The following is a 71,650-nucleotide window of genomic DNA, read 5'->3' as shown; positions in this document are numbered from 1 at the left end:
CCTTCAGGGCCCCAGCTCCGCGAGTCCACATCCCTAGGCGGGAGGCGCTTACCAAGGCTTAAGTGCGGAGGTGCCCTTCAAGCCCACGTCGGCAGCAGGCGTCGGAGGCCCAGCTCTAGAGGAGCGGCTCCAAAGCGGCGAAGCGCGCAGAACCTGAGCCGGGAACGCGAAACAACCGCCACAGCTCCGGGTCAACGGCGAGACTCTCGCAACACCACTCTCGGATACTCGGCCCCCTTTCCTCCGCGCGCAGGGTCCCTCTCCGGGCCCCGTCACCCTCCGAGTCTTCCGATTGGTGGAGAGGACCAAGGGACCTGGAAGTTGTTTTGTCCGGCGAGGGCTGCCCTTCCGGTTCCGTTGGGTCCCCCTTTGGCTCGGGTTCCCTGCCCCTCCCCCTTCCCGGAGCCCCGAGGGGCCGGAGCTCCTGGCGGTGCCGGATCCAGACGGTGGCCTTCCCCCGGGTCTGTAAGTGCGGAGGCGGCCGGAGCGCCGGGCAGGGGTACGGGGTCTCTCAAGAGGGAGCCCCCTTGGGGCCCTGGATTGGCCGGGACCCGCTCTGGGATGGGGGCGAGGAGCTGGCCTAGGCCCGGTGGGACTTAAGGAAGCCTTGGCCCGGCCCACGCTGTGCCCCGCCCCTTTTTCTTCCCGGCTTCTGGAATGAGGCGCCTAACTATGCCCCAGGGACCTCCTCCTGGGACCCCAGCCGAGGGCCCAGCAGTTGGCTTGGACGCCTGATTCTGGCATCTTGTAGGAAGTGCAAGAGTTGAGGCCCTGATAAGGCCTCGGTGCCAACCCGCTGGATTCACTATGCGTGCTGACCTAGGTTACCCTTTTGCCGGGGTTTCCCCCAAATTGGCCGCTGGCCACAGCATCTTTTCTATTACTGGCGCTATGCTGGGTACTGGGGCTTCCTAAGATACCCTTTCAGTATTCCAGGGTCAAGTTTGGGAGCCAGATATAAACAAATAATTGCTCCTGCGATTTATGTGTCAGGCATATATGTGTGAACTACCAACGGGCAGTTGCAGGGAAGGCTGAGGAAAGAAGGTGACGTCTGAATTACACTTCTTGCAGAGGATAAAGTGGAGAAGAGCTCTTCAGGCAGAAAGAACAGTTCCCAAAGCTTTGAAGGAATGACTGAGGAGTGAAGAGGAGGAAGTAGGGGGCTCTTGTGTGTAGGAGGAGATACGTGTCTGGGAAAGTAGGCTGAGGTCCAGATAGTGAAAGGTTTAATCCTAAAGGAGTTGGGTAGTTTTAAAAGAGTTTTAAGTGGGAGACTTACATAGGTAGATTTGCACTGTAGAAAGCTATGTTGTTCTAGAAGTCAGCTTATAAAAAAGAAATGTCTCTAAGCTGATACGGACTCTTCAATTAATGTCTAGGTGCTCTTACTGGAAATTCTTTTGAAGAAGTAATGAAATTAGCCTAGTTAAGGAAGCCTGAAATGGAGTTATGACAGTGTTACTGGAAAGAAGGGAAGTATGCTTAAGTGAGTGGTATGATAACTCCATAATAAATTGAATGCTGGGGGAGAAAGATGTAACAAAGCTGCTTCCATAGGTTTTCGGCCTTTGGCATTTGGAGAATGTTGATGCTAATATCAGCAATAAAACCATAAACTTGTAGATTACAAATTTATTTTTTTGGACATGTTGAATTAAAGGTATAATGGAATAGCCACATAAAACTGTCCAGTATAGAGTTGGAAATGCAAATCTGCCGCTTAACCTCAGTGTTGTGGCTAGAGGTACAAGTTCAAGTCATTGGCATAGAAGTGGAAGCTGTGGTAATATTTGGCATCAGGAAGGAAGTATTGAGAAAGATTTGAAAATATTTGGGGGGGAATGCTTGCATTTATGAAGCAAAAAGAGGAATTAATTGGTGGGATAGCAAAAACAGAGGCAAGGGATAATGTATAAAAGTATAGTGTTCCAGCAACCAAGAAGACCCAGAATCAAGAGAAGGGAATTTTGGGAAGGGTCCAATGGGACAATTTGTGTAGAGCATTTGGGGAATGAGGGATGGGGGAAAGATTGTGTTTCTGTAGTAAGACATCATTAGTGGGGCACCTGGCTGGCTCAGTCAGTAGAGCTTACAACTTTTGATCTTGGGATCATGAGTTCAAGCCGCATGTTGAGCATAGAGATTACTTTAAAAAAAGAGACAGAGAGAGAGAGAGAGAGAGAGATCTTTAGAGACCTTTCAAAAAGCAAATTTAGTAGAGTGATGAGGTGTAACTTATGAAATAATGGAGACCTCAACTAGTTTGGTGTTAAATGAGAATGAGACAAGGCTACGTGTGAAGTGTTTCACAAAGAAAATTGGCAGGCTTTATTTGTTTATTCACCTAACAAATGCTTATCAAGCACATTCCAGATACTGTTCTAAGCTCTTTTAAACATTAACTTAATTTTTAATTTCCCATAACAACACTATGAAGTATTACTATTTGACAGAAGGGAAAAATGAAGCACAGAAGGGGTTAAGTAACTTGCCCTGGGGTCACACAGCTAGTAAGTGGTTGAGCAGTATTTTCCTTCTAGGAAGTATAGCTCCAGAATCCATAGTTTTATCCACTGCATTAAGCAGTGACTGAATACGGTACTGAAAGGAGTGGGAAAATTTTAAGAAAAGATAGGTTCATTGATTAAAAAATGGAAGGCTTGGAAGGAGATCCTAATTGAGAAGGTAAGTAATGGGTGTATGTTTATATTACATATTTGTTTTTTATTTCTCTCTGTCTTATATCCTCTTCCAATCAATGCCACTTTAGGTCAGTTTCTTTCACAATTAGGTCAATTTATCCCATGCTTTTATCTATCACTTACTATCTATAATCAAGTCTCATTAAATTCAGTCTCTATCCAGCTAGCTAATGAATCTTTCCCATCATGTCATGTAAGATTCTCTGGCTCATCATTTTAAGACCAGATGGATGATCATCCCCTCCAATATTCCTTAGCTAATGAGTGACACTGTGTCACATTAATCCAGTCATTCGAATCAGAGATCTTGGAGTCATCTTAAACTGTCCTTTCTTAACCCCACCTTGGTCACCAAGTCCATCAGTTCTTTGAAATATCTCTCAAATCTGTTTTCCTCTCTGTATCCATATGATTGTTGTCAGTATTCAAGCCCTCATTATTTCGATCTTGATCTGTTAGACTAATAGCATACTACAGGTATCCTTGCCTTCATGTCCACTGTTCTCAGAGCCATTCACCATTAATTTTTAGGTTTTACTTACTTAGTTTCAGACGGTGAAAGAGTTTAGGTATCGCACATCTCAAGTGATAGAATAGTAGCCTAGGGCAGGAACTGTTGAGTAACCTGAGGTAAAGTTAAGTTTGGTTAAGGCTGGCCATAAGGATGGGGATTTAGGGATTTTTTTTTTTTTAAATAGAGAATGTAAATAAAACATTGAGAAACCAGATGGGCTTTCTGAGGAGTAAGCCTTGAAAAAAACAGCAAAAAAATCAAGGACTAAGCTTTGAAGGATATACTTAACCTTTACACAATTTATTGGATCCTTGAAGAGCAAACAAGCAAAAGAATGATGGAAAGCTGAGGCCAGTAGTTAAGCATCTTGACCATTTCTGTACAACAGTTTGAAAGAATGAACTAGATATATATATATAGAATCAACATATATAGCTATCGAAACAATAAATGAAAAAAAAAGTTTCCAAACAACATGTAGAGTTTATGTGTAAGAAACATAGCTTATATTTTCTGGGGCTAGGCATATAGAAGTACTGTTTTTCAGGTGGAAGGAAGGAGAATCAAAAAGTACCAAACTTTTTCAGTAGTAAGTGGAAGATGGTTGGGAAAGAGAACTTTAGACTTATAGTTAAAAGTAAAAACAAAACAAAAGATTGATAACTTGGACAATGTAGTGTCATGAAGGTTACCCAAATGAAGAAAGAGATTGAGGTTTATAGAGAGAAAGATTGTGATGTAATGCAACCTTTTTGAAAAATGGAGTATGGTGTTAGTGAGAAACAAAAATTTCCAGGTATTATGAGTGCTAATTTGAAAGATAAGGTTACTTCTATGAGGTAGATCACAAAATAAGACTGACATATAGCTTGGGAATTTATTATGTGGAATAGAAAATTTTTCCTTATAATTAGCAGTATTTGAAAAAGAAACTTTGATATTTTCTAACTACGTGTAGCAGAGCAGTAAACATTGTCCAACTTAGAACATCCACTGATCCTTTTTGGCTACTCCTGTTTGAACAAGGGGAATTTTCAGATTAGTTGGCACATTTGTTACGGAGATAATTATGAAAGAACTGTATAAATATAACAAAGAGAAAGGGGTCTTAAGTGAAAATATTCCTATTACACCAATGTTTGATAAATAGGTCATTCACAGCTTGCTAATAGGGGCACCCTGGCTCAGTCCTTTAAACTTCTGCCTTCAGCTCTGGTCATGATCCCAGAGTCCTGGGATGGAGCCCCCTGTTGGGCTCCCTGCTCAGTGGAGAGCCTGCTTCTCCCTCTCTCTCTGCCTGCCTCTCTGCCTACTTGTGATCTCTCTCTGTCAAATAAATAAATAAAATCTTTAAAAAAATTAAAAAGGGAAAAGATACAAGTGTGAAATCAGGGCACCTGGGTGGCTCAGTTGGGAGTTTGCCAACTCAGATCACGATTCCAGTGTCCAGGGGTCGAGCCCCATGTCAGCTTCTCCTCACTCTGGTCCTCCACCCCCGTTCATGCACGCTCTCTCTCTCTCTCTCGCTCTCACTCTGCTCGCTCTCTCAAATGAATAAAATCTTTTTTTAAAAAGTATGAAATCAGGGGCACCTGGGTGGCTCAGTTGGTTAAGCCGCTGCCTTCAGCTCAGGTCATGATCTCAGGGTCCTGGGATCGAGTCCCGCATCGGGCTCTCTGCTCAGCCGGGAGCCTGCTTCCCTCTCTCTCTCTCTGCCTGCCTCTCTGCCTGCTTGTGATCTCTGTCTGTCAAATAAATAAATAAAATCTTAAAAAATAAATAAATAAATAAAATAAAAAAAATAAAAAGTATGAAATCAAAGAATTTATATAAAAACCCTTTCATCCCCTTGCTCATGCTCACTCTCGCTCTCTCTCAAATAAATAAAATCTTTAAAAAAAAAGTTGCTAAAAGAAACTTGGCAGTATTCAGCTTTAATTGTAGTCATCTAGGCAATAGATGATAAGGGCTTGAACCATGGCAAAGACAGACAGAACAAAGAGAGAGAATTTGGAAGTCATTCTGAGGGATCAACAGAATGTGGTGACCAAGTCTCTATTCTACCTGATTAAGTTCTTTACTTTCAGTTACTCAAAGCTCTTTTATAATCTAGAATTATGTGAGTGATTTTTATGAAACCTATGAATAACTGCTACTGTACTTAGAATTATGGTTATTTGCAAATGGCATTCAGACTTAGCATACAAATATGAATACACAAAAGATTGAAAAATAACAAAGTGAAAATAGGTGAGAAATGAAGGTAAAACAAGGATAAGGGAATAATTGCAATGAAGAATACGACTAGTAAGCCTCTGCCTTCGGCTCGGATCATGATCCCAGAGTCCTGGGATGGAGCCCCGCATCGGGCTCTCTGCTCAGCGGGGAGCCTGCTTCTCTCTCTCTCTGCCTGCCTTTCTGCCTGCTTGTGATCTCTCTGTGTCAAATAAATAAAATCTTTAAAAGAAAAAAAAAGAATATGACTAGTACATAAAAGGCTTACTGTTAAAGTTCTCTGGACTTGACACAAATTTGGCCTTACATCCTACTCTGTTTTTAAACATAAACCTTTTGTTGAAGCATAACTCAATACACAAAAGTATGAAAATCATTAAATGTACAGCCGAATGGATATGAGGAGGGAGGTCTGAACAGTTACATAGTTAACATTATTCATGGGGTAGAACTTCAGCTAGTCTTGTTGTTTCATACATGGACTTTAGCATCACGTAGCTTGGGCCCAAGTTCCAGTTCTAACACTTAATATTTTCCACCTCTCATAAGTTGAGTAAGTTATTTATATCCTCCAAGATTGGGCTTCCTCATATGCAAAATGGGGATGCTAATAATACCTACCTCCTAGAGGTTTTGAGGATTAGGTGGGTCAATTTAGGTAAAGCACTTAGCACTTTACCTTGGACCTAGCAAGGATTCAGTAAAGATTGGCTGTCCTTTTTCTTTCATTAAACCAGTTTATAAGAAACACAATTATTCCTTTTCATTTGGACATTTTTTTAAAGTAAAAAAAGAATTGTTTAAAATTTGGGTGTACTTTGTCAAAACTATTTTGGTAACAAACGCTAGAAAGGAATTTTCTTCCAAGACACTCAAAAGAGAATATGATGATAATGAAGGGCCTCTCTACCATAGCACAATAATAATTTTACAGGGGACATTAAAGAGTTAATTATTCTGCTGGTTTTGTTGAATGAGTTGTGTATAAAGTAACACTTGGTCCTTGCCCTCAAATAACTAATATTGTATTGAAAAGAGAAACTAGTGGCAGGAATCAATTAAAGGGATAAACTGTGTGGTCCAGAAATAAGAGTTTATCAAAGGCAGCCAGTGGAGTATATTGACACATACTAGGCAAAACTTCTTAAACAAAACAAATTTTCCTCACATTCTTGGACTGTAGCAGAGAAATCAAAGCAAGCACTTTCCTGGGGTACATACCTATTGGGCTGCTCCTGCTGTTAAGTTTCTTGAGACTGATAGAAGTACTCCAGCTCCTCATCTTTGAAGCTCCAAGGAATAATTACCCTTGAGAATAGTTGTCTAATGCACTCTGAGTATTATCATCCTGTAGATGGAAGGCATTAATGATCATTGTTGGGTGTGTGTCAGAAAATACTGACCTGAGGGTAGACTCAGGACAAGCTAAACTCTAAAAAAAGAATGCCCCTTTTGTTGGCCCTTGAAGCAACAGGCAATTTTATAACTTATGGTTATAAATTCAGGCATTCACTGTTGCCAGAATGAATGTATGAGGCCACTGTAATTGCTCAAACTAACCAGTGATTATATAATTTTGCTGCTTTCTTTATTAATATGTTTCTTTTATCTCCTAGATTTTTCCTTTTTATTTGATATTCACCATCTTTTCTCTCATACAGCATTTGCTTCTGTATGTCCTTCCTTTCTCATCTTTATTGTGATTATTCATTACCTGTGCATTCAAAATGCCATACAAAGGAAAAGCTTTATAATTTCTGTATGTCTGTTTTTGTTAATAAACCATGCCAGTTCTCCTCCCTACATTTCACCTTTCTTCCAATGACAGTTCCATTCAGCTGAACTCTTAAGTTTGGAATCTTTACACATTCCTCTTTTTTTTTTTTTTCTCTCATTTTCTGTATCTAGTCAGTTACCAAGTTCTTCAAAATATTTTATTATTTTTCCTTACTCGGTATTCCCATTTTCATTCCTTTCTAGGCTCTCAGGGCCTCAGACTTGTAATGCTTTTACAGATCTTCAATAGCAGTTCTTTCTTCTTTCCACTGTCAAATTCTGTAGGTCCAATAAACACAAACTGAGCACGTCCTGTGTGTTTAGTACAATATTAGGTTAGGGGAAGATACAGCAGTTTGAACAGAAGAGGGTCTGGCCGGTAATGTGGCTGCAGTAAGTAGAATTTGAAGCAAAAGGGAAGTGTTTTGCCGTAGAAGATGCAGGTTTCCAGCATCAGCCTCATTGAGTGAGGTGAAGATATTTCCCTCTAATGTCATGAAGCTTGCAGTTTGGAGGAGAAGGAACAAGTACTTAAAGTATTCTGAGTGTTATTATAGAGATGCTATACTATGGGTCCAGTAGAGACAACTGTTCCAGTCTAAGACATTAGGTAGGGGGCATCTCAAGAAATAAAGGAGTGATGGGGCACCTGACTGGCTCAGTTGAGAGTATCCCACTCTTGCTCTTGGGGTCATGAGTATGAGCCCTGCATTTGGTGTGGAGAGTACTTGGAAGGAAGGAAGGAAGGAAGGAAAAGAAAGTCAGTCAGAAATAACTAGGAGTATTATTCTAAACTAAAGAAGTAACTGTGCTGGGGTGCCTGGGTGGCTCATTTGATTGTGTCCACCTTCGGCTCAGGTCATGATCTCAGGGTCCTGGGATCAAGCCCTACATCAGGCACTCCACTCAGCGGCCAGTCTGCTTCTCCCTACCCCCTCTGTGATCTCTCCCCCCCCCCAAGAAATAAAATCTTAAAAAGAAGAAAGAGAGAGAGAAAGAAAAGAAAGAAAGAGAGGGAGGAAGGGGGGGAGGGGAGAGGAGAGGAGGGGAGGGAGAAAAAAAGAAAGAAAAAAAATAACTGAGCTAAGGCCTGGAGTCAATAGAGTGCTGTCATGCACCAGGCACTGAGCACTGTAAGACCTGGACTCTGCTTCAGGAGCTGGGTTCTATGAGCCTTGGTAAGTCACTGTTATAGAAGATAAGATTATAAAGATTAATCTTCAGGATCTATATTTGATCAATTACAGCTGATTGTCTCTTGTGACTCTCAACTATGGAGTTGATGAATGCACAAAGTTCAAGGTGAATTTATTGATGCGCTAAGATTGTAGAGCTGTTTTTCAAGGATAGAGCTGATATACCTACTGATGTCACTCACAGAAGACTGGTGTAGAAACAGAGTGTCAGTTTATTATTTTTACAATGACTGGTGGACTGGAATTATCATGTTCACATAGCCATTTCATCCTTCCCTTTGGAGAGAAACATGGGAAGCCAAATTATCAGAAAATCATTTAGGGAGTATAGAATCAGAACATAGAAACTTTCTCCAGAGGAATTGCGATATAAGGGACAGATAGGCAAAGAGTTTGGCAGACACCTTGTCCGTGGTTGAATGGTTATCCCAATGGTTACCTTAATTATTATTATTTACCTTAATTATTATTGGGTTTACTTCATCAATTTATACTCCAAGGTTAGTCTTCATCCAGGAGACAATGGGAAGTCACAGAAGGATTTTAGGCAGGGTTGGATCTAGTCAGATCCAGTGTTTTTGAAAATTAACATGTGGTGTAGAAGTTGTATTAGAAGAAATAGAAGCTGGAACCCAAGAAGCATTTATGATCCTGGTCTAGTAGTCCAGTTGATGAGTAATGATGGATAAAGAGGACTTAAGAAGAAAAAACCAGAATCTATAAGCTATTAATTTGATTGACTTTATTCCTGCTCAGATTCCCACCAAGTGGCTCATCTGGTTTTTCTATATAAAATATTTAATTTACTTTCTATATCAAGAAATGCTGCTTGAGAATTTAGATTTGTCCAAAATGCACAGGATAAAGACTTGTACCTTTGACACTGTCTAAACATTGTCCCTTTAAGTCTGTTATGTTCAGTTTATTGCAGAAATGCTTGTCTGAATAAATGCACATCAGTTTAAATAGAAGAGTGTTTACCCAGGAATGGGGTGAGCAAGGTCACTACAGTTCTTTAAAGTAGAAAGCAAAGGGAGATTCTTCTTTTTTGCCTTTGAAGAAGCAGGTTCACAGTATCATGCAAAAAAAAAAAAAAAAAAAAAAAAAATCGTTACTTTACTACTTGCTGGGATGTTTTTAGTATGTTTTTGAAACCCTATAGAATTCTCATTTGAGGAGTAGAAAAAATGCTCTTAGAGCAAGCACTGTTCTTGTATTAAGTATCTTAAGAAGTTGAATGGATGCCAAACTATTTACAGTGATACAAGTCTACTCCTTAGGTGCAATTGATACTTGATATGGAATAATTTTTCACAGCCTTTGAAAGCTGTCACACTAGCTTCCTCTTTCAAGGAAAATTTCATTTGGATACATACAAAGAGATATGTCAACACAGATTTGTTTTTGGAAGGAAAAATCCAGGTTTCTTAATTGTTTGAATTTTCTTAAATTCATCCTTTTTACATTTCTGTTCTTTAGGTCTGCCAAAATGTCTGAAAGATCAGATCTCCTTCACTTCAAGTTTGAAAATTATGGAGATTCAATGTTACAAAAAATGAACAAATTAAGAGAAGAGAATAAATTTTGTGATGTTACAGTTCTCATAGATGATATTGAGGTACAGGGGCATAAAATTGTGTTTGCTGCAGGTTCCCCCTTCCTAAGAGACCAGTTTTTACTGAATGATTCCAGAGAGGTGAAAATCTCCATATTGCAGAGTTCCGAAGTGGGGAGACAATTGCTCTTATCCTGTTATAGTGGTGTGCTGGAATTCCCTGAGATGGAACTGGTCAATTACTTGACTGCGGCAAGTTTTCTTCAGATGAGCCACATTGTAGAGCGGTGCACGCAGGCCTTGTGGAAGTTTATAAAGCCAAAACAACCAATGGATAGTAAAGAGGGATGTGAACCGCAGAGTGCTTCTCCCCAGTCAAAAGAACAGCAGGGAGATGCCAGAGGCTCCCCAAAGCAGGATTCACCTTGTGTTCATCCATCTGAAGACAGTATGGATATGGAGGACAGTGATATTCAGATTGTTAAGGTAGAATCTATTGGGGATGTATCCGAGGTTAGAAGTAAAAAAGATCAGAACCAGTTTATTTCTTCTGAACCCACTGCTTTACATTCATCAGAGCCCCAGCATTCCCTGATAAATTCAACTGTGGAAAACAGAGTAAGTGAAATAGAACAAAACCATCTCCACAATTATGCCCTCTCTTACGCAGGCAGTGATAATATCATCATGGCCTCAAAAGATGTCTTTGGGCCTAATATTCGAGGTGTAGACAAAGGCCTACAGTGGCATCACCAGTGTCCAAAGTGTACCAGGGTGTTTCGTCACCTGGAGAACTACGCCAACCATTTAAAAATGCACAAACTCTTTATGTGTCTACTCTGCGGCAAGACTTTTACTCAGAAAGGCAACCTTCATCGACACATGCGTGTGCATGCCGGCATTAAACCTTTCCAGTGTAAGATCTGTGGGAAAACCTTTTCTCAGAAGTGTTCCTTACAGGATCATCTTAACCTTCACAGTGGAGATAAGCCCCATAAGTGTAACTATTGTGACATGGTTTTTGCACATAAGCCAGTTTTGAGGAAACATCTTAAACAGCTGCATGGCAAAAACAGCTTTGATAATGCCAATGAAAGAAATGTGCAAGACCTCACAGTGGATTTTGATTCTTTTGCATGTACAACAGTCACAGACTCTAAAGGGTGTCAGCCACAGCCTGATGCAACACAGGTCCTGGATGCAGGTAAACTGGCCCAAGCTGTCTTGAACTTAAGAAATGATAGTGCTTGTGTGAATTGATTAAGGGCTTTATGCTCACAACTTAGAATGGACTGAAAATGTGGCAATAGTCTCGAGTCTTTTTAGGAGTGATTTTGATAGTCTGACTTCTCCAAATCCTCTGTGCGGGTTGTAGGGGTGAGTCAAAGCACTAACAGACCAGGCAACTTACCACTTGGAGTGGTCTTGCCTTCCTTTTGCCCTCTTCCATTTTGTGTTTTGAATTATTTATCCCGTGTTGTCTGTTTTCCTTTCCCAAGGAGTATTCCATTTGTCTACCTAACATTGACTTTTGTCTTAGACTGACACTATTTTAGGCTTTTCACTGGGCACATTCTGAAGGTACCAATAAGTTAATAACATCACCTACAGTCCACTAATAGATGCTATGCTAAGAGAAGTGAGTAGTATTTTTCTTTGGCAAAAAAAATAGGCTAAGATACAAGGTGATACTGCTCTTGGCCTGAATATGTGATAGAACTTCTGGTTGCCTACTGTTAATTGCCTACTGATAATCTGCCTCCTACCATTTGTACTTGTCTTGCAGCTGCCTATGAAGTATTTTGGGTTGTTCTGTACTTTTCAACAGTATTATGGCCCAACTTCATGTCACTGAGTGGTTCACATAGACCAGAGTAGAGTTTTTTCAGCAACACCTACAGACATTTAGGGATCAGCATGAGGAGCATAATTAACAAAGGATAGAAGTACAATTGTATAATAGCACTTACATAAGTGGTCTTCCCAGAAAGAAGCCAAATGCTTATAATTAACATGTAATTTACTAGTGGATGCTTTTGAAGTCAGGATTGCTCCAGGCACACTTAAAATGTGCTCAAGTATAATGGTCTCTCTAAAAAGGGGCTATTTGGGGGTCCGTCTCAGGACTTTGTTTTAGAGGGCTAGCCATCAGAAAGGTGAGTTTGGCCTTCACAGTTTTGTCTGGTGTAATCTCTGAATTCTCATTTCTTCCTGTACACTAGTTTCTAAAATGGATGAAAAAAGTGGATCACAGAGGAGCAATCAGGTTTTTGCATTCAGATATTCCTATAAAGGTACACAGTCCCACCTTGCCATGTTTGATAGATCACTAATACAAAATTGATCTTCCAGTATGGAAAAACACAATTTTTTCCCCCAAAAACACAACTGTGTTTTTCCTAAAGCACATGTTACAGTTCAGAAATAAAATTTTGAGACTTAGTAGCTTTTGACTCATCAGTTAGATTTAGGTAATAGGAGTCTTAGAGTACTTAGAGAATCTTAAGAAATCATATACTCCACCTCTTTTTTTTTAAGTTGGGGTATCCAAAGCTCAAAGAGGTGGCCTGGCCAAGGTTGGCCAAAGTAGAGAAGTGACTAAGAATGAGCTAATGTCTTCTTATTTCTCACTAGCTCTTGGCTTAAAAAGATACAGTACATGATCAAGAGTATATTAGCAAAAAGCTCCCAGTTTGTGCTTCACTTTTGGGAATCCCTGTTGGCTTTTTGAGACAGCCCGGAATTTGCAAACAAAACATCATAGGAAGGATGTGTTTTTGTGTTTTTTTGTGGGGGGTTAGAGTGAATATTACATTCTTCTCAAGAAATTGACTGACTTGGTAGGTGGTGGTCAGGGAGGGAAAGGATTAGTAAGAATAATGTGAGAAGGATCAAAATGTGAAACTGATTTTTGTCTGGAAGCAGTGTTTATTTAGTTCCCATCAGGATTTTCTGTTTTTATTTTTGAGCTATGAGAATGCATGTACAGATAAACCAAAACTGAAGTTTAACTTGAATAGTCACAGGGAATTCTTAAAGTTGTTATAATTTAATGCATTTACATGTGAATCTGATTTGAGTTATAATTTCAACCTTTTGTTAAAACACTTAAAATGAGAATAAAACTGAGTGATAGGACCAATAGGTATCTTATGCCTAAGGTCACTCATTTTTATGGTCTAATGATGCTACCTAGCATTCTGATTTTTATATGATCCAGCCAAAGAGTACCAAGTCTATGCAACGATGAGACATTAATATGTTAGCCGATGGTTTTCTGAACATCATTTCACCATAGGGAAATTTCAAGTTGGAGTGCTTTCTTTGCTTACATTCATATCCCGTTTTTGTTATTGGTTTGAAGACTAAAAGGCATGGGTTCAAGTAAGATTGGTCTCTTTGGTTGGAGACTATTTCTGGGTTCATTCAGTAGTTGAGAAACATTTATTGGGCACATTTGTTGCCAGGCACTATGCTAGATACTGAGGATATGAAGGTAAGATTGCTAACGGTCCCTGCCATCACAGAGCTTATGGTCTCAAACGGTCTCGTGTGGTCTTAGATAAAGTGATTTAAACTAGGAATAATAAAGAAAATGCCTTGCTTCCTTTGATTACTTAAAATCAGCATCTTAATCGTTTTTTATCAGTAAAACTTCTAGTTCCCACCTTTTGCAACTGCAAACCACTAAAGTGATTTACAGTCTCCTCCATTTCTTGGCTGGAGAGGTGTTCTGTTTCTGTGAGACATTTTCTTAATTTTGGTGGGACTTGACTTTTCTCCTTTGTTTATACATGTTTCTTAGATTGTATTGCAAAGTGGTCAAGTTAACTGATATCAAATACATTTTATAAAGGAAGATGATTTTCAAAACTAGACATATTCTTATAGAGGAGGAAGATTTTTTTAAAACCTTAAGTCATTCTGCATTTGTATTTTATGGATCCCTAGGCTAACTAAAAAGAACTCTCTTTACCATAGTCTGGTTTTTAAAAAATTACCGTGTGTCACCGTTATTTATTTATTATTTAATTTTAAAGACAAACTCCAAACTGAAGTGGCTCTGAGGTAAATCAGATGTGGTTTTGTTTTAGTTTCTTTATTAGAAGATCTATAAATGGAGGGTGACCAATGTCACCACTTCTAAAATATTGTCCTAAACAAACAAACCAGAATATTTTATTTCAGCTGGTGAATAGCTGTTCTAAATCTGTTGTATGTTAGACATACTATGAACTACCTCTTCACTTATTATGGGGAAGTTTCCTTAATAAAAGTGTGACAATTAAATCTCTGGTGTCAGTGGTTTCTTTTCTCTATCCCTCCTGCTTTCCTTTTCAGTCGCCTAAATTTGAATAAGGAATGCTTTCTTCACTCCTACTGTTTAAACACATATTAATCAAGCGCTCTGAGCATGGCTTCTGAAGCAAATCTGGTTAACTAGAAATTGTTAGTAGGGTCTTACTTCCAGGAGAACCTGTTAACTGAGGGGGTAGAGCTACTCCTTTTAAGAACTAGTTCAGACATTCCTTCATTTAAGAAATACTTAATGTCTACTCCATGCTAGACTTCGGGTCGTAAATCACTGTCCGAAATACCTCCGCCCAGATGGGTCACAGATTCCAGTACAGGTATGATGACAATAATGAAGGCAGCCAAAGGGCTCACAGGCTCCCACTGGGAGCCCACTAATTCAAGGGCAATTCAGAATGGCTTCATGGACGACGGATTTATGAACGAGATTCTGAAGGATAAGTGGGGGGAGAGATAGGGCACGTGGGAAGAGACAGTCCCAAAGAGCAGATAGAAGGTCTGGGTTTGCCTAGAACTGGCGTGTGGGGAGGGGGTCGGGGGACGGTGACATCGCGATGGATGAGTGAAGATCCAGAGGTAGGGGGCCAGATCCTGATGGTCATTAGGCAATCTCGAATGCCGATTTCTATGGCGGTCTCCTTTCCTCTGTCATATTTTAAGTTGTAGATGGCCCAGAGAGGAGAGAACCCGGCCCGTGACAACCATGAGGGCCTCCCAGTGATCCCATTCAGGGTGTTCCGATAGACGCGCTGTACTTCAGCCTCACAACCCGTCTGGATACGGACACTGGAGAGAACTCACGAAGGGAAAGGCCCGCTCGCCGAAACTGGGGCAGGAGAGATGGGATTTGCCGGAACACGGGTGCCTCTCTGCCATTCTAGGAGCGGGGCGGTGGTGGGGGAGGGGATGAAGAAGGGAGAATGTGGATGTCCTTCCGGGACGCCCAGCCCACCCCAGAGAGGAGTAAAGCTAGTTGACACCGGATGTGTTTCCTCCCAAGCGAAGTCCACCTTCCGGCCTGGGCCGCCGCTGCTGCGGAAAGCTGAGCTCTGGCTCTCTGAGTCGGTGAGTGAGCGCGTTGGAGACCGGCAGGGTGGGAAGCCGGAAGAGGAGGAGGAAGAAGGCAGCCAGGCGCGGGCAGGGAGGCTGCGCTGGTGCTGCAACCACCTGGCAGACAGGGCCTGTGGTCCTGGGAGGCTTAGCTCGGGAAGACCTGTGTGTGGCGAGCTGCAGGATCTTCCAGGCCACCTTGGGTCCCGATCAGTTCAACAGATGTTCCCCTCCGCTCTGCGTGCTCTGTGCCGGCCCCTGTGCTCCCGGCAGAAACTCAGATGAAGCAGGCACCTTTTCGTGGTGCTCTGGGAGCAACTCACTGTCTGTTGGGGAGATAGGAGAAGTCACAGAAGTCCTAACTGATTTGGGTCTTAAAGGAGCCAAATTACTGGCTGAAAGAGGATTTTAATGGAAACTTGCAAACGTGTGTTTGGTCTTCTTGTCTGTGCAGTGGTGAAAATCTCAATATCGAAGGAGCTTTGATGAAAAAGAGAATATATTGAGGAAAGATAAAACCTTAAAGATGGCTAGGACCAAATAATGAAGGATCTTGTATTTGCTAAGAAGGGTAGGCTGTCCTGGAGGTAGAGGAGAGCAATGGAGGATTTAAAGTAGAAGAGAGGGACGCCTGGGTGACTCAGTTGCTTAAGCGTCTGCCTTTAGCTCAAGTCATGATATCAGGGCCTGGGATGGAGTCCCACATTGGGCTCCTTGCTCAGCAAGAGGTCTGCTTCTCCCTCTTCCTCTACCCCCTCCCCCAATTCGTGTTCACTCTTGCTAGCGCTCTCTCTCTCTCCCTCTCCCTCTTTGAAATAAATAAAAAGACTTTAAAAAATAAAGTAGAAAAGAGAAAATTTTTTAAAAATTTTTAAGAGGTATTGGTTCTGGTGGCACTCAGAAGGGTAGGTTGGAATATGGGAGAGGGTGGTATAAAGGAGACCTGTTGGAAGACCTTGCAAAGGTCGAAGGGAACCGAAGGAGGACCTGCAGTAGTGATGCAGAATAGGAAATTTGGACATTACATTCGGGTTTCTAATGTGAGAAACTACGTTAAGTCCCCTTACTAGTGGACATTAGCAGCGTCTTGGACCACAAAATGGCTAAAATTTAGCCAAGGAGAAAAACAGAAACCATTAAGTACAACTCAGTGTAATAGGTGCTGTAACAAAATTACTAAGAACAGACCATGAGGGGCGCCTGGGTGGCTCAGTGGGTTAAGCCGCTGCCTTCGGCTCAGGTCATGATCTCAGGGTCCTGGGATCGAGTCCCGCATCGGGCTCTCTGCTCAGCAGGGAGCCTGCTTCCCTCTCTCTCTCTCTCTCTCTCTCTGCCTGCCTCTCTGTCTACTTGTGATCTCTCTCTGTCAAATAAATAAATAAATAATCTTTAAAAAAAAAAAAAAAAAGAACAGACCATGAGATCATAAAGAAATGTGTTTTCATTTTCTCGGTTTTGCAATGGTGGCATAGGAGTTCACTCTTTGCACCTAGATTAGAATTTGAACTTCTTTTACCCAATTCAGGTGTGGGATTTTTTTTCTTCTTTTTTACCATCACAGTGTAGGGAAGCATTCCCTATCTTTACATCTACATTTGTGTTTTCTTTTGCATAGATTGTGACCATGGCTGCTGAATCTGATGTTCTGCACTTCCAGTTTGAACAGCAAGGAGATGTAGTCTTGCAGAAAATGAATCTCTTGAGACAGCAGAATTTATTTTGTGATGTGTCCATTTATATCAATGACACCGAGTTCCAGGGCCACAAGGTGATTTTAGCTGCTTGCTCCACTTTCATGAGAGATCAGTTTTTACTCACGCAGTCAAAACATGTCAGAATCACCATCCTGCAGAGTGCAGAAGTTGGCAGAAAACTGTTGCTCTCATGCTATACTGGAGCACTTGAAGTTAAAAGGAAAGAGCTTTTGAAATATTTGACTGCTGCTAGTTACCTGCAGATGGTTCACATTGTGGAAAAGTGCACAGAAGCTTTGTCAAAGTATCTGGAAATTGATCTTTCTATGAAAAATAATCAACATACTGACCTGTGTCAATCCTCTGATCTGGATGTTAAGAATGAAGAAGAAAACTCAGATAAAGACTGTGAGATTATAGAAATTTCAGAAGATAGTCCTATAAACATAGATTTTCACGTAAAAGAAGAGGAAAGCAATGTTTTGCAGTCTACAGTAGAGTTGACATCAGAGAGAAAGGAAGTGAAGTCACCAGAGCTATCTTCAGTAGACATTGGTTTTAAAGATAATGAAATTTGTATCCTCCACGTGGAATCTATTAGTACTGCCGGTGTAGAAAATGGGCAGTTTTCACAGCCTTGTACCTCTTCAAAAGCAAGCTTGTATTTCTCTGAAACACAGCATTCACTGATCAATTCTACGGTTGAGAGCAGAGTGGCAGTTCCTGGGAATCAAGATCAGAGCTTATTTTGTGAGAATACTGAAGGAAATCATGGTACAGTGAGTGAGATTCAGAATCTGGAGGATGCTTATTCACTGAGGCACCAGTGCCCCAGGTGTCCTCGAGGATTTCTTCACGTTGAAAACTATCTGCGCCACCTGAAGATGCACAAGCTCTTCTTGTGCCTACAGTGCGGGAAAACATTTACGCAGAAGAAAAATCTCAACCGGCATATTCGAGGACACATGGGCATACGGCCCTTTCAGTGTACTGTGTGCTTGAAGACATTTACTGCTAAAAGCACACTTCAGGACCACTTGAATATACACAGTGGAGATCGCCCATACAAATGTCACTGTTGTGACATGGATTTCAAGCACAAATCTGCCCTCAAAAAGCACTTAACCTCTGTGCATGGCAGAAGCAGTAGTGAAAAACTACCCAGGCATGATCTCAAAAGGCAAAATCTGCTGTAATTAGAACCACACCTTGCTATATAAGCCTTATATCATAGTTAGGCGAGTTTTTCTCCAGAAATGCAGCATATGTTATATTGCATCCCCTGTGTCCCCCCAATCTTTGGGTCTTAATTTTGGTCTGCCTACACATGTTACTCTTTCTGAACTTCTACTAGCAGTTCCAACGTGTGGGAGACACAATAAAGCTAATGGGATGCTGTCTTATCTCGTACAGTATATGTAAGTCCCAGTGGTATATCTAGAGAAATAATGTTTCGCTCTTAAATATTCCTGATTCTTGTGACAGAGAATCCAGCAGTATTTCTAAATTCTGATTTTGACTCTCTAGATAAATGATGTACATGTAAAATCCCAACCACATAATAATTTTAATCAATTAGGTTAATAGGAAGAGAAAATAGACTTCAAAACATGCTGTAATCCATTATTAATTCTTTGTAGGACTAGTGAAAAAAAACTTTTAAACAAACTGGTTGGATTCTGAAGCAAAGCACCAAGGTACTTGTTTTAAACTGTAAGGGAACACACTTCAGATTCACTTGGGAGTAGTAGAATTTCCTTGGACATGGTCTAAAATTCCTTAAAATAATGTTTCCATGATTTGTTAGTATACATATTTTAGAAATGATTAATCAAGCCCAAGTTTCTTGATTTTATTTCATGCAGTTATATTTAATAATTTTATGACCAATAAAATTATACCATTGGCAGGAAGCTCTGAAAATTTTCTTCCTCTCTTTTTAAAGATTTTATTTATTTATTTGACAGAGAGAGAAATCACAAGTAGGCAGAGAGAGGGGGGATGCAGGCTCCCCGCTGAGCAGAGAGCCTGATGCGGGACTCGATTCCAGGACCCTGAGATCATGAACCGAGCAGAAGGCAGAGGCCTAACGCACTGAGCCACCCAGGCGCCCCTCTGAAAATTTTCTTTTAGAAATTGCAACTTTACCAAAGATACTCTACTGTTTCCTCTCTTAAATTCATTTTATTTTTAAATTTTTTAGCTAACATAAACTAACACTGACATTTGTTTTTGGTCTACATTTTCATGAATTTTAACACATGTAGATTTTGTTCAACCACCACTGCAATCAGGATACAGAACATTCCATCATCCCTAAAAACTCCATTATGATGCCCCTTTGTAATCAACTCCCCCACCTATCTTTAAATCCTGTTAACAGTTGCTATTGCTATCATTTTCCTTTTCTGGAATGATATGAGGGGATCTTGTAGTATGTACCCTTGTGAGATGATTTTTTTCACCACACAGAATGCCATTGGATTCATTTATGTTGTGTATCAACAGTTGATTCCCTTTTTTACTTTGAATTGGCAATATATATTATCTTGCTGTCACTAGATGAACAGTTTAAATAAATATGGTTAGCTATTGGTGTTCTCTTAATTGTTAACTTTTTTCATTTATATTAATGCAATTTTCATTTACCACATGTTGGTAAAAATCCTAACCATCCCTAGAGTTTTATTCTGTATTTCCAGAAATGTGCCAAAAGCAAAACCATGACCGTATGGTTATTTTTGTGAGCGTAATATTCTGATTGTGTTATGAGCCATTGCTCTCTACTATCCCTGTGTACAAATAACACAAAACTTTTTGTTGTCAAAGCAAAGATTAAAATCTATTGCCTGGCAAATCATACTCTCTAAAATGCAGGAACAAAGTAGTTAAGGGAGGCTGACTGGATGCATCTTACTTTCAAGATGTTCTAGTTCTCTACTCACCTCAGCTTTATGTAGAATTTCTGCTATACTTAGGTTCTGAAGCCCTTCCACATTTTAAAATGTAATATACTTTGTACCATTTATAAGAATTTTGTGACTGATCACATGTTGATAGTTATAAATGTTAAATATCCTTTTTGTGATACTTTTGTGAAAAATATATTCTCTGTAGAATTTTAACTCTCGGAGACACTTCAAAGAATCCAGCTCTCATCTTTGATAAGAAAACCAACTTCATAACCCCCTCCCCCAGCCATGTCACTTGTTAGTGACATTGGACAGGTCACCTCTCTACCAGTTTTTCTTAAATATGTAAAACAGTAACTTTGGACTTGGTAACTTGAAAGATCATTTCCAGGTCCAAAAATCTATGATTTTATATTTAAATCTTCCTGAGTTTCTAAGAACACAGAAGAGGGGAAAGCAAGAGAGGAGAGTTTTGTGTCTTTATGAATATTGCTATTTGAGTACTACTTTGGAGACAGAATTTTTCTAAAGTAAATAGTGTTTTTCTTCAATGGAGAACATGATAGTGCAGCATTTAAATTTCTTTGCTATTTAATCTATAATTGGCCATGATTGTAGTTATGAAAACATTTCCCTTTCAGAAATAGTTTGTGCTTGAAGTACTTTTCTTATTTTTGCTTCCTAGGATGAAATTTTCTGGGGGAGAGCTAGAGATGGGAGGGAAGGGTAAAAGAATAGTAATAAACTGGTTTTTTAGGAATTGGTACCTACTATCCTTGATGTTTGGAAAAAATTATGGTTGAAATATGTTTAAGTTTTATGTGTGCCTTGTAAGATTCTTGTGACATTTTTTGTAAGCACTTTGAGATATTTGCTTGGGGGGAAGGGTTGTTTTGTGAAAGTGATGGTTGTTATTTATTTTTATTTATTCCTGTCCAATAGCAGAGAGTGATCTCAGAACATTCCTAGGACAGTGTCTGTTTGCATGATGTATATAAACAATTCCAGGAAAATGGAATCTTTTTAAAAATGCAGGTATGGCAAAGTAAAGTGTTGAATTTATTCATTTAAAACATTCACTTTTTGTTTGTGTTTCTGATATGTTGGGGGAAAATGCAACATGTTTGGGTTCAGCCTCTTCATTTACTGCATTTATGTATAAAAAGTCTTGGAAAGTTAATTGTTACTTTGGTATAAGAGAAAATTCTTGCTGTTTTTTTCTTGGATGTAACTATTCTATATGTTTACATTAAAAAAAAACCCAATAAACTGGAGATGGGAATGGAGAACTTTGTGTTATGTCTACATCTGTGAATTTTAAAGAAGGAAACTATTTCTTCTGGTCATTCATTCAGTCAAAGAATATTTACTGAGTCAATATAGTATTAGAAGTTAGGTATGCAGAGAAAAATCCCTGCTCTCATGAAAGGTGTATTGTAGTGGAAGGAGAAAAACAGTAAACAAGTAAAATCGGTGTATATCAGATTTTGAAAACGAAGTTGGAGAAAATAAAGCAGGGGTAGAGAGTGCCAGGGAATGGAAATTGGGATTATAATTTTAACTGTGATGGTCAGGCCACCTTTGAAAAATCTTAGCAGACTGTCATATACACTATCCAGTAGAATAATGTGTGTCTATATATATGTATATTTGAATATATATGAATATATACATATATCTTTACAGTTTATAAACTACTTGTTCATATGTCTTTTAATTCATAGTGGATTTACTTTCATACCTACCTTTGTTGGACATCTGGTTTCACATAGGAAAGTGCCTTGAGTTTAATTACAACTCATGGCCATTTTTCTTAGTCTGTGTTTTTCAGTTTCTCAGTAACAGAATGTGTAGTATCTTCCTTTTAGGATTATTTTAATGAGTGAATAAAATCAAAACCAATGGTAAAAATGAAATTTTTATTACCTAACACAGGACCTAGCACATGGTAAGCACTTTATAAATGCTAATTCCCTTATTTCTCTGCTTCTTCATCTTAAAAAAATATATAATTTAGGCTTTACAGTTTGCTGTGAAAAATCCTTCAACAAGTATTGAGATATTAATCGAATTTTTATCCTTGTCAGCTTCTGAAGAGTTTTCTTTTTAAGAAAGAGATCTGTTAGTGCCTGCCAAGCAAATGCTTTTCTTTCTTTCTTTCTTGCTTTCTTGCTTTCTTTTTTTAATAGGGAGATTGTTTGGCAAATATGTGGAGGGATTGAGGGAACGGGTCAGTATTTGATTACCGGAGAGTGCATAGAATATAATACAGATATATCAGATCATGCTCAATGGAGACTACCTTTTCACGAGGGGAGTCAGACTCTTTCACATCAGCGTCTAGGAGGCTAACTCAAAGCGCTGATGAAGGTGCAGGGAGTTTCCCATCAACCCTTTCGGCTTGTCTAGGCCTCCTAACAGCACCTCCCACAGTGCTCCGGGGCTCCCTAGTCACGTGACAGGGGTGGTTAGACTCGACCAGAGGGAAGCTGATGCGCAGTCCAGGTGGCGGGGCTACTACTCTTTGCTTCCACCTCCTTAACGCCAAGTCCTGCGTGATCTCGCGTGAAAGAGGCAGTATCTTCTCGCGAGAGCTAGGTCGGGATCCCTCCAGGACCGCCTCCGTGGAGAGGAGGAGGAGGAGGAGGCGGAGGCGGAGGGAGGAGGAGGAGGCCCCGTCGCGGCCTCTGCCGCCGCCAACGGGGCTGTCCCTATAGCTCCCGATGGAGTTTGAGGTCGTGAAACCGCCGCCGAGCTCTGCCCCGGCGAGACGAGGCGCCTCCGTCTCCGAGCCGCGCCGTCGCGGGGCTCCCGGGAGCGGCCCTTAGCGACCCCGCCCGGGCCCCCACAGGTAGGGCGGGGGCGGGCACGATGCGGCTGGGGCCCTAGCTCGGGTCCCTAAGTCCTCGGCGGTCGGGCGGGAGACCGGTCTCAGCTCCAGGCCTGTGTGCTTCGTCGCCGGTGCCCCGAGGGTTGGGAACTGAGGGCCGCACCTGACACTCGGACCCGGCCCGGAGTCCGGGGCCTGCGGAGGCCCCTCTCTGGTAGGGCTTTTTCAATACCGAGCGCCCGGCGCAAATGGCCACCTCCCTTCGACACCGGCTGAGGAGAAGCCTCTGACCCCTAAGGAACCCACCCAAGCAAAGGCCAGGGGTTCTCTCTCCCTTTTCTACACCAGCTGGCGAGAGGGCTTTTGGAGGAGGTCCTCGAAACCAAGCCCTCTCTTAGCTTTTCGGCGTTCTGTCCTGGGGCTTCGCGAGATCCCAGAGAAGGGATGGTGGAGGCGATCTGAGTGGTAAATAGGGACCGCGGCCAAACAATGCCCTGGGAGGGCTTAACCTCCTGGGAGGGAGATGGCCGGACCAGAGTGGTAGCACAGTGAATGTGACGGAGCAATGGCACGAAACACGGCCACGGAATTCTGCTGTGGCTTTTTTCTTTCCCTCTTTCATTTTTCCTTCTTGGGGAAGCCTCTTAAGAAGACTCTTCCACCATCTTAGAAGAATGGTAGAAAGCATCTTTGTTTCTCAGAAGCAGCTCTACTTTTCTCTGCCCTTAGCTTTCAGGAAGGGAGAACATGAAAGTAGCTGTCATTTCCATCCTTCTAATCACAGAGGAGTTTAAGATACCGGCAGGTAGAACCTTGACACCGAAATAGTCTCAAGTAATCACTGACATAAAGTAGATCTAATCTTGTGATTCCCAGCCTGTTTTATTTTTAAATAACCATCTAGGTTCCCTTCTTTTAATTCCTGCTCTCTCCTTACCTGGGCCCCTTTTTAATTCCTACTCTCCCCCAAACTGCTAAAGTGCTTAAGTAATCTTTTCTCCATTTTTGTATTAGTCAAACTATTAAGTTCTAATAGGAGCTTTTGATTAACCTGAGAATGCAAACGTTGCTACGCTACACTAATATGATTTCACCCAAAAGCAAAAAAACAAAATGTTTTAGTTAGCCTGTGCAGCCTTTTTCTAGTTAAATACACAAATTTAGTTAAGGCTTCTTCAAACATTAAGAAAAGTTTATGGATTTTGCTATTACCTTCTTTTATCTATCTATAAAGCAACATCACTGTTAAAACATCCTTTTCTTTTGCTGTTTACTTCCCCATTAGTTTTTGAAGGAAGAGAGGCCGTTAAATCCTGTCAAATTTTTAAATGTTATTTTCGTTAATTTGGAAATTCATGTTTTCTAAATTTTAGAGTTAGGAAAATTGCTAGAAGGACAAAATGTTAAGCGTATATTGTTTAGAAAAAGCAGATGTTAAAATTCAAATTGCCTCCTATTATTTGAAGATTGAATTGCAGTCATGTTCATTAGTGGATCCTCTGAGTTATCCCTGATCTGTTATTACTGTTGTGTTGACCTGACATATAAGACTTATGTCCTTTGTTCATATGTTTTCATTAATTCATGTTCTGCTTTTGTAATTTGCTATATCTTCCAGTCTGAAAAAGCTGACAAAAATTCTTCTGGTGGGGAAAGCTTTCTTTTAACACAAAATTTTGTGTTCGGAAATAGAACTTTGAAGCTATATGCAGTATCTAAGAATGCTAAATAAACTTACAACAAGGCCTTATTATAATAAGCACTTACTGTTTTGGTTGGACTGCATTGAAGTTTCACTTTCTAGTTATGGAAGAAGGAAGTTGTGGTAAAATAAAGCTAGCTGAAAATTAAAAGTAATGTTTTGCATCCAATCTGGTAACTCTCTTAAGTTACATCTTTATGTTTCTCAGGTTTTCTAGTTTTTTAAAAACTTCTTTAGTTGTGACTTTCACCTCAAATTCTTAATAAATATTACTTTTGATTATTGCTTTATAATTTTAAGTACTCTGGAATAGCACTGTCCAGTACAAGTCAATAGCCACATGTGGCAAGTGAGCACTTGAAATGTGGCTAGTGTGAGTTGAGATGTGGTATAAATGTAAAATAAAATACACACCAGATTTCAGAGACCTCGTGCAAAAAAATAATAATTGAAGCTACCTTAATAATTTTTTATGTTAATTACACGTCGAAATGATATTTTAGATAAATTGGGTTAAATTATATTATTAAAATTATTTTCATGTTTTCCCTTTTTTAATATGACTACTAGAAAACTTTAAATTACTTGTAGTTCACATTGTGTTTCTATTAGACAGCACTGTTCATTTTATTATTATTTTTAAAAATTTTATTTCTTTGACAGAGAGAGAATGAGAGCACGAGCAGGGGGAGTGGCAGACAGAGGGAGAAGGAGAACAGGCTTCCCGCAGAGTCGGGGAGCCCCATGTGGGACTTGATCCCAGGACCTGGGGATCATGACCAGAGACGAAGGCAGTTGCTTAACCAACTGAGCCACCCAGGCGCCCCTAGATAGCACTGTTTAAAACAACACTGCTCTTCTGAGAAGTAAATTACCTGAATAAAAGTAAGCACTTGAAAACCAAAAATTTTCTGACAGAGTATCATCTTGCAATCAGAGTAATCAAAAGACTAATGACTTGGGTAATATGAAGGATAAAGTTCTCAAGTGGCCATTAGTGATAGGCAGAGGTGAGTAAGTTCTGTCTCAAAAATAAGTATTGTTCCTGTCTTGTCATCACTAAAGCAAATCTCTATTGGATATGCTAATTAAAATAGAAAATTATTGCATTTGTGTTATACTAGAAGACATGAGAAGTTAAATCTTATACTGATTAAAAAACTGAGTTTATGGGATGCCCTGGTGGCTCAGTCAGTTAACGTCTGTCTGCCTTTGGCTCAGATCATGATCCCAGGATGCTGGGATGGAGTCCTACATTGGGCTCCCCCTACTTTGCGGGGAGCCTGCTTCTCCTTCTCCCTCTGCCTGCCACTCCCCCTGCTTTTGCTCTCTGTCTCTCTCTCACTGACAAATAAATAAAATCTTTAAAAAATAAAAATAAAAAACTGAGTTCAGTCTCAGCGTGAATTTAAGAAAAAGTTGAGTCTTATACTTTGCTAACTTATACTAAAGTCACTTATAATAGCAGTCTTTAAAACCGTACTTCAATTCCTTTTCCTCCAGTCCCTTTAGTATGTTTGAGTGCGGAGTTTTAGAGTTTGTACATTATTTCCATTGGTTTTGTTTGCTGTTTTATAGGCTAAGGTCTCATTTGTACCTGATGCTTTAAATATAATTTTTGAAGTCTAAACTAATTATTTGTAAGGTTTCTGAATTGAGAAGTACTTCTCAGTACTTTTCAGTAGCTTAAATTCCTCACGTAGATGAACGAAAATGAAAACAATGAATGTCTTAACAGACTTGAGCCCTAATGTTTACATTTTTATGAAGAGAATTGTAAAATACTAGATACTTTTTATTATACAGTAGTGAAGGAATTATAACCTTTATTCTGGCATTTTAAAATCAGGTGGCATAGTCCAGAACTGGCTGCATAATGTCATGGTGGACTAATAACAAAAATTGAGAGTACTTAGCTGGTATGCAGTTTGCTCATAATAAAGCAATGTATAATTTGCATCATATAAGAGAAGCCTATTAATTACTCTTTCTATTTTACAAGTTAGTATTCATAACAGGGAACTTACAGCCTGGAAAATTACTTCAGGAAAATCTTTTTAAGGTCGCACTCTAATGGAATGTTTCTTCTCTTCTCTATATTGCTCTTCTTCTTCAATTTTACTAACAAGTAACTGAAAGTTACTTAGTTAATTCAAGTAATTTAATTAGAATGGTTTTCCTAAATAGTCTCTTTACGTATTTAGAGTTGTGGGCTTTTTGTTTGTTTTGAGTTTTGACTTTTTAATCCATTTTATCTCACTTTGAGATGTTTTGGGAGTATCTTCAAGTTTGATACTTGACTCTTAACTCTAAGTGTTATTAGCAATTTAGACTTCCATAGAGTCAAGTAAGTTACTATGGAATTATTAGTATAAATCTGGAAGTCTTATACATCAGTATATATTCTTTGCTTGCTATGGTTCATGTAGATGATTGTTAAATTATAAAGACAATAAGCTATTTATCATTTTGGGTTATAAAAATACTTCCTAGGTAAATGTTTATGAAGTACCTTTTTTAAAGAAATGAAAGACAAAAAAAAAAAAGAAATGAAAGTCACTTTTGCTATCATGAATTAAAAATTTCGGTGGACTATATAAGCTACTTCTGTGTTTTAGATAAAATTTTATCTTCTCTTTATCTTAATTGAGGAATCTAGAATTTATTGATAATGGTACTGAAGAAAAAAACATTTTAAAAAATCAAACTTTTCCTTATGACTTATATAAGGAGAATTCAGTACATATTTTCCTGTCAGAAAGTTAGACTCTGACACATAGCAGGAGAATTTGGCAGAATTACTGACAAGTTTTGGCAGAATTTTTCTTTCTTTTTTTTTTTTTAAAGGTATTAATTCAGTTTCTACTAGAAGTCAAACTTCTCAGCATTAATTATATTACAGTATCTGGTGTTTGTAGACCTGGAAACACATGTGGGATATTATAACATAAAACTATTAATTATATTCTGGAGTAGTATGAAACACTTGAAAACTAACAGGTGAAAGAAAATATGAAAGATAGCATTTTTATGTTTAGTTCAAACTTAAACGGCTTCTCCCACCCCCTACTCATTTACTAATGTAAAGTATTTTAGGATGATCTTGGAAAATGAAATAAGGAAAATTGTTTTCTACTAGTGTCCTGTTACCCAGTGTCTGTGATACCGTAACCCACAAAATTATAGCATTTCCAAACAGGTGGCCATTATGAAAAAATAGATGCAGTATCTTGTTTTGATAAATATTGTATCAGTTCAGGTTATTAACTACATTAGGGTTCTCAGTAGTAGATTCAAGATAAAATGCCTTCTTTCTCAGAGGCCTTTTCCTTGTATAATTCTACAACCTGGAAAACGGAACATTTCAAATGTTAAATAGTTTAAAGAAGTGGTATGTTCACCTGTTCAGTGCTCATCTCTGAAATTGGAAGCAGATTAATCAGGTTTAAGATTGATGGCATTACTAGATGTGGCAATGTAAGGGTATAAGGTAAAAGGTATAAAATTAAGTATAACTTGCAAGATTTTGCTAGTTTAAAAATAAAAATATTAGAACTTTACATTAGAACTGTTTGAGGAGAAATTTGTACAGGGTGCTTTTTATATAACAAGCCCTGTGATTTATTTACCAAGATATTTTTTGAAACCTTAGTTTTTGTTGAACATAGAAGCAAAATAAAGGCTTAACAGAATTCTTCATTTGGATGTGGAGATATTGGAGAATCATCATTTACATACTTTTTCTGTCTTGAGTATGACTAAGGTTTTAAACATCTAATTTCTGTGGAACTAAGATATTTGGGTTGGTAAACATTCTTAGGAAATAAAGTAGTGGCTGTTTAATTGCCCTAAATACCTAGATTTCTGTTCACCAGAGAGCCTTTGTCCGACTTATGTAAGTTTTGAATTGGAAAATATAAAAAGTTTGTGAAATGTAGTGTTCAAGTTAGGTATCTAAAGATTTCAAGTTAGAGTGCATATAGTTTTGATACCAAATATTTTATGTTATTATAAATCACGGAATAAACATTTTAATCTTAGGAAAAAGAATTTTATCATTTTTTTCCATGTGCCTTTTAATCATATGTAAAGATAAAAATTTATATTTTGCTTTTTTTTCTGATTAGAATTATTAGATGAGAATATTGCTTTATTCTTCCCATATCTTGCTCATTGGACCTGACAATTTGGGGTTGTTTATCTATAGCTCTATCTTACTAAAAGATATGTTTTGTCAAAAGTATTGTAGGGAACCACATTCTAGATTTGTAAGACAATTTTTTTCAACTTTGGCACTGTATTTCTGTATCTTAAGGTTAGCACCTTTTTTTTTTTCTGACAAGCTGCTCTATCATCATCTCAGATAATTTGATTTTTGGTACCTTTGTTAGCCTCGTAGTCAAATCTTGACCAGAGATTTCCTCTTTCATGAAGCTCCTGAGTCGAACATTGTCTGACTTGGTCATGCAGGTAGCTTGACTCACTATGACACTTGACTCACTATGATGTTCTTTAGATCAATAGTTTTCAAAGTCCAGTAACTCTTAGACCATTTCTTAATATGTTTGGGGATAGTAGCTATCCAGAAAACCCCAAGCAGTCCAAAGTAGTTTGTATTCTAAAAGTCAAACATGGAAAGTTTATCTACTTATTTGATGTGGTCTTTAAGAAAAATACATAAAAGTTTTGAGAGTCCACTGTTAACTTGAGCAACCAATATAAACATGTTTAGTTGAAAAGGATACTATTTAGATATTGTTTCTGGACAAAATTTCAGAAATTTAACAAATTCAGCAAATAGATTTAAAGAAAAAGACATCTAAACCATATAAAATTATTCAGAGTGTTTTAGGTTTTGAAGCTATGATGGTTGACTTAAGCAGTTAACTCTTAAAAGGTGAATGATGAATATGTTGTTAATTCTTACTTTTGTTCATTTCCAGCTTACAAAACACTACACAGCAAAATAATGATCTGCTAGACTGCTAACCTGAGCATCCAGCTTCCACAATGCCTGTGCAGGCAGCTCAATGGACAGAATTTCTGTCCTGTCCAATCTGCTATAATGAATTTGATGAGAATGTGCACAAACCCATAAGTTTAGGTTGTTCACACACTGTTTGCAAGACCTGCTTGAATAAACTTCACCGAAAAGCTTGTCCTTTTGACCAGACTGCCATCAACACAGACATTGATGTGCTTCCTGTCAACTTCGCACTTCTCCAGTTAGTTGGAGCCCAGGTAAGCTTTCAAGATTTTACTAATTTGGTATATGTAATAATTAGAGAACTTTGTTCATTAAGGGGGTACAAAGTGTGTCTAGTGATACTTGAGACCGCAAAAATATTCAGTGTACCTGATGTCATGATTATATTCTGCAAAAGATTTCCTTTAGATAATGTTTAAAATTCCATTATAGTTAATGTGTTTGTGTTCAGTGCAGTGGTCAAAATTTATGTTTATAAGTGATTTTGGTGGATAAGGAACATTTTTAAATAAGCATATTCATTAGGTGATATGAAAAGAAATATAATCAAAGCTTTGGCTAGGTACCAACCAACTAGGACCCTCAAATGGAGGTTTTAGAGTCTTTTTTTTTTTTAACTTCACTTGACTTTTAGGATGATATTACAAATGAGAAAATAACGTCTATTTAGGGATGTATATATAGAAAACCAGTTTCTGGAATATCAGTAACAAATTCTGCACAGTTTTTATGCTCATGTGTTATAAAATTAGTATTTCTTGTTTATAATCTTTTTACTGAATCAGACCAAGACCCTAGACTTACAATAATTTCCATTTAATAAGGGCTTGCTTTATGTTAGGTATGATAGTAAGTATTCAACATCTATTATTACTAATTCTTTCCATTAGCTCTTCAGATAGTTATTATCCCCATTTTACAGGTGAGGAAGAAGATGAAATTCTGTACATCATGCACTATATATTAAAGCAAGAAAGTAAGGACTTTTCTGATTAATCACTTCTTGGAAAATTCAGTGAATTAAAAATATTCCATTCTTTTAGTATCTTGATATTTGAAGTTTTTATTTTAAAACCTATTTCTTTTCAATGTTCATAATTCAGTTAGACACTGTGAAATCAAGATGCATGTATAATCAATAGTATGTCATAATTGGCAACAGTTTTTCTTAATGGTGTATAAAATAACAGTGCGTTTTGTAAACAGTGGCATCTTAGATCCGTGAATACCGTAGACTCTTGGCAATAATACTAGCCATCTGCCATTTATTTAGCGCCTGCTATATAGGTCAGGTATTATGTTTTATCATTTATAAATGTCCTGTCATTTGGTCCTTAATCGCCTACAGGCCTATACAGTGTGATTTCTGTTACCTTTAAAGCCCCACCTACGACTACCATAGACTTCAGTCTTTCTGCTTAAGCTATATTGCTTCCTAGCCAATTGTTAAATTGTTAAAAGTACCTACTGAGGGATTTTGTAGCTTCTGTTATCTTTTCCTAGAATGTTTGTTACCTCTCCTTTTTCAAGTCTTTATTCAAATGTCATGATTCCCAAGGAAGCCTATCCTGACCACCCCTGTTAAAATTGCAGCTCCTCTCCAGCACTCCTGATCCCCCTTTTCCTTGCCGTGTAATTTTTACTGACCAGTTTCTATCATACTACCTATTTATTTATTTATTATGTTTTTTGATCTATTGGCTCCATCCTCTCTTCATGAGAATGTAAGCTCTACAAGGGCAAGAAATTTTAACTGTTTTGCTTACTGATAGATGCCTAATGCCCAAAACTGTGTTTGGAACATGTTAAAGTACTCCACAAATACCAATATTTGTTGGATTAAAATAAATTTTCATAGTGGCAATATGAAATAGAGATTTTTATCTCCATTTTTCATATAGGAAAACCATGAGTTGGAGCTCTTAAGTAATTTACTCAAGATCAATCATAGAAGTGGCAGAGCTGTAGTTGATGCCCAAGTTTTGACCTTTCATTAAGAATACTGTGTTTTGGGGCGCCTGGGTGGCTCAGTGGGTTAAGCCGCTGCCTTCGGCTCAGGTCATGATCCCAGGTCCTGGGTTCAAGCCCCACATCGGGCTTTCTGCTCAGCAGGGAGCCTGCTTCCTCCTCTCTCTCTGCCTGCCTCTCTGCCTACTTGTGATTTCTCTCTATCAAATAAATAAATAAAATCTTAAAAAAAAAAAAAAAAGAATACTATGTTTTGAGGGTACCTGGATGGCTCAGTGGGTTAAAGCCTCTGCCTTTAGCTCCGGTCATGATCCAGGGTCCTGGGATCAAGCCCTACGTCGGGCTCTCTACTCAGCAGGGAGCCTGCTTCCCTTCCTCACTCTCTGCCTACCTCTCTGCCTACTTGTGATCTCTGTCAAATAAATAAATAGAATCTTAAAAAAAAAAAAATACTGTGTCTTGGGGCTCCTGGGTGTCTCAGTCAGTTGAGCATCTGACTATTGATTTCAGCTTAGGTCTTGATCTCAGAGTTGTGAATTCAAGCCCCACACTGAGTTCCATGCTGGGCATGGAGCCTACTTTAAAAAAAAAAAAAAAAATACTGTGTCTTGTGTTGCTTCTATTCTACAAAAAGGGGACAGACCATTATCAATAAATGTAATAAGTAAATTATATAGTGAGAGGGTGCTAAGTACTTTTTTCCTAGTTATTTTGAAATACTTTTTTAAAAGTTACAAAAAATAGTGTACAGAGAGCCTGTATAACTTTCTGCAATTTCCCCTAATGTTAACATCTGTCAAAATTATAGCATAGTTATCAAGCTTAAGAAATATAATATTTTTTTTAAAGATTGTATTTATTGATTTCAGAGTGAGAGAGAGACCATGAGAGGGGCGAAGGGCAGAGAGAGAGGGAAAAGCAGACTCCCTGCTGAGCAGGGAGCCCGATGCGGGACTCAGTCCTGGGACTCCAGGATCGTGAGCTGAAGGCAGTTGCTTAACCAACTGAGCCACCCAGGTGCCAAAGAAATTAATATTAATACAATATTAACTACCTGCTGCTTTTTCCATTTATTAATACACTGAGTCCCTGCTATTGGGTATTGTCACCTTGGTTCTTGGAAGGCAGTTTGGCTAGGTGTTCGGCTTTAATTTTGCTTAAGCTACTTTGATGTATTGTCTCTGTATTATAATTTTATATTCACCAAGATTATTATCAAATATGTAAATAATAGTTCCATGAGCTGGATGAATGTATTTCCTCGATTTTTCTTTGTTTTTAGGTACCAGATCATCAGTCAATAAAGTTAAGTAATCTAGGTGAGAATAAACACTATGAGGTTGCAAAGAAATGTGTTGAGGATTTGGCACTCTACTTGAAACCACTAAGTGGAGGTAAAGGTAAGTTCATAAAAAGTCTTTTTACTGGTGAGCAGGATTTGGTAATACATTTTCTTTGAAAGACTTAATGTTGATACCTTATTAAATAATTTTGCGTTTTGTTTTGTTTTAAAGATATTTATTTATTTATTTATTTATTTGACAGAGGGAGAGCAGCAGGCAGAGGGAAAGGGAGAAGCAGGCTCCCTGCTGAGCAGAGAGCCAGATGCGGGGCTCAATCCCAGGACCCTGAGATCATGACCTGAGCTGAAGGCAGATGCTTAACCAACTGAGCCCCCCAGGCGCCCCTAATTTTGAGTTTTAAAAAAGTTTGGACAATTCTTGGAAAACTTTCTGATGGAGAACATTATATCATTTTCTGAAAATAACCGGTATTGTTACTATTTTAAGAATTCATCAGACACTACATATTGAGATTTCTACAGTTCCTATTCATTAAAGTAATAGTGCTGTAGCAGAATATTAATTTTGATAGGTCATACTAAGACAATTTCATGTATTCATTCAATCATTCATTCAATTTTATTGAGCACTTGCTGTGGTTTGGGTCCCTGCCTTCACAGAGCCCACAGTCTATTGAGGGAGATAGGCATATAAGTGCAATAAATTATTTTAAGTGTTGTGACAGAAACAGAATTCTGTTTTGTTCATCACTGCATATGTAGTGACCCACACATCATAGATGAATCAATCAAGTATTTATTTTATACCTGCTCTGTGCTTTATGCTGTTGAATACTGAGGACATAGTGATTTCCTTGAGAAACAGCCTATCTACCTCATTAATTCAGTCATTCATTTATTGAAAAGATACCTAACAATCATGTACTAAGTGCTGGGCAGTATTTTTGTATTTGGCTTATATGAATAAAAATGCTTGCCATAAAAAAAAATGCTTGCCATTATAGCACTTACATTTTAGAAAAGGGAAAAAGTATAATAAATGGTAAACATAATAAAAATTACTTAGTATGTTATGATTGATAATCATTACGAAAGTAAAAATACATTTAGAGGGATCAGAAATGTCCGGGTGAGGGGATAAGGCCAGATTGAAGTTTTACAGAAGGTGCTTTAAGAAGTTAGCTTCTAAACTTGAGATGAAAGAGGTGAGATAGGCAAGTAGGTTCCTAGGAAAAGAGTGTTCCAGAGAGGCAGTAAAGATGGGGCACCTGAGTGGCACAGTCAGTTAAGTGTCCGGCTCTTGGTTTTGGTTCAGGTCATGATCTCAGGGTCCTGAGATGGAGCCCCATGTTGGGCTCTGTGCTCAGCATAGTGTCCGCTTAGGATTCTCTCTCCCTTGTACTCCTTCTCTCTCAAATAAATAAATACATCTTGAAAGGGAAAAAAAAAAAAAGGACTTTTCCAGAGAGGCAGTAGTAAAGTCCCCAAGGCATGCCTAGTATTTTCAAAGAACAATAATAGGAGAGTGTGCCTGGAGTAGTGTGTGTTAAGGAGAGAGCAGTAGGACATAGATGAAAGGAAGTAGTAAGACCAGATAACGTGTAGACTTGCAAGCCATTTTAAAGACTTGAACTTTTACTCCAAGTGAAACTGGGAATTCATTCTAGGGTTTTAAGCAGAGGAGTGACACAATCCTAGGCTCTGTGTAGCTGCTTTGTTGAGAATGCGGTGTGAAAGGGTGAGGGTGAGTGTAAAAGGGAGCAGGGTATTGGCTTATAGGCTAATGGGCCAAGAGTAGCAGTGGAGGTAGTTAGAAGTGAATGGCGTGGATATATTTTGAAGGTAGAATCAAGAGGATTTCCTGAATAATGGTGTGTGGGGCATGAGAGAAAGAGCAGAATCAAAGATGACTCCTGGGCTTTGGGGTCTGAGCACCTAGAAAAAGAGATTACCATCAACCTAGACAAGGAATACTGAAGATAGATCAAGTTTAGATGGGAAGATCACCAGTTTTAGTCATGTTATGTTTGGTGTCAAATCTTCATTTGGATGCTATTGAGTAACCAATGGATATATGTTAAGGAATGAGGTACAGAAACTATCTTTGGGAGTCCTTAACATACAGGTAGTATTTACAGCAATTAATAAGGTTGGTTAAGATGATGTTAAGAAGAAAACACAAACTGGGTCCTGAGGCCCTTTAACATTAAGAAGTCAGGAAGAAAAGGTTAAATCAGAGGAGAAGACCTGGAATAAAAGGAAAGAAGAAAAACAGGAGAATGGAGTGTTCTGGAAGCCAAGTAAAGAAAGTGTTTAAAGGAATTAGGAGGATCATCTGTGTTGAGGGCTGAAGGTGAAGTAAGGTAAAGGACTGAGAATTGACCATTGACTTAGCAGAGTAGAGGTAATTGTCATGAACAGGCAGTTTTGATGAAGTGATAGTAGCAACAACTTGATTGGAATAGGTTTTAAATATTGTGAAGCAAGGAATTTGGAGATAGTGAATATAGACAATACTAGAGAATTTGGTACAAAAGAGAAGAAAGAAATGGGGCAGAGTCAGGCAAAGATGGATGAATAAAAAGATTTACTTATTTTTAAGATGGATAAAATAACAGTCTGCTTGTTTTTACTCTGTGCTGATGGGAGCAGTCAAATAGAAAGGGAAGAAGTGATGATACAGGAGAGAGGAAAGAATTGCTGGAGCATATCCTCAGGAAAAGGGATTACGATCTAAGAGCTTGCTATTAATTTGTATTTCTAAATGTCATGTATACAATAAAGTTAGAGCTGTTATTAATCATACTTTTGATTAAAGTTTTCATTAATTAACTGGATGGAGAACAGTCTAACTAAATCCAAAGTACTCTCTTGAGGGACACATACAATTCAGAGAACAGGATACCTAAATAAAATTTGAAGTAATTGCAAATTAGACTCCTGTTACCACAGAATAGTAATAAATAGATTCAGGACACTTGTTAAAACAGTAGAAGGACTCATTACAAAATATGGCTTCATAGTTAAGTATGGATAACGAAAATTAACTTGTCTTATTTAATTGAAAAAACTTTATTTCCTTTCTCTTAAAGGTGTAGCTAGTTTGAACCAGAGTGCACTGAGCCGTCCAATGCAAAGGAAACTGGTGACACTTGTAAACTGTCAACTGGTGGAGGAAGAAGGTCGTGTCAGAGCGATGCGAGCAGCCCGTTCACTTGGAGAAAGAACTGTAACAGAACTAATATTACAGCACCAGAATCCCCAGCAATTGTCTGCCAACCTGTGGGCTGCTGTCAGGGCTCGAGGATGCCAGTTTCTGGGGCCAGGTAAGATAGATCACTATCTTGTCTCTTACTGGCTATCAGGGCAAGAGGATGACAATTTCTAGAGTTAGCTAAGAATCCCCAGAGTCAGCCCATCTTTATTTTCACATATCTTGACATAATTAAAGATAAATCAGTTTTTGTGATCATAATCTATGTGATAGTGCTGTAACATCTTAGAATAAATTTCTCATTTAATATTTAGCAGCCTTAAAAAGAAGTGACACAGATCCACTTTTATAATTTAAAGAACCGAGTTAGAGAGGCCAAAGATTATACAGATATACAGATTTTTAATGAAAGAAATTTTAAAATTGTCTTTAAAAATTGGAAAACAGAAATTACAAACAAAAAAATAATAAGAACCACTGGGGATGATGCCTTCATAGTTATTACCATCTACATTCTACTTAAAAAATCTTAATCTATACCAAGGTTATGAATGAAGTACACTTCTCTGTTACCTTTTAGAAGCTTTATTGTTTTACCTTTCTGATTTAGAACTTTAGTCAGGTAGAATTTTGTGTGTGAGTGTGTGTGACGGAAACTTTCAGTAAGTGACATGGGACAACTGAATAGATGTGGAAAAAGATAACATTGGATATATTTCTTATACACCATAGCTACTTAAATTCCAAGTAGGTCATAAATATTAGTTATTTAAAAATATATCATACAACTAATAAAGAATACAAGAGTGAATTCCTCTATAACTTAATATAGGAAACACTATTTTTTTTTTTTTTAAAGATTTTATTTATTTATTTGACAGAGAACACACGTAGGCAGAGGCAGGCAGAGAAAGCAGGGAGCCAGATGTGGGGCTCCATCCCAGGACCCTGGGATCACGACCTGAGCCGAAGGCAGAGGCTTCAACCCACTGAGCCACCCAGGCGCCCCAGGAAACACTATATTTTACTCCAAATCCAGAAGCAGTAACAGAAAAGACTGATACATGACTAAATATTTTTTCTAAGATTTTATTTATTTATATGACAGAGAGAGATACAGCGAGAGAGCTAACACAAGTAGGGGGAGTGGGAAAGGGAGAAACAGGCTTCCCACCAAGCAGGGAGCCTGATGTGGGGCTCTATCCCAGGACCCCAGGATCACGACCTGAGCCGAAGGCAGACACTTAACGACTGAGCCACTCAGGCACCCCGACTGAATATTTTTTAAATTGAATCACAGAAAATATCAGCAAAGTAAAAAAATGACAAACTTAGATAAATGTTTGTATTCTATCACAAAGGACTAATATAACTAATATGTAAAGTACTTCTAAAAACTCCAAAAGTTATCAGCCACCCAATTGAAAAATTGGCAAAAGATATAAACAACATGGATGAGAAAAAGTAATATAAATGGCCCTCAAACATACAAAATATACTCAGTGTTTCTCATATATAGCAAGAGAAATATTCATGAAAATTATATTGACCATCTCTCATGTATCAGATTGGTAGAATTCAGAAGTTTGACAGTATATTTTGTTGTCAGGGCTGTGGGAAAATAGGTACTTTCATCCAATAATGGTGGCAGTACTAAGTGGTACACATGTTAAAAAGAGGTATTCCACAGTTTCTACCAAAATCACATATGCACTTATTCTTTGGCCTGACAGTTCCATTTCTACAAATCTTTGCCAGAGATACAACAAAAAATATGGAATGCATAGTTTTTTTGGTTTTTTTATTTTTTATTTTTTATTTAAGTAATCTTTACACCCATCGTGGGGCTCAGCTTCACAACCCTGAGGTAAAGAGTTGTGTGGTCTTGTGACTAAGCCAGCCAGGCGCCCCTAGAATGCATAGTTACAAAGTACTATTTGTAATAGCAAACATCTGGAAGCAACCTGAATGTCTATGAAGAAAAGATGTATTTAATAAACTGGTATATCCTTCCAGTGGAGTACTCTGCAGCTGTTGAAAGGAATGAGGACAATGTATATGTTTTGCTAGGATGTGATCTCTATATACATTAAGTTTAAAAAAAAAAAAAAAGCAAAAGGGGTGCCTGATTGGCTCAGTTAGTAGAGCATGGGACTCTTGATCTTAGGGTCATGAGTTCAAGCTCCATGTTGGGTGTAGAGCTTACTTCGGAAAAAAAACAAACCAAAAAAACAGGTGCACCTGGGTGATCCAGATGCTGGGATCAGGCTCCCTGTTCAGCGGGGAGCCTGTTTCCCCCCTCCCTGTGCTGCTCCCCCTGCTAGTGCTCTTTCAGTCTCTCTGTCAGATAAATACATAAAATCTTTAAAAACAAGAACAGCAAAGTGCAGAATAGTGTGCTTAATATAGTATTTTTTATCTAAGAAAGGGAAAGAGAAACAACCATTGTCTGCTTTTGTTTGTATTTTCCGAAGGAAACAGTGGTAGGAGAAATTTAGAAGTAATAAACGTATATAGAGGAAGAAGGAATCAAGGGAAAGCAGGACAGAACTAGACCTTTCTCCGTGTACCGTATTTTATACTTGGGACTCATGTACATGTTTTATGTAATTATAAAACAGTGTGTAGGAAAAATGAATTTTAAAATTTAATTAAAAAGAGTAAGACAGGGCGCCTGGGTGGCTCAGTGGGTTAAGCCGCTGCCTTCGGCTCAGGTCATGATCTCAGGGTCCTGGGATCAAGTCCCGCATCGGGCTCTCTGCTCGGCAGGGAGCCTGCTTCCCTCTCTCTCTCTCTCTCTCTCTCTCTCTCTCTCTCTCTCTGCCTGCCTCTCTGTCTACTTGTGATCTCTCTCTGCCAAATAAATAAAAAAAATATTATAAAAAAAAAAAAAAAAAAGAGTAAGACAAAACAATACCTAAAAATAAAAAAGCTGAAACATACATTAAATTGGTTGCATATTCATCTGGAGTGAATTACTGCAGGTGACTTTGGAACACAGTGTTTTTGATTTTTATATTCTTAGTGGGATGTATAATCCTAAGGTATATTCAGGTACACAGTAGCATAAAGCAAGTAAGTAATTATGTCAATGCCATCAGGAACCAAGATTTTCAGCATTTAAAGGAAAAGATATGGGGCGCCTGGGTGGCTCAGTGGGTTAAGCCTTTGCCTTCAGCTCAGGTCATGATCCCAGGGTCCTGGGATCAAGCCCCGCATCATCGGGCTCTCTGCTCAGCAGGGATCCTGCTTCCCCCTCTCTCTGCCTGCCTCTCTGCCTACTTGTGATCTCTCTCTGTCAAATAAATAAATAAAATCTTTAAAAAAAATAATAAAAATAAAAGAAAAGATACAAGTGTGAAATCAGGGCACCTGGGTGGCTCAGTTGGGAGTTTGCCAGCTCAGATCACAATCCCAGTGTCCAGGGGTCGAGCCCCCTGTCAGCTTCTCCTCACTCTGGTCTTCCACCCCCGTTCATGCGTGCTCTCTCTCTCTCTCTCTTGCTCTCACTCTGCTCGCTCTCTCAAATAAATAAAATCTTTTTTAAAAAAGTATGAAATCAAAGAATTTATATAAAAACCCTTTCATCTTAAATTTGAATTGTCAGTGTGAGTATAGACTCATTTACTTTTCCTTCTCTAAAAATGCCTGTTCCCTAGATCCGTCCACTGAAAGGGCTTAGCTGTAGCACACGGATTGTGATCCTTAATAAATACCATTGCCCACTAAAAAGAAGCACGGCTCTTTAGTCTTTAGTTAAATGCCATATTCCAGTTCTAGGGTAGGGAAGTACAAGTTGAACCTGGGAATTCTTGGGCTAAAAAACAAAATGCTATCAAAGATCATTGGCATCTTGTCAGAATTAGGGCTTCCACTGTATATGAGTGGTACAGTTTGAACATCAAAATGAATAATGAATATAATGGATTAAAACATATAGAAACATGTTTTATGTTTTAAAAACATATGGAAATTTGTGGAAACCCATGATCTTGTAATGGTGGTATAGGAAAAATTAATTGGTTATCTTTGGCAGTTGCTAAATAATGCCAACACATTATTCTAGAAATTGCAAGAGTAGAATAAAAGTCAAGCATATTTTTTCTGCCTTTCCTTTACAAACTGTTTTCAAGGACAGTTTCTCAGGGTGTTGAGTGTAGCTTCCTCATTTAGCAAAATTCCAGCTAATAAATTTAGAAAAAAAGTGTCAAAATTAGAAAAATCACACATTTACAACCTCAGATGAATTAGTGGGTCTACATAAGAATTATTAGTGGCTGTTAAAACCATTAGATGTAAGGGTGCCTGGGTGGCTCAGTGGGTTAAGCCTCTGCCTTCAACTCAGGTCATGATCTCAGGGTCCTGGGATCTAGTCCCGCATCGGGCTCTCTGCTTGGCAGGGAGCCTGCTTCCTCCTCTCTCTCTCTGCCTGCCTCTCTGCCTACTTGTGATCTCTCTCTGTCAAATAAATGAATAAAATCTTAAAAAAAAAACAACATTAGATGTAAGGTTGCTGGGAAAATTTACTATAGATGCATGAGGCCTGAACCCACTGATCATTACTAAACCTACTAACATTGCTAAAGGTGAGATAACTCGGCCTTAAGTGTCTCCTTATGTAATATTATGTAATATAGGGAATATTAAGTGAGCTTGGCAGAAAAACTAACAAAACCTCAAAAAACAAAAACTCATTCTGAATCTAATCAAGCCTATAGTTTACATGAAATAAGGAGGTTAAATGAATATACTTAGAAATACTATAAGCACAAAATTAGCCAAGTCAAGAATGTTGGGAATTGTTTAGAAAAATGATTGTTTCTTCAAAAAATTCAGAGAAAAACTGTGTTTTCTCTTAAATGGGAAGGTGAAGGATAGCGGAAAGCTAGTATATGTATATATTTTTTAAGCCTAAAGGCATATCAACAAAAACAATATGGACTTTATTTGGATACTTACTAAAGAAGGCAACTATAAGAAGTTTTTTGAGACAGTGGGAAAAAATTCAACGTGGACTGGATATTAGATGATAGTAAGGCTATATATTACTTTTTAAAAATTGATAATGGTATATAATTTTTTATGAAGTCCTTACATGTTAGAAACATATAATGAATTATTTAAGGGTGAAGTACTATGTTGTGTGGGATTTACATCAAAACACTCCAGCCAAAGCCAACTGGAAAAGTGGTTAAGAACTGGCAACAGGGGCGCCTGGGTGGCTCAGTGGGTTAAAGCCTCTGCCTTCGGCTCAGGTCATGATCCCAGGGTCCTGGGATCGAGCCCCACATCGGGCTCTCTGCTCCGCAGGGAGCCTGCTTCCTCCTCTCTCTCTCTCTGCCTGCTTGTGATCTCTGTCTGTCAAATAAATAAATAAAAAAAAAATCTTTAAAAAAAAAAAAAAAAGAACTGGCAACAGCTATCTTATGGGTTCATGTGATCTTTACTTTTATGTATGTTGAAAATTTTCCATAATACAAAGTTACGTTGAAAAAATAATTTTAAAAATCTACATTTATATGTAATTTAAGAATACTGCCTTTGGATATTTCCTCATAATTATTTACCTGACCCAAGGACCACTACACTGGGTATCAAATATCCTTTGTTCTACCACTCAACAACAAAAAGACAACACAATATAAAAAATGGACCAAGGGCATGAACAGACATTTCTCCAGAGAAGGTACACACATGGCCAAAAAGCACTTGAAAAGATTCTCAGCATCATTAGTCATTAAGGAACTGCAAATCAAAATCACAATGAGATACCACTTCACATCAGTTAGGTTTGCCGTAGTCTAAAAAATGGAAAGGATGGTGGTGAGGATGTGGGTGAAACTTGGGAAGCAGAAGGGTGCTGCCTCTGTGAAAAACAATTTCACAGTTCCTCATATACTCAGAGTTACCTTATGACCCAGCAATCCCACTCCTTGTGTATATATCCCAAAGAACTGAAAACGGATTCAAGCTAATACTTGTACACCAGTGTTCACAGCAGCATTCGTCACAGTGGTCCAAAGGTGGAAGCAATCCACACGTGCGTCAGCTGATGAATGGATGGCCAGATGTGCTTTGAACACAAATAGAATATTATTCAGCCACAGAAAGAATTGAAACACATAAAATATTTTCATTTCTATGTAAAGTCAGCATAATAATTAAAAAATAATTAAAATCGATACATGCTACAATGTAGGTGAATTTCAATAATACTATGTTAAGTGAAAGAAGCCAGAAAAAAGGTCCCATATTCTATGATTCCATGTATTTACAGTATCCACAAAAGTAAATCTATAGAATCAGACTACAGGCTAGTGGTTATCAGAGGCTGGGGGGTAGAGGCTATAGGGAATGACTGTGTAATGGCTGTAGGTTTCTTAGATAGACCTGATGGTTGTTCATGTGAATTGTATACTCTAAAACAGTTAATTCTGTCTGAAGTTTACCTCAGTTTTTTTTAAAAAGTCCTTGGTGCAAGTACAGTTTTGCTGCTAACTAGTTATGAACCTTGACCTTATTGCCTCCCCTGTAAAAGAGTTCGATTTTTTTTTTTAAGATTTTATTTATTTGTCAGAGAGAGAGCATAAGCAGGCAGAGTGACAGGCAGAGGCAGAGAGAGAAGCAGGCTCCCTGCTGAGCAAGGAGCCTGATGCAGGACTCGATCCCAGGACCCTGGGATCATAACCTGAGCTGGAGGCAGCCGCTTAACCGACTGGGCCACCCAGGCGTCCCAAGGGTTTGATTTTTAATCCATATTCTAGATGAGCCCTCAGCTTTGAAGTTCCACTGTTTTAATTGAGAACCAACACACTTTTAACTTCTAATTTTAAAATAATTTCAGATTTACCCAGAAGTTGCAAGAATAATGCAGAGAATTCCTGTATACTTTTTAAAAAAATTTTATAATTTTTTATTTTTTTATAAACATATAATGTATTATTAGCCCCAGGGGTACAGGTCTGTGAATCGCCAGGTTTACACATTTCACAGCACTCACCATAGCACATAACCTTCCCCAGTGTCTAGAACCCAACCACCCTTGCCCTACCCACCTCCCATCCTGTATACTCTTTATCCACATTCACTAGTTTTTAATATTTTATTTACTTTGTTGTTTGTCCTTATCCTCTTTTCTGAGCTATTTGAGAATAGGTTGCATATTTCAGTGCCCCGTTATCCCTTTATACTTCAATGTATTTCCTAAAAACAAGGATACTAATTAACAACAGTATGTTCATCAAATTAAGAAAATTTAACTTACATGCCATACTAAAATCTAGTTTGTATTCCCATTTTTTCAGTTATTCCAAAAATGTCTTTAATGGAATTTATTTTCTTCCAGAAGACATTCCAGTCCAAGATCATTTATTCTATTTATTTATCATCTCTTTTTAGTCTTCCTTAATCTGGAACCATTCTTCAGCCCTTCTTTGTCTGATGTTGGTATTCTTGAAGAATACAGGCAGTTATTTTTTTTTTTTAAAGATTATATTTATTTGTTAGAGTGCATAAGCGGGTGAAGAGGGAGAAGCAGGCTCCCCACTAGGCCAGGAGCCTTACGTGGGGCCTGATTCTAGGACCTAGGATCATGACCTGAGTCATAGGTAGACAGACGCTTAAAGAGCTGAGCCCCACAACTGCCCTGAAATAACAGGCAGTTATTTTATTAAAAGTTTCTTAATTTGAGTTTGTCTGATATTCCCTCATGATTAGATTAGATTCAGATTATACTATATACATCCCTGGCTGGAAAACAACATAAATTAATACCTTCTTTAGGTATTGCATCTGCAGGGTAATATCATGTGCAAAATTGTTGTCAGGCAAAGTAACAGTCTCAAGCATCAAAGAAAAATTACCATTTACCATAAAGCTGCTATGTATCCTTAAATGTTATTTAGTATGTCAGAGTATTTCTATGTATTTTGTAAATGAGGATTGTTTCTTTGCACTATAACATTATTATTATCTAGTTGATTATTAAATACCTGCAGATAAGTTTTAAGTTCTGTTGACTTATGTTCTAAATGGTTTAGTAGAAATTATATTTTGTTTGATTGCTGTTTAAGTAAACTGCATTTTTTAATGCATGATGTCCTCTTTTTGTGCTAATGAAATACAGACTGTGGATAATGGACGCCCATGAACCTAATATCCCCCCAAAAAACTGACAGATGTGATCTGCAGGGTTTCTTATTTATTGTGAATTCATGTTTCTTCTAGCTATGCAAGAAGAGGCCTTGAAGCTGGTATTGCTAGCATTAGAAGATGGTTCTGCTCTCTCAAGGAAAGTACTGGTACTTTTTGTTGTGCAAAGACTAGAACCAAGATTTCCTCAGGCATCAAAAACAAGTATTGGTCATGTTGTGCAACTACTGTATCGAGCTTCATGTTTCAAGGTAAGTAGCAAACTATTATCTAGACAGCCCATGTCTGTGTATGAGACAGAGGCTTTCTAAAATGGGCGTTAACCTGGTCTAGAGGCTCCAGGAATGCAGAATGCTTCCAAGAGTTGAAAGGAAACTGTTTTCCTTCTGCATTGCTTGCATCTGTGATACTGCCTCTTGAGCATAAACAGAGGTGAACGTGTCAGTAACACAAGCCAGAGCATAAGGAAGTAGTTTGGTAAACTTGACTCTCAGAATAATGAATGTAGGCTAAAGAAGTCTAATTCAAATGAATTTCCCATCTTAAAAGGAAAAACTCTGTAAAAATACGTAAAAGGTTGGTAAATGTTTCCATTTCCTGTTACTATTTTTATTTTATTCCTTGTTATTAGATTATGGCCTTTAATCTGAAGATGGCCTATAATGTTGCCTTCAGGACAAGAGAGTGAAAAGTTGAGGTACATGCCCCACTCTGCATTTAGGAGGTGTGATTTTTTTGGGTATGTTTTGTTTTGGTGAAGAAGATGGAAAAACCCCAAGATATTTAGAAATGTGGTTGCATTGTCTTATAGACTTGGGGTGATTACAGGTATCGAGAGTGGTGGAAAGTAGGCTGAATCCTTGGAAGTTTCTGCGAGTTATAAGAGTAGGGGTTGCTGGCTGGATCTTAAGAAAGGCCCAAAGACTTGGAATTGCAAAGGTCCGTTGGCTTTTGTAAAAGTAAAACATCAAAATTCAAAAGCCAAAGCTATTTTGCTGGTTTTACAGTCCAAGAGTGAAAACAGTAGAGACAGAAAAAAGTTTTTCAGCAGATTGCTTAGTTTGAAATAACAGGTAATTGCTGATGGAAATATGTTCAAATGAACTCACTTATCTCCATTAATGAGGCTCGGACACTATCTCCCTGACAGTTCCAGTGCTTGATTTTGTGTCTTTACGGGCAGCAATAGAAATGAATCCCTGGTTCCTCACGTATTATGCTTTTGGCTAAGCAACCAAATTGCAGACATCATTTATCATCCTGAAGTGACTGACTAGGTTCTCACACTGTGTATTCGTGACTTAATGTGTTTTTTTCTCTCATAGGAATCATACTGATTTGTGGTTTATGATAGTCATACATCTACAGTTGCTACGAATATCTGACATTTGAATAACACTGGTATAGAAAGTGATTTCAATTTTATGCTCTCATTTCATCCTCACTCACCCCTAATTTAAAGTGTTGAAGCAGTGTTTAGATTAATAAAAAGATACCATACTGACTGGACTGCCCAAAGGCTTCTCTCGGGTGTCATTTACTCTAGTAAAATCACCATTGTCAAAGCTCTTTCCTTGATTTTTATAGGCTTAGAGATGTGAACTTTGTGGGTGCATACAGTAGAATCTTTCCTCAGGAACAGAACACCCTTACCAAGGTCACCCACAACGGATGATTAGTTTTATTAATTTGTAATGAGAAGTGCAGCTCTCACATGACTTAAATCATCATATTGTAGATATTTTCCTGCCAAAGAGTATCACGCCTTTGCTTGAGTAGCATGGAATCAGCACAAGGGGAAGGGGAGTTACTGATTCCAACATTTGGTGCAGTGAATCCCAGCTGATGATCTGCATCAGAATTATCTATGGGGTTTTTAAAAGTATACATTCCTGGTCCCATCGGCAGATATATTCTGATTTGGTGTATCTGATGTGGGACTTGAGCATTCATGCATACTTTTTAAATTTGTGGTCTTCAAAGCCAGGAATTGTGATTACCTGAAATTGAAGTTTTTAATGCTTCACAGGTGATTTTGATGCATGGTAGTGAGAACTTTAATTTGACCAGCTCTGTTAGCCACTTGGGTCTGTCTTTACTACTCATGTGAATAGGTGCTTAGGCTGCCTACTAGGCACCCTGTAGCCTATATGGTAGTTGTCGTCTGATGCTTGGGCTTCTTTCTTCTATTTTTTAGGTTGATAATTCTTTTTGTTTCCTCAGTGTTTCTTTAAGTAGGTTAGGGTAGAATATAGATTTTTATGACTTCTAAGTTATATACTCTGCTCTCTCTTAAATTATACCTATGATTGTGTTGTTTAGAATTTTGGGTGTCCCATACTTTTCTATAATGTAATTACATATTCCCAAAGAGATTTTGAACTGATACTGTTAATTCTCAGATGATAACTTGATTTTCCCATCTTCATATTCTTGGGGTCATATTACTTTTGTCTCATGTGACAGCAACAGAAACAGCCAGTGAGGTGGTTTGGAGGTATTTTCATTTTGCCACTGAGAAAATCATGATTTTGAACAGTTTAAATGATTTGTCCAGACTGAGTTTCAGAGTCTGTACTAGTCCTAGGTATTCTGAATCCTAGCCAAGTTTCAAATTTCATTATGCAAGTTTTAGATAATTTCCACAATAAATGATATCATTTATCTAGTTATACATTTGCATGTTTGGAGAATTAGACCATTTCAGTAGGGTATGTGAAACTGTAAGCTTTTGAATTTATGTTTTTTAAATTACTTAAGTCAGGTATAAATTAAGGCTGTATAAATATCCTAATGATCATTTTTTTTAAAGATTTTATTTATTTATTTGACAGAGATCACAAGTAGGCAGACAGGCAGGCAGAGAGAGAGAGAGAGAGAGAGGAGGAAGCAGGCTCTCCGCTGAGCAGAGAGCCTGATGTGGGGCTCGATCCCAGGACCCCGGGATCATGACCCGAGCGGGAGGCAGAGGCTTTAACCCACTGAGCCACCCAGGCGCCCCCTAATGGTCATTTTTGTGTTGATAGAAAATTTCTTTTTTTTCCCTCCAAAGATTTTATTTATTTGAGAGAGTGAGAACACGAGAGGGGTGAGAGACAAAGGGAGAAGCAGACTCACTACTGAGCAGGGAGCCCAATGTGGGGGTCGATCTGGGACTAGGGGATATGACCTGAGCTGCAGGCAGACGCTTAACCAACTGAGCCACCCACGTGCCCTGATAGAAGATTTCGTAATCGTCACATGACAGTGCTAATACATGTCTACCCATTGGCTGGAGTGATTTGTCATTCTTCTGCTTAAAAGTCCTCAGTGGCCTCCCATTCCCTCCAGTGTAATATATAAACTTCTCACCACAGTTTTTAAGGCTCTCTGATTCTTGTCTAGACTCTATCATAGCCTTCAATTCTGTGTGCTTTGCTCTTTCATTTTTCTGTTTCACCACTTGCTACTGTTGTTAGGATTCTGTTTCTTACCTGGAAACTCCTATTCGTTTGTCAAGACTCAGTTTACGTAGCCTTCAAGTGGGGAAAGCCTTCTCTCTTATCCCTTCCTTCTCCCCCAAGTCAGATTTAATTGCATCTCCTTTATGTTGCCATGGAGCATTATAATAGCATGTATACTATAATTTTCTGTTTAGAAGTGTCTTCTCTATCAGCTCCTGCTTTCATTGACAGAAATCAAAACTGTGTGCTGGATTATGTAAGTTCTGCTTCATTCCAAAAAGATTTTGTGATGAGGGTATTCTCTTCATTTCACCTTCTTTTGTCTGGTATCTGGTATCTCTACTCTCCCCACAAAAAATTCTTTGGAGAAGCAGGGAGAGCAGACCAATTCTGATGGCCTTTTTTTCTCCGTTTTATCGTTTAGGTTACCAAAAGGGATGAAGACTCTTCCCTGATGCAGCTAAAGGAAGAATTTCGGAGTTATGAAGCATTACGCAGAGAACATGATGCCCAAATTGTTCATATTGCTATGGAAGCAGGACTCCGTATTTCACCCGAGCAGTGGTCCTCACTTCTGTATGGTGACTTGGCACATAAATCACACATGCAGTCTATCATTGATAAGGTTTGTGAAATTAGTGATGTTTGTTTTATATCCTTGCTCTTACTTAGAAGAGCATTCCAGTGTTCTAAAGGAACTAAAGACACAACTAGTTGGGAGAGTCCTATGTTTTTAAATATCTGACTCTATATTATTTTCTTTATTTCTTTTTATTATCTTTTAACTTGCAAAATAAGTGACAGGAGGCAACGGGGAAGCACATACAGGGTAGTAGCATAAAAGCAGCCTGACTTTCAGAGTCTGTGGTTAATTTGTGTTTTGACCCCAGAGAGCGAATATGGCTTATAATAAGTAAGTTTTCTAAGTGTCTAATGATGAATTTCATAGGGCAGATTCTGAGGTGAAAATTGCATTCATCATTGATACTTGTACTATGGAATCTGAAGACACTTGAAAACCTGTTTAGTGTGTTGACTGAATAAAGTACTTGAATACAGATGTGTCATGAGAACCAGAGTAAAAGCCATCCTGTTTTCTGTTTGGTAGCTGCAGTCTCCAGAATCATTTGCAAAGAGCGTCCAGGAATTGACAATTGTTTTGCAACGGACGGGTGACCCAGCTAACTTAAATAGACTGAGGCCTCATTTAGAACTTCTTGCAAACATAGACCCTAATCCAGGTATGTGAAAAAATATTCAGTTGCTTACACTTTTTCTACCCTTGAGGTAAATAACACAAGAGAATTACTGCTAACAAATTCTTCCCCCCCATCCCCTTGACGGCTTATTTTAGATGCTGTTTCGCCAACTTGGGAGCAGCTAGAAAATGCAATGGTAGCTGTTAAAACAGTGGTTCATGGCCTTGTGGACTTCATACAAAATTATAGTAGAAAAGGCCATGAGACACCTCAGGTAAGCACATACATTGCACTTCTGACAGCTGTTGCCTCTAACAGAGGTTCATCCTGAACATCTTGAACAAGCTTTTCAGTTAATGGACTTCTTACATGACTGTGCTCTTTTAGGTTTCTCTTATCTCTGTTCTTTTGGGAGAAACTCGAGTTTTAGTATACCTGACAAATAATTCCTAGCATAGCAACCATTGGGAGAGTATCTTGAACATGAGTTCACTGTCAGTGTTTTTGACAGAGTAAGATCAATGATTCTTTCCAGACATTTTGCCTAATTCTTCTCTAATTTACGGAAATTGTTACTTTTTTTCTCGATTGCTCTCATACAAATAAATCTGTAAATGTGTGGAGTTTGAATTTTTAAAATATTTGAAATGTACTTTAGAAGGAGTTAAGGTATAATCTTTTATTCTAATAATGATGCCCATTTATTACGTCACTGTGAGCCAAGTTCCTATATTTGATATTTTATTTATATGATCTCTAATCCTCACAGCCACCTGCAAGATAATTGCTATTCCTAAGCTGAAGTTTAAAGAGGTTAAATAACAAATCTAAGGTCCTGGTGGCAGTAAGTGACAGAGCTGGAATCAAATCTTCTCAAAAGTCATCTTTTCACTCTTTTATCCTTATTCTATTGGAAAACATTGTAATATTCAAACATTAACTGACAGATAAATGTTTCATCATCATTAAGGTTGCAGAATTAACAATGCCATCTCAAATTTTGATGCAGTTCTGATGAGGTTCTTACATTTTGCCTCATTGTCTTTATGAACTTAAATAGCTCCAAGCCTAAGAAGAAAGTTGTACCCTCAAGCTGACAAATAATTTGGTTTCATAAATTTTCACTTTCGGTGGAAATCGTATTCTACCTCTTCTGGGAAAGTTTAAGTGGACAAAGCTTATGGCCTTTAAATGCTTTTTAAATCATTTGTTTTGGTATCATTTTAAGACAGCAATGAATTGAGGAGAAAATCTTTTATTTTTGTGGGCATTGTATTGCCTGACAAATAAATAGACATAACATTTGAACCAGGTTCAGATACTCCTCAGAAGGAATATTTAAAACAGCAGTTCAGAGTTACCCTATATAATGCCTAATGGGAAATGGTGGAATGGCAGTTGTTTCAGCACAAGAATAACCTCTCTAACCTGAAAAAGAACTAAAGCGGTTAATCATAAAATTCTGAAATTCCAAGAGTCCTCACTTTTCCACACACCAATTTTCTTTTTTGTAGCCTCAACCAAACAGCAAATACAAGACTAGCATGTGCCGAGATCTGCGTCAACAAGGAGGGTGTCCCCGAGGAACAAACTGTACTTTTGCCCATTCTCAGGAAGAGCTTGAAAAGTAAGTTATGAAAATTCTTTTTCAGATGGGTTTAATTTGGGGTCATTATGAAAGTGTCCTGTTTAGTCTTAAAGTTTGTGGTGGGTTTCGCAGATGTGATTCATTGTAGAATTCCTTAGATTGCAAGATAATCTTTTCTTTTGAAACTGTACCTTTTCGCTTTGGGAGCAAGAATAACATGATAAGTGATTTAGAACCTTATTCAAGGGTCATACTTTAGACCATTATTTTGCTGGAATCCATGTTTTTGCTAAGCACCTGTGCAGAACAAAAACACCCCTCCAAGTGACTCTTAATCTCACAAAACAAACTGAGGGTTGCTGGGTGGAGGGGGGTTGGGGGGGGTGGGGTTGTGGACATTGGGGAGGGTATGTGCTATGGTGAGTGCTGTGAAGTGTGTAAACCTGGCAATTCACAGACCTGTACCCCTGGGGATAAAAATATATGTTTATAAAAAATTAAAAATTAAAAATTAAAAAAAAAAACCACCCCTCCATGCAGTCTTACTTTTGCTCAGGTTCAACTGAAGCAAAGTCACAGGTAAAACAGTACAGCAAATACATTTTCTTTTTATGGCTTTTGGTCTCTTTAGCATATGTATTGTCCAAGTTTCTGGGTTTTTTTTTGTTGTTTTTTTTTTAAGATTTTATTTATTTGAGAGAGAGAGCATGAGCTGGGGAGAAGGGCAAAGGGAGGAGCGGAAGAAGCAGTAGTTGTTGTCCCATTCCCCTCCCCCTGAGCAGGGAGCCCATCGTGGGCCAGGTCCCAGAACCCTGAGATCATGATCTGAGTTGACGGTGAACACTTAACCAACTGAGCCACTCAGGTGCCCCTGTTGTTCTGTTTCTTAACCAAAACATTCATCATTGAGATCTTGCCAAAAATTGGTTCCAGCCTTTCTATTGAATCAACCTGTGTACCAACTCTTAATGGACATCTCTTGTTTTTAGACGCTTTAAGCTCAAGTTGAGCTAATTTTCTCCTCCCATATATCCTCTCCCACCTTTCATTCTGCTCTCCCTTGGGGTACCCTGTCCAGCCAGCTACACATGCCTTGTTAAAGACACCATCTTTGTCACCTTTCTCTCACCTACTTATCTTAGTCAATGAGTCAGTTCAGCTTCCTGCCTGGGTGTTCATTTCTGAACTCTTCTTTCCAGCCTTATAGTCCAAATTATCATCCCCTTTTCTCAGTCTGCCATTGCCTCCTAACTAGTCATCTTATAGCTGTTGTTGCCTACCCCCAAACCCATCATTCCCCACAAAACAAGGAGAACTTTATATATTTGCTCATTGCAAATAATGAGAAGCAGGGGTTTCTCATTATCCTGTGGATCAAGTTATAAAATCTAGATTGTGGGCCCTGCATCATCATCATCTACCATCTTTCTGATCTCATCACAGTGCTCCCAAATTGTATTCTGTACTCAGACCACGCTTTCCTTCTGTCAGTCTCTGGAATGCAGAATGCTCCTTCCCACCTCAGGTCTTCTATGTCATGCTGTTCCTTGGGGCCTTGCCTTTGGAGCTTTTCTTTCACCTAGCTTATCTTTCACTCTTTGGGGGGATCTTCCCAATATTACATACTAAACCAGGTCCCTCTTTGCCATGCTTATCGGTAAATTTTAGTGGTTGGCAAACTTCTATGTCAAGGTCCAGATAGTAAATATTTTCACTTTGGTGGATCATACAGTGAACTGTCACAACCACTCAATTCTGCCATCGTAGCAAAAAAGCCACTATAGTGCATAAAACGGGCATAGCTGTATACTTTATTTACAATGAACAGGCAGTTTTGGCCCACAAGAGGTAGCCTGCTGACCTCTGCTCTATTGACTGTCTGCCTTGTTGCAGTGTAAGCTCAGTGGACTGTATCTGTCTTGTTGATTACGGTCGCCTCTCCTCAGTTGCTAGCACTGGCCCCTGTACCTAATGAGCTCTACAGCAGCAGCAACATGATAGATGATATGTGTGTGTGCATTAAAAAGGAGAGAAGAAACATGGTTCTCTTTTTTTCCCCCTACTGGAAGAGCCTAGAGAGGTTGCAGGAGCCCTCTGCTGTTTGCACCCAGTCTAAGCAGCTCTGTGTACAGAGTTTTACATCAGTCTGTTTTTTGAGACTCTAGGAGATCTATTGAGCTTGCCCATACCTGAAATAGAGCTTCTTAGCTAAAGTAGAACTTTTTAGGGGACCTTGCTTGGGAGTACTTAGATTTAACAAGGTCAGAGGAGAAACTGATTTCATTGCCATTCCACCCATAACTGGTGCCCCAGCTGAAAAGCCATTTCACCTCTTACATCTTTAAGCTGGTTTTCTTCTCTCCATCTCCATTACCTACTTCAGGATTTTATTATCTCGTCTGAAATTATAATAGTAGTAGTATAAAAATAATTATAGCCAAATTAACTGGTCTCTTTGGTGTCAGGTACCATTTTTAGTGTTTCACAAGCGTTTACCCAATTTATCCATTTAGTACTCTGCTGGCCTTTAACCTGGCATCTATGTTCAACCTGGATATTTCATTGCTACCCAGATTTTCTTTTGCAAATAAGCATCTAATCACGTCCATCTTCTGCTTTACATTCTAAATTGGTTCCTTAGTGTATCATGCGGGATCTGGTCCTAATGTAGCTTTCCAGCCTTACTCTACCTTTTGCGGTCTTTATAATTTTAAGATACATCTCATTAGTCACCATTCACTACTACACAAATTCTTTCAGTCTTTCCCTTGTTGTTCCTCTGTATCCTATGCTTTTCTCTTTTCTATTTGGAGAGCTCCTGTTCCTCATCAAACTCAGATGTCAACTTCCTTCTGAGGACTTCTTGACTGCCCAGGCAGAGTTAGTTGCTTTCTTCTCTGTGCTGGTGTAGTGCTTTATCCTTTATAACGTCCAGTTCTCTTCTCATATTGCAGCTATTTATTTGCATGTTTGTATTTTCACTGGACTTCATTATCCCATGGGTAATTAATCTTGATATTTTTTGCACTTAGCAAGTATCTGATACATATATTTGGTATATTTATGTTGAAGAACAAATAATCTACAATTCATATTTCCACCCAGCCTTACATTCTTTGTTGCTGTGTGAAAAAAGAAGAAGAAACAGGATGGTACAAAGGATTAAGGAAGTGGAAGATGTCACTGTCCAATTGGCTAAAAGAATACATGTTGCTACCTCTAGAACCTTTGTCTTATTTCACGTAGTATACCAGGAGTAAACATTCGTTTTACTTAAAATTAATTTTACTCCAGCCTGCTTTCACTACTGTGCATCTCTCTAACCAAACTTAATGTAAATTCCCAACAATCTCCTAAAAATAAATATTTATGTGAATGTATCTTAGAATGTAGAGTATTAGAATCATGTTTTCAAGAGTTGCTACATTCTGGAAAGTGTCAAAAGTCTGGGATCAACCAGTTCAACAAATATGTATAAAAATGATTGTTAAGTGCTAGGTACTATTTGAGGTGCTTCTAGTGGAGGAAGAGGAACAGTAAACATGTAAACACAATTTCAGTTACTGATAACATAATTCAGGAACGTCTGAGGTAGAAACAAATTTGTCATGCATGGGAACTACAAATAAGACCAGTGTGTCTGGAAGATGGAGAACGAGAAGAATGACATAAGATTAGAGAGGTAGGCAAGGGCCAGGTCTTACTGGCTTTATGGACCACGGTGAGGAATTTGGAAGGCATTGTAGGGTTTTATTCAAATGCAACAATGAGGTTTTTTTTTTAAAATCTTACTTATTTTTTAAGTAAGCTCTTTGCCCAACCTGGGGCTTGAGCTCAGGAGCCTGGTCAGATTTAGTCTCATTTTCTACCAACTGAGCCAGCCAGCAACCCTGCAACAATGAGATTTTAATTTTGTCTTAAAAATGTCACTAAGTGTCTGCATGGCTGGAGACCAGTTAAACTACTACAATGGTTCAGGCACAAGATTGGTATCTTCGTCCTAGGACCATAGTAATGGAAATGATGAAAAGTGGTCAGATTGGGGATGTATTTCAGAAGCGAGGCTGATAAAACTGATAGATTGAATATGGACTTTAAAGAAAAGAGAAAAATCAAGAATGACTCAGAGGTTTGGGACCTGCATAACCAAATACTGTATTTTACTGAGATGGGAAATGCTTTTGGGGTAGAAAATCAGTAGTTAGTTCTCTTGGCCATATGAAGTTAGAGGCTTACTCCACATTCATGCAGCAAATATTTATTGAACACCTAGTATGCACAGGCACTGTATAATGTGCTGAAAATAGAGATGTGGGTACAAAAGGTAAAAATCCTTGCTCTCATGGGGCTTACAGTGTAGTAGAGAAGATTGACATAACGCAAATAAATAGAAAGCATAATACCTGGTACTGATCCATGCTGTGAAGAAAAATAACACAAGGTATGGAGAAAGGGAACAATTGGGAAGGGGGAGATATTTTAGATAAGATGGTCTGGGGAGGTATCTCAGAGGATATGACATGTAAGGAGACACCTAAGTGAAGTGATGGTGCACTAGAACAACAGATCATTATAGGAAGTCTTTTCAAAGGCAGATGGGCTTGGGATCTGGGGCTCAAGTGGAGAGATGGGCCCTTGGTAGAACCCAAGCGGCAAGATTGGCCTGAGTTAGGAGCAGGAGCTCTCTATCCCTTTTTTTGAGGAGCATGTAGTTAACAGATGCAGGAAGTTTACTGGAATTGGTGGTAAAAGAAGTAATTCTTCTCTGGTTCCATCTATTTTCTCTGTGAAGTGGGAGGCGGTATCATCAGTAGCAGAGGAGCTGTCGAGAGTGGAGGTGGAAAGGATGTTAGAGATGAGAAAGTGAGGTTAGTAGAGAAGTGTATTAATGTATTGCTTGGCCATTTTAAATAATTGATCATAATTTTGAAGGGAGTCTAGAAAGTGTGATGGCATGGTTTTTCTCCACAGCATTCAGCTCCTGAGAAGAAGGCCCAGAATGAGAGAGATTAGGGTTTTACCAGGTGAGTTCAACACAGGGAGTGAGCCAAGGGAGTGGAAGGTATTTACAAGGGAGGAATTAATGGCAGATAGTGGATTCAAAGCTGGGTAAGGCAGGGAGTGAGTACTTCAGGGAGCTCAAAGATGATTTTAAAAGAATAGGAAACAATTAGCTTTTAAAAGTGTGAGATCCAGACCCTAAGTCCAAGTCTTTAGCTGCCTAGTTGCTAGAAATCCAGTATGTATCCTGACTTGTCACTGACTTTACCTCCCTTAGTTGAGGTTTTACTTCTTATACCTCTTCTAAGATAGTCACAGTCACAACTTTGTCTTTTGCCTGCCAGAGTAATCTTAAGGATAGCTGAGATTTGTCCTTTGAAGACGGGAAGCAAGGAGCAACTGGGTATTTTGTGCAAGAACCTTTAGAGGTGAAGAATGAAGAGTAGGTTTCAGAGAGCATGTTGAGGAAAGTGCAGGCCTCTCCACACTACCAGTTGGCCTTTCTAAAGTAGACGTTTACTCGTCCCCTCTTCATAATCAGTGGCCCCCCAGAATCTCTGAGATGACATATATAAACTGGCTGTAATCTCTTCTTCTTCTTTTTTTTTTTTTAAACTTTGTGTTCTGTCACTGCACTCTCAGCCAGTCTCTTCTGGGGATACTTGGCTTTTATTGAGCTCCCACCTGCCTGTCAGAGTGTGTGTCTGTGTGTGTGTGTGTGTGTGTAAAAGAGAGAGAGAGTGAGAGAAGGAGGGAGAAGAGGAGGATTGAGTAATGAGGCTGTTTATAGATACTGAGGGATTGAAAGGGAGGCTATTGTGAAGGCATTGCTCATCAATAACGCTATTTATATTTAATTACCATATGTTTGATTGTATAACATTAGTATCAGACTAATTTAGGCATATGTAATTATGACTTCAAATGTGTGTAGTCGTTTTCTATTCATGTAACAGTTGTTCTTCACTTTAAAGTATTAGAGGAAACATTGACTAGGACTACATTAGAATGAAGTTTTTGAACTGTACAAGTGGAAACAAATTTTCTTAAATGGACTTCAAGATCAGATTGCTGTATTTATTAAGAGTGTTATATCTGTGGGGTGCCTGGGTGGCTCAGTGGGTTGAAGCCTCTGCCTTCAGCTCAGGTCATGATCCCAGGGTCCTGGGATCAAGCCCCTCATTGGGCTCTCTGCTCAGCGGGGAGCCTGCTTCCCTTCCTCTCTCTCTCTGCCTGCCTGTCTGCCTGCTTGTGATCTCTGTCTGTCAAATAAATAAATAAAATCTTAAAAAAAAAAAAGAGTGTTATATCTGACTACTATAAATAAAACCCTGAAATTACTATCAGAAAAGCCTTTAATTCAAATAACTTTTTTACTTTAGGCATAAACTAATCTGAAAAATATAATACTAAATTTCCATATTTTGTTACAGTGTTTAAGAATGAGTTTTGGTTTCATAATTTTTTTTTTAAAGATTTTATTTAGGGGTGCCTGGGTGGCTTAGTGGGTTAAAGCCTCTGCCTTCGGCGCGTGTCGTAATCCCGGGATCCTGGGATCCAGCCCCACATCTGGCTCTCTGCTCAGCGGGGAGCCTGCTTCCTCCTCTCTCTCTGCCCGCCTGTCTACTTGTGATCTCTCTTTGTCAAATAAATAAATAAAATCTTTTTAAAAAAATAAATAAATAAAGGTTTTATTTATTTATTTGACAGAGATCACAAGTAGGCAGAGAGGCAGGCAGAGAGAGAGGGGGAGGCAGGCTCCCTGCTAAGCAGAGAGCCCAATTCAGGGCTCGATCCCAGGACCCTAGCTAGGATCATGACCTGAGCCGAAGGCAGAGGCTTTAATCCACTGAGCCACCCAGGTGCCCCAGTTTCATAATTTTTTAAAATTTACATAATACTCTCAACAATTTGGTAATATCAGAATTTTTGTCAACTTTTTCATCCCTTTTCATTTGGCATTGCTAAATAAATTTTTTGTATAATATACTTTATATTCCAATTATGTAAAATTTTCAAAAGGATCTCTTCTTACTCCCTCAAAAGGCTTCTTTGAATACATATGTATTGTGCTTGCTATATTAACTATGTGCCCACATACATGTATGTGTGTATGTGTGGCATATATATTTTCATGTGGCAGCTATCACAGCGGAGTTTGATGTACGCTGTATTTGATATTTAGCTGAAGAAACTTCTTTAAAGCTGTTCCTCCTATTTAAGTCTTTTCCAATTGTCCTTTTTTTCTCCCTTCAGAGTAAGATGTAGTGAAATATTCACTGATATTTTGATTGTTTTTGAAACAGGTATCGATTAAGGAACAAAAAGATCAATGCAACTGTAAGAACATTTCCTCTTCTAAATAAAGTTGGTGTAAACAACACTGTCACAACCACAGCCGGAAATGTCATTTCTGTCATAGGAAGTTCTGAAACAACGGGGAAAATTGTTCCAAGTACAAACGGAATTTCAAATGCAGAAAACAGTGTTTCCCAGCTAATCCCACGTAGTACTGACAGTACGTTAAGAGCTCTGGAGACTGTGAAGAAGGTGGGGAAGGTTGGCACTAATGGTCAGAATGCTACTGGGCCTTCTGCAGAGTCTGTCACTGAAAAGTAAGTATTAGGTAAAAATGGTTACTTTGAATTTTTTAGAAATGCGTGAGTATTTTTATTTACCCTAAGGAAAAACAGTTAATCAGAATTTTTATGCAGATTGTTTCACATTAAAGAAAGCACTAAATACCAAAAAATTTGAGTTCTAGTCCTGGCTCTGCAGTTGAATAGCTCTGTGGCCTTGGAAAGTCACTTCATCTCTGGGTTTTGTTTTCCTTGACTATAAACTGAAGAGGCTGGATCAGAATTGGTTTTTTTCACTTAAACTTTTCACACTTAAACTTCCTTGAACTTTAGGGTCGAGTCATAGAAGTGCCAAAAGGGAACTAAGTAAAAACCTAAGCAAGGTGAGATGCTGAGCTTCCAGCCTCCAGACTCTGCTACAGTCAAAACAGTTCCTCTCTGTGCTCCATAACGATGTGTGGTAGTTAAGAGGGTACTCTTGGCAGCTGAACTCTCTGGGTTCAAAATCCGGCTTACTGTTTTCTAGCTGTTTGATCTTAGGCCAATTAATCTGTCTTCCTCAGTTTACTCATCCATAAAATCTGTGCAGTAATAGCAACTACTAGATATGTTGTTTGTGCAGATTTGTGAATTTTAAGTGTGGTGCTTTGAACAGTGTCTGCCAAATAGCACTCAATAAATATCTGTTGTTGTTACCAATATTGTTGGGTCTCAGTGTAAGAAAGGGTTTTGGTGCCTTAAGAAAAAGCTTTCACAACTTTCTAACAATCTGAAAGGTTTCTTCCACCTCCAAAATCTCATGCTTTGGTATTGTTTTAGAGTCTTAAAATCTGAGTTTTGAAGAGACCAGCCTTTTTGAACTGAAAGTTTTGTTAGGGACTGGTTAAAATAAGATTCTTAGATTGAGAGGCTGGCACCAGATTATGGAGACCTTGTATTACATGTGTGTTTAGAAAATGAGCTTTTGGAGGGTTTTGGCAAGGTGATGTAGAACTGTTTTATACCATACAGTGGGATGTATTCAGCCATAAAAAAGGAGTGAAGCCCTAGTATATACTACAGTATGAATGAACCTTGAAAACTATGTTAAGTGAAAGAAGCTAGATATAAAAGGCCATATATTACAGAATTCCATCTATGTCATTGTCCAGAAGAGGCAAATCTGTAGAGACAGAAAGTAGATGAGTGGTTGCCAGGGGCTGGGGAGTGAATGCTAACAAGTAGAGATTTCTCTCAGGGCTGATGAAAGTGTCTCAGGATTAGATGGTGATGAGGGTTGTTGTACAACCTCGGGAATATACCAGAAGTCACCAAGTTGTGTGCCTTCAAAGGGTAAATTATATCTCGGTTTTTTAAAAATGATGAAACTAGGGGAAAAACTTTAAAAAATAATCTAAATTAGTCATTTATTCATTCAGAAATTATGAATGTTCCATGTGCCCAACACCAGCCAGTTGGTGAAAATGTAATGAACGTGAACTAGATAATACTACTTCCTGCTTCTAAGATGGGTCTTATAGGGTGGTTTAGGAGGCAGACGTAAACAGACCATATAATGTATTCTGAGCGGTACTATAATGGAGTTGTATTCCAAGTATTATTAGAACACACAAAAAAAGGATACCATTCTGCAGGGAGTTATTGTGGAAGGCTCCTTAGAGAAGACCTAAGCTAGTTCCAAAACCATGGATTGTTGGGAAGGAAGGACTCCTCAGTATAGGAAGCCGCACAGGCAAAATCATGTACACAGGAGAGGCATGCTGCGGAAGAGCCTGGAATCCTGAAAGTCCTGTAGGCCACAGCTGTAGGAGTCTAGCTGTCTGACTGGAGGATGACTAAAGGCTAGCATTTTCCTTAAGTCTGATTTTTACAGATAGCTTGCAGGATCTCATGAGGCTATGAATGTTGTCATGGATTTTGATACCTTTTTGCTGACAAGTCTAAAAATTTGCCATTTCAAAGTACTTAGCCAAGTTTTATAGTGTATAACATTTTGGGGGTTTTTTTGCTTGTTTTTTTTTTTTTTTTTAAGATTTTATTTATTTATTTGTCAGAGAGAGAGAGAGAAAGCACAAGCAGGCAGAGTGGGAGGCAGTCTCCCTGCTGAGCAAGGAGCCTGATGCGGGACTCGATCCCAGGACCCTGGGACCATGACCCGAGCCGAAAACAGAGGCTTAACCAACTGAGCCACCCAGGCATCCCGTGTATAACATTTTGATATGGAAGGACCAGATACCCTGTGTTAAGCTCGTTGCATAGTGCCTGGAATGCACTCAGTAATTGCTCAATAGGAGTTAGTGTATTACTGCTATAAGGAAATCCTAATCATTTTCCTTGTTGCCTTTATTTAACTGCAAAGAATAAGCATAGCCCTAAAATATCTTTAAACCGTAAGTCAGTAAATTTGTATCTACTATTATTCCCCAACAGTTCCGTAGTCATCTTCATTTTACACATAGAAATAAACATCTGCTAGACTAATCTGCTGTGTTAGACTTAAAGGTAGCCCATACTCCTTGTTTATATTCTAGCTTTAAAAGGGTTTCTCTAGTTTGAGAAAAACCCTCTAATCTCCTTGAGATGCAGCATACTGAATTCCTACATCATTAACAAGTGCATTTTCTGGAGCCACCACATATCTATCCTCTGCTAAAGTTGGACTTTTTTTTTCTTCTTTTAAAGATTTTTATTTATTTGAGAGAGAGAGCACACAAGCAGGGGGACAGGGCAGAGGGAGAGGGTAAAACCAGACTTCCCACTGAGCAGGGAGCCCAATGCAGACCTCGATCGATCCCAGGACTCTGGGATCATGACCTGAGCTGAAGGCAGATGCTTAACCGACTGACCCATCCAGGTGCCCTAAAGTTGGACTTCTTAATAGGACATAAGAAAGCCATGATGAGATCCGCTGGGGCTGATTGCTTGGTGACTCAACAAAGAAAATCCTTTGTTAAAAAAGTAGTAATAATAAGCTTATTTATTCAGTTTATGGGTAACCATGTATTGGCATTTTGATCACCCACTAGTTATTTACTGACTACCTACTATGTGGCAGGAACTATTTCATTTGTTTACGAGATATTACTGAGTAACTACCGGGTGCCAGGAATTCTTCTAAATATAACAGTTAACAAAACTCTGGAGAGATAACAGTTAACAAAATGGACAAAAATGGGGCCTCTGGGTGGCTCAGTTGGTTAGGCGTCCAACTCTTGATTTTGACTCAGATCTCGAGCTCAGGGTTGTGAGATTGAGCCCCATGTCAGGCTCCATGCTGGGTTTGGAGCCTGCTTGAGATTCTCTTCTTCTCTCTCTGCCCCTCCCCCGCCAAAGGAAAAAATGGCCTCTTCTTAGGGAGTTTACATTTCAAAATGTCTACCTAGCTCTTAATAGAACAACCCTTGTTTCATATGTCTGTCTTCTTTGTCCCAAAGAATTCTGGTGGACTACAGTGGGCCCTTGACCAACATAGGGGTTGGGGGTGTCAACCCCTGTGCAGTCCAAACTCTGAGTACAAGTTTTGATTTACCAAAAATGTAACTATATTAATAGCCTACTCTTAGCCAGAGGCCTTATTGATGACATATAATCAATCAACATAGATTTAGTAGGTTATAGGTACTATATACTGTATTCTTTCTCTAAAGTTAGCCAGAGAAAAGGGAATGTCATTCAGAAAACATAAGGAGGGATCCCTGGGTGGCTCACTCAGTTAAGCGTCTACCTTCGGGTCAGGTCATGATCTTGGGGTCCTGGGATTGAGCCCTGCATTGGGCTCCCTGCTCATCAAGGAGCCTGCTTCTCCCTCTGCCTGCAACTCCCCAAACTTGTGCTCATGGTCGGTCAGTCTCTTTCTGTCAAATAAATAAATAAATCTTTAAAAAAAAAAAAAAAAAGGGAAGGAAAGAAAGAAAAAACATAAGGAGAGCTGCCTGGCTGGCTGGCTCAGTCAGTAAAAGCTGCACCTCTTGATCTTGGGGTCATGAATTCGAACTTCACATTGAGGGTGGAGTTTACTTAAAAAAAAAAATAGTAAAAAAAAAGAGAGAACATAAAGTACATTTACAGGACTGCATTAATTGAAAAAAATCTGTATTTAAATGGACCTGTGCATTTCAAACCTGTGTTGTTCAAGGGTTAACTGTGTATCATTCCTGTTGAGAACTTCTTGAACAGTAATTTTTTTTTTTTAATTTCCTCTAGGAAAAACCCATTGTTTAAGAATGAGTAAAAAGGGATTGATGGGTCACATTAGTGCCTGAGATTTGTTTGCATTTCTTTTTGCCTTTCTCAGAATATGAGATCTGTTACTATGATTCTATGAATGAGCAGTGGAAGGTGGCAGTGAAATTCATTGCCTGATTCTTCACTATGGAAGTATCTAAAGAGTTACAGACAGTGATTTATTCTTTGTTCTTGATAAATTATCTCTCCAGTAAAATTGGCTCTCCACCCAAGACTCCTGTAAGTAATGTAGCGGCTACCTCAGCTGGGCCTTCTAATGTTGGAACAGAGCTGAATTCTGTGCCTCCAAAATCCAGCCCATTTATAACTAGAGTACCAGTATATCCTCAGCATTCTGAAAACATTCAGTATTTTCAAGATCCAAGGACTCAGATACCCTTTGAAGTCCCACAGTACCCACAGACAGGTAAGTAACTTTAGATAGTTCTAAGAAAAAAAGAAACTATAATATAATATGTGTTATCCTTAGATAAGCAAGTGAATCACTTACCTAGAATATGTACATTAAGAAATTAATTGGGGTGCCTGGGTGGCTCAGTTGGTTAAGCATCTGGCTTTTGATCTCAGCTCAGGTCTTGATCTCAGGGTCTTGAGTTCAAGCCCTGTGTTGGGCTCCATGCTGGGTATGGAGCCTACTAAAAAAAAAAAAAAAAGAAAGAAAGAAAAGAAAAGAATCCTTTGGACTAAGTTTTCTTTCTGCCCTAAGAATCGATGATTCTACATGCCAAAAGTTTTAAGATTATCCTTCCCATGCATCAGATTTAGGTTCCATGAATGAACTTCAGGGAGTTTTGTGAATCCTTTGAAATAGTTTGCAGAATGTTTGGTTTATATATACTGAGGTATAATTTTGGAAAGACAATGCACAACTTACGCAGATTTTGAAAGGTCTTTAATCTCTGTTCCCCAAAAGTTACGAGTCAATAATGTAACTAACTACTTAATCCACATCCTGCAGCAATAGATGCCCTAGAAGGAAACTTACCAGCCATCTATTAATAGCTCTGTCTTGGGTTTTTGAGGAGCAGTTTGACAAAATAGTGAACTTCAGTAATTTTCATGTAGTAGTGTCTTGATTTCTTTCTAAAGCAGGGGTAATTCAGTAAGGTTCAGAACTTACTTTCTTTTCCCACAAGGCTGCTTTAGACTTAAACCTTTGTAAAATGTTGGATTTTACTAAGATTACATTAAATATTCCTCTTTTCTGATTTTCAAGGGTACTACCCACCACCTCCAACAGTACCAGCTGGTGTGGCTCCCTGTGTTCCTCGCTTTGTGAGGTCCAGTAATGTTCCAGAGTCCTCCCTCCCACCTGCTTCTATGCCATATGCCGATCATTACAGTACATTTTCCCCTCGAGATCGAATGAGCTCTTCTCCTTACCAGCCGCCTCCTCCGCAGCCATATGGACCAGTTCCCCCAGTACCTTCTGGAATGTATGCTCCTGTGTACGACAGCAGGCGCATCTGGCGCCCACCTATGTACCAACGAGATGACATTATTAGAAGCAATTCTTTACCTCCAATGGATGTGATGCACTCGTCTGTTTATCAGACGTCTTTGCGAGAAAGATATAACTCATTAGATGGGTATTATTCCGTGGCTTGTCAGCCACCAAGTGAGCCAAGGACAAATGTGCCTTTACCAAGGGTAAGTGATGATGGAAATAGGAGAGTGCTACTGTAGTGTAGTGGGTAAGAGCCTGCTGTCACACTTGGTGTCCTACCACCCAGGTGTAGATTTCTGGCTCCTCCACTTATGAACTGTGTGACTTACAGAAGTCGCTTGACTTCTCTGCGTCAGGTTTCTCACGTTTGGTAGCAGGGATAGTAGTACCTACCTCATAAGGCTGTTGTGAGGATTAAATCAGAAAAACAAAGCCTTTAGAACTGGACCTGATACATATCAATGCTCAATAAATGTTATGCTTGGATAGGAAACTATCCTATGATGGGAAAGTAAAAAGAACTCTCCAGAACAGAAGGGCAGGGCCTATTTTCAGTATCCCATGCAGTTAGAAATGACCTCCCTAAACCAGAAAAACTGAGTGCTTGGATACTACTTTTAACATCACTGGACTCAATATTAACCCTTTCCTTTAAATGTGTGAACAGACTAAGATGACTTCCTTACAGTATCTTTTTTTTTCTTTTTTTTTTTTTGGTCCCGACGATATAATAAACTGTTAACATTATTTCCACAGAGCATAGTTACATTTATTTACTGCTCCCTAGATGATTAAGATTGTTTCTTTTATCCCCCCTTAGGAACCTTGTGGTCATTTGAAGACCAGTTGCGAGGAGCAGATAAGAAGAAAGCCAGAGCAGTGGGCACAGTACCACACTCAGAAAGCAGCTCTTGTCTCTCCAACTCTTCCTGTGGCAACACAGTCACCAACACCACCTTCTCCTCTATTCAGTGTAGACTTTCGCACTGATGTAAGAAAGGTCTTAATCACTTGACGTTGCAAGGACAGATCAGACACCTGACCTCAGAGCACTCCTTCAAACCAGCCTTAGCTGTGGTGGCCATTTTGTAGTGGTTTGGTGTGCAGTTGAGTCTGCTTAGTTCTGTGAACACTGAGTATGTAATGAGCCCTGCAGTTAGGCATTGGCAGACTCCGGAGACCGTGAAGTCACAGTCCTCTTCCCACCAAGAACTGAAAGTCTTCCCAGCAGTGTAGTTCTCATTGTTTTTCTGGTTTTAATTAATAAGATTTATATCTGCCATTTATTGAGCACCTACTTGTGCCAGGCACTGTACTAAGCATTTACATAATGTTTATTTAATTCTCACAAAAATCTTAGGGGGCAGGTATTAAATCTGTATTTTTTTAAGGAATCTTATTCAGAGAAATTAATTTGTCCAGGTAGTAAATTCATCCTGTAAGTAGCTGGGATTTAAGTCCTAGTCTAGCAGAAGCATTTCTTCCCTACTTTACAAAAGGTGCAGAAATGCCTACTGTTTTATTTGTACAGTTTTACATCACTGTTAACTGTTGTTCTTGTCACAAAACAAGTTTTTGTACTAGGATCAATTCAGTGTGCCCTGTGGTTTTCAGTACTTCTATATGTAGAACAAACCATTACTTCTTGAAATTTCTCTAGTTGGGTTTATTTCCCATTCCTATAGGCTCTCATATAAAAACCTCATTTAAAATTTTACTGTGAAAAATTTCAAATGCATAAAAAATAGAGAGGATAGTAGATAATAAACCCCATGTACCCATCACCGCTAATTATATACTCAGCCAGTCTTGTTTCATTTGTATCCCTTCTTCCCTCTGGATTATTTTGAAGTAATCCTAGACATCATATTTTCTTTTCCATAAATATTTCAATAAAACATTGAATTTTTAAACTAGATCCAAATTTCTCATCAAAGTTAGACTTTTTTAGGGTGCCTGGGTGGCTCGGTTGGTTAAGCATCTACCTTCAGCTCAGGTCATGATCTCAAGGTTCTGGGGGCGAGCCCCTTGTTGGGCTCTCTGCTCAGTGGGAAGTCTGTTTCTCTCTCTGTTCCCCCCCACCCCACTTGTTCTTTCTCTCTAGTATATAAATTTTTTTAAAAATCTTTAAAAAAAACTTAGACTTCTTCAAAGCAGCTAAACATCTTGACAGCAGTGTAATAGAGTAGCCACTTGCTTCATACAAAAATATATTTACACTTTTTTATACTGTGCTTTAAGAAATAAGTATTTCCCTGAGGAGCCTGGCTGTAGAGCCTATGACTTTTGATCTTGGGGTCGTGAGTTCAAGCCCCACATTGGGTGTAGAGATTACTTAAAAAAAAAAAAAAAAGTATTTTGTTGACACTCAGCTCCGCTGTTTCCTAGCAGTATGACTTCAGACAAGTAATTTAACCTTTTTTGGCCTTGGCTTTCTGTATCTGTATAATCAGTAAACTAGATTTAGTGATTATTACAACTTTAATATTTTGATCCTATAATAATTCTGACAGTCTCTTTAAAATTTGCCCACTTTTTCTTCTAATTCCAAAGAGCTGCCTTTGAGGTTTTTTTGTTTTTTTAATTTAATCCTGCATGGTTCATCAGTTATATTCCCATATTTTTAATGTCGGTCTCTTCTCAGGAGAATGATAAACTGGTACTACGGGCTGTGGTGTGTGTATGTGTTTTCTTTTGCTTTTTTCATTTTTTGGAGTACCTGGTCTACGTTTGAGTCATGCTGTAATTTTTTGTTGATTGGTTTTGACAGTAGCAGTCAGGGGTTTCTTATGAGTACTGAAAGGACACAGTAAAAAGAGAATTCATTCTCTTTTCTTCTAATGAATAATGTAAACACAAAGAGTATAGATATTACTTGTTACTTATGACAGGTTTTTATATTAATTATTGAAGGTTTAATTGTTCACTGTGAAGTCCTGTATATTCTATAATTGTTACTTTGTATGAGTTACATGTTTGTAAGTTTAAGATTTATACTAATTAACTATGCCTTTTTTTTTTTTTTTAATCAGTTCTCTGAGAGTGTGAGTGGTACAAAATTTGAAGAAGATCATCTTTCTCACTATTCTCCCTGGTCTTGTGGCACCATAGGCTCCTGTATAAATGCCATCGATTCAGAGCCCAGAGATGTAATTGCTAATTCAAATGCTGTATTAATGGTATGATTTGGAGGGGGCAGGAGGATATCATGCATGTTGACTCAAGTTTTAGAGTGATTGAGTGCTTTCATCTTCATATTGTTGCTATGTAACTCCTAAGTAGCAGAGTTAGATTTAGGTAAGTCTGTGATAAATTGCATTTGATGTTTAAATTATTTGAGCATAGTTCAGTGGTTTAAAACAGATGTTGGACTACCACTGACATCTATAGCTAGTGTTAAATTTACCAGAAAACTTAATTACATGTCTTTTGAAAGCCTATATCTGTATTACTAACTGAAGTAATTGCTAGCAGTCCCTTTATTGATTTTCTTTCGTTTATGTAGGACCTGGACAGTGGAGATGTTAAGAGAAGAGTGCATTTATTTGAAACCCAGAGAAGGACAAAAGAAGAAGACCCAATAATTCCATTCAGTGATGGACCTATCATCTCAAAATGGGGTGCAATTTCCAGATCTTCACGTACAGGTTACCATACCACAGATCCTGTCCAGGCCACTGCTTCCCAAGGAAGTGCCACTAAGCCTATCAGTGTATCAGGTAATCTCCCTTACTAGTACTGATACATTCTAACACTGTGCTTTTTAAACTTCATTTTGTGAGGTACAGAGCATTTCGCTCCATTAATAATCACAGGAAGCTCAGAATTAAAGTGTTTAGCCTGGAGAACATGGCTGGTTGGATAAAGTAGGGAATTTTTTTTTTTTAAGATTTTATTTATTTGACAGAGAAAGTGAGAGCAGGGACATGAGCAGGGAGAGGGAGAAGCAGGCTTCTTGCCGGGCAAAGAGCCCGATGTGGGGCTCCATCCTAGGACCCTAGGATCATAACCTGAGCCAAAGGCAGATGCTTAACGATTGAGCCACCCAGGCGCCCCTAAAATAGGGATCTTTTCTTAAAAATATATGTTCATATTTATATACTAATTTTTCACTTTTGTGATCATTGTTTTTTTCTGCATTTCTGTAGATTATGTTCCTTATGTCAATGCTGTTGATTCAAGGTGGAGTTCATATGGTAATGAGGCCACATCATCAGCACATTATATTGAACGGTAATTAGTTACTCTTAATTCTCTTGGATTCTCTTCTCAGACTGTATGTTCTCCTCAGAGTATAGCTCCTACCTCCCCAGTTATTCATGAAGTATGCTCTGATGATTTTAGCTATATAACAAATTTCTGAAAAAAAAAACCAATTTACATTTGGAATGACAACTGAAACTTTCAGGGTTGATCCATTACTGAAAACATGCATGGCATATGGCCATATGGCTTTAGTTGCTTCATCAGTTTCTTTTTTATAACTGTAAACGTGTTTTTCTTTAAAGGGACAGATTCATTGTTACCGATTTATCTGGTCATCGAAAGCATTCCAGTACTGGAGACCTTTTGAGCATTGAACTTCAGCAGGTAGGCTCTGTGTTGCTCAGCTTTGAGTTTTTAAAAAATAAAATGGTGGTTGGAAGCTAATTTTACTTTTTTTTTCTTTACTGTAGGCCAAGAGTAACTCACTGCTTCTTCAGAGGGAGGCCAATGCTCTGGCCATGCAACAGAAGTGGAATTCCCTGGATGAAGGCCGTCACCTTAGCTTAAATCTTCTAAGCAACGAAATTGAACTGAGAAATGGAGAGGTAAAGAAACCGAACCTCCCACCTTCATGCTTAATGTATTGGCTGTTTGCTGTTGTGTTGGTCTCTGCCATTACTTAGTGCATGTTAGTGTGCCTTTTTCTGGTGGATGATTGCTTTAAAAACTCAGAATAGAAATAAAATTGTAGTACCAAATTATTTTATTATTCAGTTATTTCAATCTTTGGGATTCCTATTTTAATCTAAAAGGAAACCCCCAGCTTCCAAAGGTATAAAGTCATCATTTTTCTTAATTACAGAGTGATTATACAGAAGATACAAGTGATACTAAGCCTGATAGGGATATTGAGTTAGAGCTTTCGGCACTTGATACTGATGAACCTGATGGACAGGCTGAACAGATTGAAGTAAGTACCACAATTATATATTGAGGAGGCTTTATTCCATTGGAAATGAAAGTACAAAGTGCTTTCATAGTGAAGGATTAATGTTTTATTTCCTTAGGAGATCCTGGACATACAGCTTGGTATCAGTTCTCAAAATGATCAGTTGCTGAATGGAACAGCAGTGGAAAATGGGCATCCAGTCCAGCAGCACCAAAAGGAGCCGCTGGAGCAGAAGAGACAGAGTTTAGGTGAAGACCATGTGATTCTGTGAGTGTTAGACAGATAATTCCTCACCAATGGACATAGGCTGTGAATATTGAAAGAAAAACAGATACAGTATTAAATGCATTTTTGGCTTTATCCTATGAGGGGAAGACCCTATGTAATAGGACAATGACTGGGTCAGTCTGGATTTTTAGGAGAGAAGAGGTAAATTTGAATTAACAAAGTAGCCCATTTAAGTCTCCTGAAACTTGATTTTTGTTCGGTTAAAAGTTTGTCCCTGTGCTCCAACATCAGGCCGTACTTTCTCAGTCTGGTATGCAGTTTTCCAGATGGCAAAATGGAGAATTAAAACCTAGATGTAGGATTTCCCTTTTGAAAAATCATGTTAAGATATTCTTGGATTTAATATTGCCATTTTATATAATTACTGCCAAGAAATATAGGTTAGTCTTGAACTTAATAGTGTGTTGGCCTTAAATTAACCAGTATTTTAATTTCTTTAATACGATTTTTGGAAAATGGGACTTTTTTTAGTGAGCGCTGATCCTTTTTAGTGATAAAGACATGCCTTTGCTAGGAGCTCTTAAGGTTTATTACAACTTGTATTAAGCATGTATGGTTATTCTTCAAGTTTTCACTTAAAGCTAATTTGTTTTCAATGTCATTTATTTTCTCCCAGGGAGGAGCAAAAAACAATTCTGCCGGTAACTTCTTGCTTTAGCCAGCCACTCCCAGTGCCCATTAGCAATGCAAGTTGCCTCCCCATCACCACGTCTGTCAGTGTTGGCAACCTCATTCTGAAAACTCATGTTATGTCTGAAGATAAAAACGACTTTTTAAAACCTGTTGCAAATGGGAAGATGGTTAACAGCTGAAAGGAGGTTCATCTTTCAAATTTGTGACCATACCATGGAAGCATTTACACTAGCTTTTTATATATATAATATATATTATATAATGTATATTTTTTTTAAAAAAAGATATTACTGGGGGCATCCATTTCCTGTGGACTCTTTGATACTTCAAGCCCTCTTGCATTAGCATTATGAAAAAAAAAGAAAATTTACTTTACTAGGGTAACACGTTCACTTTCCAGAAGTGATTGGAATTTGGACATTTAACTTAAGCTTCAAGCAGCTTTTTATGAGTTTGTAGCAATCCGGTGCAGTAACTGAGCCATTTCCTATTTTAAATGGCTTCTATAGAAAATTAACAACTCAGTTATTAAACTAGCAGGATCCTACAATGATACATCTAGTGAAAGTAGACTTAATTAACTTATTTATTTCTATTTTATGTTTTGCTGAGAGAAATTTCCATCTCATTCCAGCTGCTTTATCCTTCTCATGGGACTTTGCATGGATTTTTCTTTTTCTCTCTCTCTCTTTCTTTCTTCTTCCTTCCTTCCTTTCTTTTCTTTCTTTCTTTTTTTTTTTTTTACTTTGAAGAGTGGAGTTAGACGTTCTTACCATAGAATTTTACAGGGTTATATACTAGCTTTCTTTACTGCATTATATGTAGGAGTGTGGTGCAGTGCTTTTATCTGTAGCATTGAAATTTTTTTTAATTTTCCATTTTTCAAGAATAGTTTCTGCTTTGTTAATATTTATACACAGGCTACTTGTTGAAGTAAGTAATTAAATATATAACCAAGTGCCTAAGTCTTTCAGCTGATGTACTAGATATTAAATTCTCCTAAGTTATGCAGAATCGTTTTTACAATTTTGATAAATTATGCACTAATGTAACGGCAGTTTTTTAAAATGCAGATTTAAGCCTGTACATTATTGAATCTGATGACTTGGCAAAAGAATCAGGTGCTTTCAGCTTTCTTGAGAAAACCCTGTATGTAGCGTTTGCACTGACTAACAAGATGGTATTGCTGGTTTTTTTTTTTTTATTTAAACTAATTAATTTGGATGTTCATTGCAATATCTTAGTTAAATATTGTTTATTGTTACTTCACGTTGGGGTTTAATTTTCCTTGTTTTCTGACTGTTAGGTTAATAAGACTATGAACCATGTAATAATAGAACATTGGCTAACCTTTATTCATACTTAAAAACACGAATAATTTCTGCCCTGCTAAATGTGACTGAAAAGTGTTTGGACCTGGCATCTGGAAGTATGCAGTATGTTCAACCAGCCATGCCCCAGATTTGTGGGAGGTATATTACTGAAACCTAAATTTCAGTCAACATTTAGAAACAAAAGCTGGGCATTCCTGACTGGTGATCTTACCTATAGTTTGTCTCTTTGTTTCCCCCCCACCCCCGGTTTCTTTGAGATTAGTTTGACTTTTATTATTTTTTTAATTAACTTCTGTGAAGTTGTTTACTCTGAAAATTGTACTGGAATATTTTAAGCCAAGCTGATCTTTCACCAGGTGTACTGTGTGTAAGGGCTTTTCCTGCTAGCAAGATGCTTAAACAGGATCATGTTATTGGTCGTCTGAGCTATTTAGTTGTTTTACAAAACCACAGCATTGTATCAGATAAGATTTTGATAAAAAGTTTTGTGCACATTTCCAGGGGCGGGAGGGTTGACATTTCCCTGAAATTTCTTGATCAGAATGAGTAAATACTGGTGTTTGATAACCTGTCTTAATGAACATGCTCATAAGGTGACTGATAAGTTGTAAATATACCTGAGAAACAAAGGG

The 71,650-nt window shown here is 38.5% G+C and overlaps 3 protein-coding genes across 4 annotated transcripts; all 3 read left to right on the top strand.

Annotated features, from left to right (window-relative positions):
* The first annotated feature begins 413 nt into the window (after window positions 1-413).
* On the top strand, window positions 414-14,265 carry LOC111145905 (zinc finger and BTB domain containing 26). Its single transcript, XM_022501209.1, has 2 exons — window positions 414-465; window positions 9,906-14,265. Exon 2 carries the CDS (start codon window positions 9,916-9,918, stop codon window positions 11,239-11,241), a length of 1,326 nt encoding a protein of 441 aa, XP_022356917.1. The 5' UTR covers window positions 414-465; window positions 9,906-9,915; the 3' UTR covers window positions 11,242-14,265.
* On the top strand, window positions 417-18,841 carry LOC111145904 (zinc finger and BTB domain containing 6). 2 transcript variants are annotated; one of them, XM_022501208.1, is made up of 2 exons: window positions 417-465; window positions 16,961-18,841. In XM_022501208.1, exon 2 carries the CDS (start codon window positions 16,970-16,972, stop codon window positions 18,233-18,235), a length of 1,266 nt encoding a protein of 421 aa, XP_022356916.1. In that variant the 5' UTR covers window positions 417-465; window positions 16,961-16,969; the 3' UTR covers window positions 18,236-18,841. The 2 variants fall into 2 exon arrangements, with proteins under 2 accessions (XP_022356916.1, XP_022356915.1); XM_022501207.1 differs by lacking the exon at window positions 417-465 and adding an exon at window positions 15,302-15,360.
* A 3,870-nt stretch (window positions 18,842-22,711) lies between these two features.
* On the top strand, window positions 22,712-69,946 carry LOC111146303 (ring finger and CCCH-type domains 2). Its single transcript, XM_022501797.1, has 21 exons — window positions 22,712-22,802; window positions 29,427-29,724; window positions 32,721-32,838; window positions 35,834-36,067; window positions 44,182-44,357; window positions 47,974-48,174; window positions 48,658-48,790; window positions 48,904-49,022; window positions 50,263-50,375; window positions 57,644-57,952; window positions 62,353-62,567; window positions 63,378-63,811; window positions 64,429-64,599; window positions 66,641-66,787; window positions 67,114-67,327; window positions 67,757-67,841; window positions 68,117-68,198; window positions 68,285-68,419; window positions 68,677-68,784; window positions 68,882-69,030; window positions 69,668-69,946. The coding sequence occupies exons 2-21, from the start codon at window positions 29,494-29,496 to the stop codon at window positions 69,861-69,863; spliced, it is 3,570 nt and encodes a 1,189-aa protein (XP_022357505.1). The 5' UTR covers window positions 22,712-22,802; window positions 29,427-29,493; the 3' UTR covers window positions 69,864-69,946.
* Window positions 69,947-71,650: the final 1,704 nt, after the last annotated feature.

This window comes from Enhydra lutris, unplaced genomic scaffold, assembly GCF_002288905.1.
Source record: "Enhydra lutris kenyoni isolate GAN:26980312 unplaced genomic scaffold, ASM228890v2 scaffoldscaffold13, whole genome shotgun sequence".
Taxonomy (NCBI): Eukaryota; Metazoa; Chordata; class Mammalia; order Carnivora; family Mustelidae; genus Enhydra; species Enhydra lutris.
Note: the sequence above shows the minus strand (reverse complement) of the source record. Positions and strands in the feature narration are given on the sequence as shown.

Excerpts from the sequence above, each read along its gene's own strand:
- LOC111145904 (XM_022501208.1), top strand. The coding sequence starts at position 16,970 with ATGGCTGCTGAATCTGATGTTCTGCACTTCCAGTTTGAACAGCAAGGA.
- LOC111145905 (XM_022501209.1), top strand. The coding sequence starts at position 9,916 with ATGTCTGAAAGATCAGATCTCCTTCACTTCAAGTTTGAAAATTATGGA.
- LOC111146303 (XM_022501797.1), top strand. The coding sequence starts at position 29,494 with ATGCCTGTGCAGGCAGCTCAATGGACAGAATTTCTGTCCTGTCCAATC. Across the intron at positions 66,788-67,113 it reads ATTCAAATGCTGTATTAATG|GACCTGGACAGTGGAGATGT; the intron begins GTATGATTTGGA and ends TCGTTTATGTAG. Across the intron at positions 68,420-68,676 it reads TTGAACTGAGAAATGGAGAG|AGTGATTATACAGAAGATAC; the intron begins GTAAAGAAACCG and ends TCTTAATTACAG.